The sequence below is a fragment of the Lotus japonicus genome, chromosome 6 (genome assembly GCF_012489685.1).
Source record: "Lotus japonicus ecotype B-129 chromosome 6, LjGifu_v1.2".
Taxonomy (NCBI): domain Eukaryota; kingdom Viridiplantae; phylum Streptophyta; class Magnoliopsida; order Fabales; family Fabaceae; genus Lotus; species Lotus japonicus.
In genome coordinates this window covers 43,228,645-43,298,619 of record NC_080046.1, presented here as the reverse complement: position 1 = coordinate 43,298,619, position 69,975 = coordinate 43,228,645, and the positions used below count along the sequence as shown (strand labels likewise).

At 37.0% G+C, this 69,975-nt stretch overlaps 8 protein-coding genes and 1 long non-coding RNA gene across 10 annotated transcripts; 5 read left to right on the top strand and 4 right to left on the bottom strand.

The window, feature by feature from the left end:
* Positions 1–9,547: 9,547 nt before the first annotated feature.
* LOC130726183 (uncharacterized) lies at positions 9,548–13,467 on the top strand. The gene is made up of 4 exons (XM_057577411.1): positions 9,548–10,150; positions 11,204–11,653; positions 12,652–12,967; positions 13,072–13,467. Exons 1-4 carry the CDS (start codon positions 9,734–9,736, stop codon positions 13,206–13,208), a joined length of 1,320 nt encoding a protein of 439 aa, XP_057433394.1. The 5' UTR covers positions 9,548–9,733; the 3' UTR covers positions 13,209–13,467.
* Positions 13,468–13,893: 426 nt separating this feature from the next.
* LOC130726925 (uncharacterized) lies at positions 13,894–17,246 on the bottom strand. The gene is made up of 2 exons (XR_009015052.1): positions 16,727–17,246; positions 13,894–16,601 (listed from the first exon to the last, which is right to left on the bottom strand). It is a non-coding gene; the product is annotated as an uncharacterized LOC130726925 (long non-coding RNA).
* A 7,094-nt stretch (positions 17,247–24,340) lies between these two features.
* On the bottom strand, positions 24,341–26,341 carry LOC130724041 (protein transport protein SEC13 homolog B-like). 2 transcript variants are annotated; one of them, XM_057575200.1, is made up of 2 exons: positions 26,181–26,341; positions 24,341–25,502 (listed from the first exon to the last, which is right to left on the bottom strand). In XM_057575200.1, exon 2 carries the CDS (start codon positions 25,496–25,498, stop codon positions 24,593–24,595), a length of 906 nt encoding a protein of 301 aa, XP_057431183.1. In that variant the 5' UTR covers positions 25,499–25,502; positions 26,181–26,341; the 3' UTR covers positions 24,341–24,592. The 2 variants fall into 2 exon arrangements, with proteins under 2 accessions (XP_057431183.1, XP_057431184.1); XM_057575201.1 differs by having other exon boundaries at positions 24,341–25,505; positions 26,181–26,333.
* Positions 26,342–27,574: 1,233 nt separating this feature from the next.
* On the top strand, positions 27,575–34,174 carry LOC130726922 (EH domain-containing protein 1-like). The gene is made up of 16 exons (XM_057578244.1): positions 27,575–27,791; positions 28,124–28,203; positions 28,376–28,444; positions 28,529–28,586; positions 28,737–28,789; positions 28,869–28,902; positions 29,013–29,068; positions 30,234–30,347; positions 30,609–30,711; positions 30,820–30,869; positions 31,489–31,617; positions 31,706–31,957; positions 32,294–32,373; positions 32,627–32,753; positions 33,327–33,470; positions 33,626–34,174. The coding sequence occupies exons 1-16, from the start codon at positions 27,707–27,709 to the stop codon at positions 33,809–33,811; spliced, it is 1,620 nt and encodes a 539-aa protein (XP_057434227.1). The 5' UTR covers positions 27,575–27,706; the 3' UTR covers positions 33,812–34,174.
* Positions 34,175–36,215: 2,041 nt separating this feature from the next.
* Positions 36,216–38,474, top strand: LOC130726366 (upstream activation factor subunit UAF30). The gene is made up of 2 exons (XM_057577624.1): positions 36,216–36,721; positions 38,008–38,474. The coding sequence occupies exons 1-2, from the start codon at positions 36,548–36,550 to the stop codon at positions 38,134–38,136; spliced, it is 303 nt and encodes a 100-aa protein (XP_057433607.1). The 5' UTR covers positions 36,216–36,547; the 3' UTR covers positions 38,137–38,474.
* Positions 38,475–41,948: 3,474 nt separating this feature from the next.
* LOC130723176 (grpE protein homolog 2, mitochondrial-like) lies at positions 41,949–45,169 on the top strand. Its single transcript, XM_057574133.1, has 6 exons — positions 41,949–42,247; positions 42,470–42,614; positions 42,695–42,897; positions 42,996–43,163; positions 44,222–44,350; positions 44,752–45,169. Exons 1-6 carry the CDS (start codon positions 42,119–42,121, stop codon positions 44,830–44,832), a joined length of 855 nt encoding a protein of 284 aa, XP_057430116.1. The 5' UTR covers positions 41,949–42,118; the 3' UTR covers positions 44,833–45,169.
* A 1,711-nt stretch (positions 45,170–46,880) lies between these two features.
* On the bottom strand, positions 46,881–49,844 carry LOC130723178 (uncharacterized). Its single transcript, XM_057574134.1, has 3 exons — positions 49,444–49,844; positions 48,541–48,690; positions 46,881–47,299 (listed from the first exon to the last, which is right to left on the bottom strand). The coding sequence occupies exons 1-3, from the start codon at positions 49,735–49,737 to the stop codon at positions 47,219–47,221; spliced, it is 525 nt and encodes a 174-aa protein (XP_057430117.1). The 5' UTR covers positions 49,738–49,844; the 3' UTR covers positions 46,881–47,218.
* Positions 49,845–53,104: 3,260 nt separating this feature from the next.
* Positions 53,105–54,157, top strand: LOC130726419 (uncharacterized). The gene is made up of 2 exons (XM_057577674.1): positions 53,105–53,687; positions 53,791–54,157. Exons 1-2 carry the CDS (start codon positions 53,193–53,195, stop codon positions 54,049–54,051), a joined length of 756 nt encoding a protein of 251 aa, XP_057433657.1. The 5' UTR covers positions 53,105–53,192; the 3' UTR covers positions 54,052–54,157.
* A 6,287-nt stretch (positions 54,158–60,444) lies between these two features.
* LOC130725359 (protein FAR1-RELATED SEQUENCE 5-like) lies at positions 60,445–62,847 on the bottom strand. The gene is made up of 3 exons (XM_057576597.1): positions 62,117–62,847; positions 60,594–62,003; positions 60,445–60,508 (listed from the first exon to the last, which is right to left on the bottom strand). The coding sequence occupies exons 1-3, from the start codon at positions 62,845–62,847 to the stop codon at positions 60,445–60,447; spliced, it is 2,205 nt and encodes a 734-aa protein (XP_057432580.1).
* Between the last annotated feature and the right edge of the window lie 7,128 nt (positions 62,848–69,975).

The following is a 69,975-nucleotide window of genomic DNA, read 5'->3' as shown; positions in this document are numbered from 1 at the left end:
TCTTTAAGGTGGAAGTTTTATATTGAAAACGTTATTCAAACCCCCCCTTTCTACCGTTTTTCATACCTTCACCTGTTGCATTAGGTCCTTCTCTGGTGGCCACCAATCCTCCATTTGGGCCAGCTTCCAAGGAGCTTCTTTCAGCGTGGGCATGACCTCCTCCTCCAGCTGTAAAGGTCAATGTAACACCCCGATTTCGGTAGCGTCACTTTAGTAACCAAAAAGAAACTTAAAGCGGAAAAACGTGAATATTTTTTTTTTCGATATAATTAAAGACTGAAAAGAATGAAACTCAACAACAAAAGATAACAGAACTAATATACAATAATATTTACAGCCCCCGCTGTAAGTAACAAACCACGTCACGAGTATCCTCCAGTGATGGGAAGTAGTAGAAAGTAGCGCCCGTAGGCAATATGTACAGTCCAAAGGAAAAGTTAAGTGTCCGCAACACCATCCCTCAAAAATGAGAATAAGTTAGCCCAAACGGCCTAAAACAAGACCCCCTAGTCCAACCAACTCTTTGTGATTTCTGTAGAGAAACCACACAAAAAGCTATCGGCAGGAAACTACCCTGTCCCCAACTAGAAACATGACGGTCAGAGCTAAGACTCTACTCCTACACTAATCCTATCTCGAGGAGCTCACACCAGCACTTAATCCTACATGCTAGCGTGATCGTCGTTCGAATCTGAATCCAGAACGACCAAGTCTATGTACACCATCCTACCTCCTCTCGCTACCCCGATGCGCTCCGGTGCTGGCCTCACAGGCTTAGGGCCCGAGCCAAAATCATCGATGACAGTGATAGTGGGCGAGCTAGACTCCGCAGAAGTCCCTCCCACAGGCTCCTCCTCTGAGGGGTCCTCGTCATCAGAAGATGACGGTGGTGGTGGTGCTCCCACTCCTGGTCCGCAGTGCACGCCAGGTGGCAAGTTGAAGCTCACAGTGTACCTCCTCAGCACTCCCTCCGTCAGGTGTCCCAGTCGGTTGACGCGGTCCTCCATAATCCTCCCCGAATAGGTCGCACGGTGGCCAGCGGGTTCGACCACCCATGAACCGGGGTCATCCTGGTCCAGCATCTCAAATCGGGTCCCCCCCGAAGGGTGGACCATCGTAAACCAGTCCGCCATAGACATCTGACAATGGGTGTAGTCCGCCAAAGCACACACAGAAGACGCGATGGTCAACTCCAAAGAATTATGTAAGTAATAAATCCAATAGGTAAAGATAAGGAGTAGCCACTTAGGCTTATAAGTTAGAGATAGCATCCTAGGGTTGAATATTTCACAATGAATATAAAAGACGATAATAACAATTAGCATGCATCAAATAGGTTTAACAAGTATCAATCACACTCAGCAACTAAGTTAGTATGCATGTTGCGTGAAATGCAATGTCGGTTGACAAGATGCATTCCGGAAGGATGGGCATCAACGAGTCAGCCCTAACACCAGCCACGGTGGGACCATTTCTGCTCGCGTGTCTCTTATACCACACAAAGCGTAGTCAGATCAGCAGTGAACCCGAAGGTCTGCCATTTCCGTCTGCTACTAAGAATCACCGCAGTGTTCTTATATGGAAATCCGGGTCTTATGACCATTTTGGAATCCATCGAGGTCCGGTATCCCGCCGTGTATTAACCTCAAAATGAGTGAATGAATGCAAAGTGACTAGCCAAACAACGTCTCCGACCTCACTCGACACGTCGCCACGTGTTCTAACTAACTTACTGTCTCTATAAGGAATACCCTAAGGTAAATGTCGATTCTGCGACAAAATACAATTAATCATAAAAAGAGTGCAAACACTCATGATAACTCTTCGAATCATCGATGCTTTCACGAAGTCTCACGCTTCAGTGAAGTCTTATACAATCACGAAGTCTCACGCTCCAGTGAAGTTTTATGCTTTCACGAGGTCTCACGCCTTAGTGAATTTACACACTTGCACGAAGTCTCACGCTTCAGTGAAGTTTCATGCTGTTCACGAGGTCTCACGCCTCAGTGAAGATCCATGCTTTTCACGAGGTTTCACGCCTCAGTGAAGCTTCTCGGCTCATCCCTTGGATGGCTAAACAAACTGCTCCAAGAGCGAAGGAGTATCAACATACTCAGAACTTACAAATTCCCTAAAACTTGGATTCGACGACACTTCTCATTTTCCAAAACTAATATTTCAGTTTTAGGCTTGCATCCGAGATTGTTATCATTATTTAAAGGTTTAGAGGTTGTTTAATATCTTATGAATTTTCCTTGTAAAAATAGTTTTCTTTTAGTCTTATCGTATTTCTTATGAGTTTCAAAGATCCCATAATCCCAAGTAATTCCCAGAGAATGTCTCGATCCACTAAAACCATAACAAGGCCCGAACTCCGTTCGTCCCGTCAAACTTTCTCAAAATCTCATAAAAATTTGGCATGACTTGCCCGTTATCCTCACTCTCCAGTACCACAGACATATGTGTAATAGCATAGTTAAATTAGCACAATCCAACAATCATAACTCATGTATCAACACATCCTAAATTAACCACGTAGGACTTAGCATATAGAGCAGATATCACACATCCTAGATTAACCATTTAACACATAGCATGTGATTCAAACTCAAAAACAGTCAATAGATGAATAATCATCATTGTCAGCCGAAGCCTCAAAAAATATTTTCCCAGTCAAACACAAACAAGTGCATAAACAGTAAATCAAGTCGAATGCGTCGACACCTAAAGCATTAGCTAATAGTTCAGTGAGTAGCCCTCACCTGTAGCTCCTCCAGGGTTCTCCTCAAACGCTCCTTCACAATCCACGCCTTGTTCTTCGGGAATTTCCTCAAAAGAACCTTAAAGCAAAAACCACAGAATTCCATCATAATCAGTCAGAAACTCAGCAATCAATACTCACTAAGGTTACACGAAGTAGCATATACTCCGAGGTACGATAATCTAACGAAATCGGATAAGTTTTCGAAAAAGAAATTTTCTCCCTCCCCTAGGGTAGCTCACGGCCACACACAACAATTGTGTGCGCCGACTTTTCTTCGATCAAACTTGATTCCTAGGTTATTATTAGTCGTAACTAAGGTGAATCTAAACTCGGAAAAATTATCGGATCGAAAACTGTCGCAGGGGTATTTTGGTCAATATTTTTAGCTCAGAATTTCAAAATTGAAATTTCAAAAAACAAATTGGATGGGGACGTAAAAAACGACGTTTATGACGTCTAATCCTACTAGCACTAAGCTAAGTCGATAGTTTTCAGTCCAAAGGTTGAAACTTTGCCTAAAAATGGGTATTTGGAGCAGAATTGAAACTCGGCGGCAATTCGGCGAGAATCGGCGAAATATAATCCGCTAAACATGCTCTTGGGCACGTAGGGAAGATGTTTAGATAGAAAAATGAAGTTATTTGGACAGTTTTGCAAAAACCTCAAAACTTAGAGCACAGAAAGACAGAGAAAAACTACGGAATTGACGATCAGAGGCAAGGATTAGCAACTATACCTCGATACCTTCAAGCAGCAATTGTCAGAGCAACGATCAAGCAAGATATGGCGAAAATCTTCTCCTCCTTCCTCCTCCTTGAGCTCGCGGGTTTTGGGTATGAAATGGGTAAGTTTTTGCAAATTTTCTCATTTTCTTGCTATTTATAGGTTTTGGAAAATGCGGAAAAATGAAAATTTCGCGATTCCGATTTTTCCTGCGCGTTCCTCCGTGAATTCTAAGATAGGTTTTGGCGACAGAATTCCAAAACTCAAAAGAGGTTTCTTGAAATTAAGGTAAACGATTCAAAGTCGATGTAAATCTATTTTACCCGAAAAACTACTTTTTGCAGTGAATGTCGGAAGAGAAAACTTCCTTCTGAAGAAAGATTGGAAACATCAAGAGAAATGGGTGTACGCGTGTGGAATCTTCATTTGAAGCTTCGAATAAAAAAAGTCTTCATCGTCGGTTGATTTTAGTTTTCTTGAACTATCAGGGTTTTAGTTTCGGCAAACCTCCGAGTATTGGAATTTGACGTTCGTACATTCCAGGGTTTCGTATCGAAACGCTTGTTTATAGACGATCAAGAGAAGTTCTAACATTTCTCTGAAGATTTTTGGAATTAGTTTCCATCGTGTCTTAAAGTGTAAATTAGCTATTTACTAGCGTTCTTGACCTAGGTTTAAGCGAATATTAGTCGTGCTATAACTTTTATCGATTTTGATACAATCCTTAGACTTTTCCTGAACTTTCTCCTTCATGAATTTATTCCATCCAATAAACTCTTGTTCAGGTTTCCCTTAACGATACATCAAACCTAATCGTGAATAGGAATTTTATTCACTTATCCTAAACTTAAAAACTTGGGTCTTATAGTCAACTTTGATGTATTGTCGCCTCTACTCTTGCTGGTTTTGGTCTTATCACGCGAGATGCTAGTCATGAAATTCATGGGACGACAACTTCAACTTCCCGTGCAGTTTTATCTCTTATATATGGTTTAGTCCATATGCTTCCGTCGGTATCTTTCTTTAACTTCTAATATTTGCTTCTGTCGAATCTGTTTTGAAACATATTGTATGCTCTTGTTTGGCTCTTAAATATTTATCTGCTATTATTTGTGACTGTCATGATTTTGTTTCATCTTTTGATTTTGTCGATTTATCTTTTGTTCGTAAATCTGATAAAAATGTTAGTTTGGCCAAATTTTCTTTTATTTTTGGTGATTTTATTTGGATTGAGAAGATTCTGTCATCATAACTTATTTCTTTGATTCAGGTAGATATATTGACCTCTGTGTCTATCGTTTATGCTTAATTAATGCATTGAAACCGATTTTTTAAAAAAAATCAATGAATATGCGCTGTTAGTGTAAAATAATTTTACAATAACATCCAATTAATGAAATGCCACAACATAAGAAAGTTACTCTAACTTTTAATTTAAATTAAAATATAAACATATTTTTTGATTTGAAATTTTTAAAACTTATTATATCATGGATTTAATGGTAATGTAGGGTTAGTGTAATTTTTTTTTTACATGAACATCAAATGATTATGAATCGTCAAATTACAGAATAAGCTTTTAATTGTAAAACTAAAATAATAAAAGACATAAATACTTTTGAATATGTAATATTCAGTTCTTGAATGTCTGTGTAAACTTATTTTACAATGAGGATACACAACTATCAAACTATTATATCATTTCTAGTATTATTTTAAATTTAGGCAGTTATTACAGCACTAACCATGATACACGTACCGGAGAATAATGCACATGGCACAAAACTAGTATGTTGTCCAAAGTTTCAGTATGTGGTGAGCTACCACCTGTCTATTCCCCCAACCATTATTCTAAACTTTGGATTTGCTGTCTAAGATCAAATTAAACAAACCCTTGTATTCCTAAACAAACATACTGAAACCTTAGAATATGATGAAGTTGTGCTAGTTGTCAATCAATGATTCAATGTGTGGTCTGATTTGCAAAACCACATTCAAACTACACCTTGTTGACAATCACAACACGGTGCTCACGTAGCACCTGGCTACTGTTAGCCAATAATTTGCATTGGAGGAATCTTAGAATGGTTCCAAAACAAGTAAATCTTGCAAATGTGGACGACACCTTCCATGTTCATTGCTTTTGTCTATTGCTGCTTGTGATTTGATACGATGGTTTGCACCGTCAATTCAAGTAATCCAAGTGGTAGTACTGCATTGGTTCTCCTCAGTGTCTTACTTTGCATCTTCCATGTGGTGGTACCATTACAAGCTGGTTTCATGGATGAGTTTTTCACTACAAAATTTCCCTGATTGCGGCGATTAATTGATGGAATTGAACCGGGAATTTAGATGATGCATCATACATCACACATTCTCACCCCTGCATGATTTGCTTCTCTTATTTAAAAATAATGTGAGAGAACAATTTTTAAGTCAAAATTATACTCCCTCCACCCTCTATTATAAGTCACTTATCTAATTCTCTAGATTAAGAAAAATAGTTATTTACGATAAATTTATAAAAAAATTATTACAGTTTTAAATTACTCATCAATTTCTCTCTTTAATTTAAGAATTTTTCAAAATCACATTATCTCTTTCGTATTAAATAATTGCTTGGGACCTCATTGTATGGGTTTCTTTTTTTTGGGATTTCCCCTTTGAGCGTCTCGCTGTGTTGCCTCGTTTTTATTGGGGTAATCTTCGATTTCGTTCCTTCCTTGGGGGTTTTATCCCCAGAGGCTTTTTTGTGGATAATATAATCCTTTTATTTTTCAAAAAAAAAATAATGAAGGTAAGCTTGAAAAATAGTAATAAATGTTTCATTAGTATTATAAAATACTTATATTTAAAAAAAAACACTCAAAATATGACTTTTAAATGGAGACGGAGAGAGTGTAGGGATGGGTTGATTATGACTTGGAACCATGGCCACCGACGGGTTTTGTGTGAAGTGGATTGTGCAGGTCTGATTACGGCGTTGAGAGGTGGCGATCGTTGGCGGCTGCATGACCATGCTGATGTTTTGGGAGCGATCCGCGAGCTTCTTAGTAGGAATTGGCAGTGTACGCTGAATTGGATTAATAGGGAAGGTAATCGTCCTACTGATTGGCTTGCTCGTCATGGTGCTTTCTCTCAAGTCGCGGGTGTCAAGGACATTGTTGTTGCTCCTCCGGAGCTGGAGTATTTTCTGTTGAAGGATAGACTAGCCATGCGCTAGTCCCCGTGTTTTCTTTCTTTTGTTGTTTCACCTTTGTTAATTTTCCGATGTACCAAAAGAATATATCTATAGAATTTAATGGTAATCCACCGTCAGTGTAAACATTTTTTACACAAACAACCAATGATGGGCCGCCAAATTGAAAAAAATAAGCTTTAAATTTAATTAAAATAAAAATGAACATAAATGCTTCTAAACGTGTGACATTCAATTATTAAATTTTGTGTAAAAATATTTTACACTGAAAATACAAAACTATTAAATCAACAAAAAAAAATAGGCATGATTAGCCCCTCAAAAAAACTAAAGAGTTGATTTTTGTTAAGGATACTAAAGAAAGAGTTGATCTTAAAAATGGAGAACAGTAAACCATTCTTTCTGCATGCTACATTCTTAGATGTGTATAGGTAAGAGCATGAGATATGTATGAATTGGGGGAAAGCAAGAAAATATGACTGATAAAAAAATTCCAATTAAAACCTGCATGTGGTGAGGGATTAATATTTTTCTAGTAAGACAACTCTTAAAGATCGAACTCTTAATCAAGGTTAAGATAGTCACTTTTTGTCACTCATAGTCTTTGAGTAATAAAATTGTTTGTCAAGTACAATTAGGTAGCGTTTGGTAGACAGGTGGGAAAGGAACAGAACATGACACATGGGTTCCGTTCTGTGTTTGTTATGTTTTTAAGATGGAACGAAACGAGACAAAAGGCTCCAGAAACGGGACACTTTGGTTCCCTGGAAAAGGGTGGAACGGAAGAGAACGGAACGGAACACTCTCTTAAAACTTTTGCAAGTTCAAAAATACCCTAATTTATATTTGAAATTTTATGTATTTAAACAGTTTAAAATTACTTCTAAAATTGAAAGCACGTATTATATTTGTAGACAAAGTTAAATGAGAATCTACTTTTTCAAAAAAATCACTTAAAATAAAATCAATTATTTTTTCAAAAGTAAAATCAGTTTTTGTAAGCAATGATAAACGATCCAATTAGAGTGTGTTTGATTCAACTTATTTTGGAAAAATCACTTTTTAATCAAAAAATCACTTTTTGTGTTTGTTTCAGCTTCATATTATTTCAAACAGTTACTTTAGCTTAGAATGAACATAAATTATGATAGATGAGAGGAGATAAAAAAAAAAGTGATTGTAATTAGAGTAGTCAAACACAAATCAACTTATGCTTTTCTCAAAATCTCTATAAATAAAAATAAAAAATAATAGTTAAAAATCAATATTTTTTAATTTAAACAAACACACTTAAAATAGCTTAAATAGATAATTAGGTTTCTGCTTTTTTCAATAGCATACTGAAACAACTTAAACAATATATAAGTGATTATTTTAAAGAAATAAGTGATTATTTCATGATGTAAGCAATAACAAACGGTTTCTATGCAAAATGTTCAATTGAGTTCAATTTGTTTTCCTCAATCAAATATTAAATATGCCAGGTTATATATGTAATTAAAATCATGGTTCTGTTCTATTGACTTAAAGTTACCAAACACAACACACAATACATTATTATCTTGTTCTATTCTGTTCTTTCCTGTTCCGTTCTGTCATGTCCTGTTCCGTTCTGTCACCAAACGCTAACTTAGAGTTCTATTTCTATAATGAATGAAAGAATTACAGTATTTGTACTTATGTGTTTTTTTTTACAGTATTAATGTGTGTTTATGAACAGGATTTACACTAAATAAGATTATTATGGAGAAAATAAAAGTTAGAGTATAACTAAAAAAGAAAAGGTAAAGCAATCAAATCATATTTATTACATGATATATTATTAATTATAGAATAATAAATATTAATTAATCAGAAATAGTAGCAATCACCATTTTGATTTTTGAGAGAAAATCAATTTAGTCAATTTATAAATGTTAATGTTTGTAATTATTTTATAGTCAATAAATTTTTAATCATTGAATACTTTCAATTAAGTTACATGCTGTACTTTATATCGATATTTTTAATTATTAATGCTAATATTAAAAATTGAATATTCATGTTTCTATGATTTGATAAAAATATATATGTTAAATGAAACCAAATTCAAATTAACAAAGAGATAGTGAATGGACGCACACTTTTTTTCTTACATATAAGAGTATGAGTATCAATTGATTGGAATTTTTTTAGGACGAAACTAGAATATTCATCTTCAATAACAAAGACTAATCATTTTCTTTTTCGAAAGAGTTTAATTTCTATACACCAACGGTGTAAAGTTTTTTTACACCATCAACCAATCATATTTTAAGGATGTGAGAAAATCTCTCTTTTTATTTAATTTCATTAATTGACGTGGCACATCCTTGAAATCTAATTGGTTGACGGTGTAAAAAAACTTTACACCGTCGGTGCATCAAACTTTTTCTCTTTTCGAAATTCAACAAAGACGACTAATCATTTTATTATGAAGTTTTTACTAATAAGTGGTAAATGACTGATTATATAATCTTTTCCATTTCAATAAGTGACAACTGATCGAAATTTTAGGTGATTTTTAGATTATAAGGGGTGTGATGAAAAATTAATTCTTGAAAATTGATTGGAATTTTTTTTGGATAAAGACATATTCACTACCAATAGCAATGGTAAATCATTTTACTGCGGATACTCATACTAAATGAAAAATTGATGCTGACCAGTGACCACAAAAGGTTCTCTTATAATACAATAATAACTCAATAAGTGAAAGTGATTGGAATTTAAGGTGAGCTTTAGATGATAGGGATACAATGAAAAATCAATTCTAAAATATAATTTCATAAAACAATTTTTTTATAAAATAAGAAAATTATAATCGAGTACATGAGAGCCAACTTTCTTCTATATTTATAAACCAAAATAGCACTTTAGAACATCCATTTCAATTTTCCAAGTTTAGGCCAAAGCTATTTATACCCAAACAAACACCGCCACATCACACCACAACCGTGATTCCAAACCACCACCACCATTTCCAAACCCATTTCAATCACCATCTTCCTCCATCCATCACCACCACCATGGAGGAATACGAAACCACCACCAAGCAAACCTCCCTCCTAGACAGAAAGCGCAGGTACGACCGCTCCGTCTCCCACGCCAAAGACGAGTTCCAAACCTTCCGATCTTACCTCCGATGGATGTGCGTCGACCAATCCACCCCCTTCACTACCGCACTCTCATGGCTCGTCTTCCTCCTCTTCGCCGTCGCTATCCCGGCCGGGTCACACTTCCTCCTCGCCTGCCCCACCTGCGACGCCAACCACTCCCGCCCTTACGACGCCGTTGTCCAGCTCTCACTCAGCTCCGTCGCGGCGCTCTCGTTCCTCTGCCTCTCCTCCTTCGTCCGGAAGTATGGACTGCGGCGGTTCTTGTTCTTTGATAAGCTCTGTGATGAAAGCGAGACCGTTCGATTGAACTATATGGCACAACTCAATGTATGTCAGTTTTCTCTGTCTTTCAAATTTTTCTCTGTTTTTTTTGTTTTCTGGTTAATTATGTTTGTTTGATGATTGATTATCTTTGACGTTGATTGATAGAGAGAAATCAGGAACTGGTCATTTTTGTTTTGTTCTAAATTTGGTAAATCCGGAAATATAGTTAATTTAAAATTAATGGTTGAAATTCTAGTAATTTTTTTTTTTGAAATGGAAATTCTAGTAATTAACTTCAATAATCTTAATGGCTGAAAATTAAATCAAATAGTTCCACTTTTACCATTAAAGTCATTCAATAGTAGTGATTCCAATAGCATACATTAATATGCGTGATTTTTAATTTGATCAAATATAACTAGTGTGTCAAAGATTTAAAGTTTGTGTGGGTTGTGTAGTGATCTAAGCAGTTTTCTGTAAAATTAGAAAATAAATTATTTTAATCAAATAAAAAACTGTAACTATTTGGTTTTACTTGGAATAACATAATTGAATGTTAGTGTAAACGTGTTTTAGTCTGATAGTGCATTAAAATTATAATCGTGTGTTAATATGTTTTGTGAATTTCTTCTATTTAATAGGGTATAATTTAATTTTAAAATAGTCTATGCTTTTATGTAGTCATAATTTACTAAATGGTTTATACTAATACGATAGCCAAATTAACAATTATATTAGATAAGTACTAAGATCCTCCTATCTTAAAGGTTAGTATATGGACAATGCTAGCTAATTATTACTTAATTTGGTGGGGTTTGTTCATCTGTATTCTATAGAATCAATCAATCAACTAGAAGCATGCAAAGGTTAAGCAAGCTATTCTTTGAGGAATTGGATTAATCTTAAATTTAAACATCATAACATTATGTAGAAATGAAAATGAAAAATCATTTCCATCTCACGTCTCACTTGATTGTGAGATGGAAATTAAATGTGTTACAACAATAACAATCCAAATTTACCATGATGACAATCATAATTCCAGCTCATTTTATTCTCAAAATGTTGAATGCAATTAAAATTTTATTAGCTGATTGTGTTTTTTTGGGGCCACAGAGGTCAGCCAAGATCCTACTAGTATTTGTGGGGCCATGCTTCTTGGCAGAGAGTGGATACCAAATATGGTGGTATGCATCTGGATACTCACAAATCCCCTTCCTTGGTAACGTGTACCTGAGTGATGTAGTAGCGTGCATATTAGAACTCTGCTCCTGGTTGTACCGAACCACAGTGATATTCCTGGTGTGCGTTCTGTTCCGTCTGATCTGCCACCTCCAGATCCTACGGCTGAGGGATTTTGCCAATTACTTCCACGTGGACTCTGACGTGGAGTCTGTGTTGTCGGAGCACTTGAGAATAAGGAGACACCTTCGAATCATAAGCCATAGGTTCCGCGCGTTCATCCTACTCGCGCTGGTGATGGTCACCGGAAGCCAGTTTGCGTGCCTCCTTGTCATAACCCAACATTCAGGAGATGCCAACATCTATAGAACCGGCGAGCTTGCGGTATGTTCTTCTTTCTCTACTTTTTTATTATCTTTGAGCGAGTTTTGATTTCCATTAGTAAATCTTCCAAAATATGTCTTCAGACTTTGGAAAATAGTTAGAATTGGTCTTCGCCACATAAAATGCTCTCAGGTGACTTGTCATGTGCACGGCGGTGCTGGCGTGGCATGACACATTTATTATTAGGAGACCAAAACCAATTTTTTTTTATAATAGGACCTAATCTAAACTTCTTAATTAAAAATTTTAAATCAATTTTTTTTTATCATTGCTAATTATAAACTTTCACATGTGTTGACCTAAGTAAGCTGTACAATGAATGCTGGCAATCTGGCATGGCTATAAAAAGCTTTCATTCTAGGTGCTTGCTGTGGTACCTTAATTTAAATGAGGGTACGGTACCTTAAATGATGTAAAATCTCTTTATTTCCAAATTTTTTAACTTCTAAAAGCCTCTAGCACCATCATTCATGAGCATTTTAGTAGATCATCTCATTATCTTGTCGTTCGCCAGACACCAATTTTCATATCTCACCCTTATTGTGGTCAATGACTCTCTTGTTCTTACATTGCATACATTTCCACTTCAACCACTAGATTTTGACTTAAAAAAAGATGCAACAACCGACATGACATCTAAGATTCCAACAAAAGTTAAAAGGTCTAATCTTCTCTCTTTCTCTACCCTTCAATTTCACAATTTCATATAGTCAGGGTACCGTACCCTAAAGAAATTCAGGGTAGCACAGAATTTACCTTCAACCTATGTCATTTGATGATGATATGTTACAATAATTTTTTCATTTGCTTTACGTGAATCATTTTACAAACTAACACCTGTTAGCTAGCTGTACATACAAAACTGTAACGATTTCAATAAATAATGTTAGATGAAGACGTGCCCATTTCTATGAAATTGTGGCTGTCTTTGATTTTTTTATCATCCATATAATAAATAATTGGGAAAAAAATTAATAAAGTGTTTTATTCTGGTGCAGCTGTGCTCAGTGACTCTCCTTTCTGCGCTGTCCATCTTATTCCGAAGTGCCACCAAGATAACACACAAAGCGCAATCAATCACGGGGCTTGCTGCCAAGTGGCACGTTTGTGCGACGTTGGATTCTTTTGATGGAGTGGGAGAAGGTAACACGTTAACGGCTCAGATTTCCCATGAAAAAATGTTCCCTACTGTGGGAACTGATGGGGAATCAGATACTGATGAAGCAGGAGATGAAGAAGATGAGATTAATACCACCAAGTTAATCCCATCTTATTCTTACAGCACCATCTCATATCATAAGAGAAAAGCTCTTGGTAATTTAATTTTCTCAAATCCTAGTTAATTATGGTTTTTTTATTTGTGGAATTTTAATAATGCAGGTTTTAATTAATAGTTTTTTTGTGATTTTTTTTTGCAGTAAATTACTTTGAGAACAATAGGGCAGGGGTTACAGTATATGGATTTGTGTTGGATAGGAGTACCATCCACACCATATTTGGTGTTGAGCTATCGCTGGTCCTTTGGGTGCTTGGAAAAACAATAGGCATTTCTTGAAGAATCATTATTTGGTTTCACTATAAAGTCTATTAAATATGCAGTATGTGTTTCCGAATGATAGCTTAAATAGTAAGAGTTGATGAATATATTGGTTGAAGAGGGAAAGATCCAGAGATCAATCACCAGAGGATGTAATTTATTTTTCCGATGTCAAAAAATGTAGTATGTGAGTGCCTCATCATTGATCTATTACTCCCAATTTCGACGGCTTATTGCTCAAATGACAAGTTAGTAATCGATCTATCTCTTTTTTCCAGTTAATATTTTATTAATAGATTTTTTTTAAAGAGAAACATATTATTGAATGATATAAAGTCATGAGAACAACATAGAGCAAATTAAAATACAAAGTACACAATTTTAAGGAGGTTGCAAAGTACACAAAATACAAATTTAAATCCCGTGAGCAAAAGGAAAATAAAGATGCTAACATACACTAAGAGCATCTCCAATGGAGGTTGCTTAAACCAGTTGGCGCAGTTAAACAACGTTGCTTATTTTGGAGCACAATTGGAGCAATGTGACATGGCAGTTGGGTTGCTTAAAATTAAGCAACGGTTGCTTATTCTCTTTATTCTTGCTTTTTAATTAAAAAATTATATTTTCTCTTTCATTCATGAACTTGAATAGTGTCATGATCTTGAAATAATATAAATATATGAGGTATAGTGGGATCCAAACAAAAGTAAAATAAACAATCGTGGTTGAAGCGAATTTTGTTTGAGTTGCTTAAATCTTATGTGACAGTCTGGGTCCATCAGAATAGTGTTTAAGCAACCAAACTAGCAACCTTGCATTGTAGATGCTGTAAGGCACATAACAGATTTAAAAGACAAAACAGTAACGGCAATGAAAAGAGAAAACAAACGACAACAATGAAAAAAAAAAGAGAAGGGAATCGTGGATAGTAGCAGCAGACACAACACGCAGCACTACCAGGTCTGGTGAGAATTCATAGTACAACCCATATATTATTTCTTCTGTGGCAACTAGTTTTCGCCAAGTAATCAGCCAAGACATTGAATTCCCTACAGACATGGAAAACACCAACACAATCAACATCTTCCATAAGCATATCAATCAGAATAAGATCATTTAGTAACTTCGAGGAGCGATTTTCTTTGTTTGATACCCAACCAACAGCCAGGGCAGAATCGCTCTTCACAATAATATGCTGCAAATGAAATTCCTTGCAGAATTTTAAAGTATACAAATTGCTTTAAGTTCTGCTTCAAAGGCCCAAAGATCCCCAACAGGTAGAGAGAATAGGCCTCTATGGCGCCTACTGGAGTCCCTCAAACTGCCACCAAAGCCACTCAGCCCTGGGTTGCCAAGCAAAGAGCCATCCACATTGAACTTGAGCAAACCCTCCGGTGGTGGATACCATATCTTGGAACGAGCTTTATCTTTTGTAACAAACAGTCGAAGGTGTGTAAAATTGCAGACAAAATCAGTAGAGGAATAGGGACAATCAGTCCACCAAGCCTTTACCCAACCCATAATTCTAGTCATATGCCAATCTCACAACCTCTGCAGAAAATTGTTCATTTTGAAAAACAACTTTGTTTCTTTCTATCCATAAGGACCAGCAGACAAAGTAAGGTATTAGATCCCAAAGAATTGAATCAGACACTGCTCGTAATTGAGCCCAATCAAGGATTAAATCATGTACCTTCTTGGGGCAGCACCAACTGGTTCCTTTCTCTTGACAAAATGGCAGACCAAATTCTCCAAGAGAAAACACAATGTAACACTAGATGATCTGTGGGTTCTACCAATAACCCACAAATGCTACATTGACCCTCGTTCTCAATATTCACCCCTCTAACAAGTAATTTGGCTTTACTCCAATCTTGTTTACTGAGGCTTGCCACAAGAAGATAGAAACTTTAGGAGGAACAACTTGTTGAAGTTTCTTAGGGATGATCCACGCCTCTGGGCCTAAGATTTGATTCTCCACCTGAGATAATAGGCACTTAACTGTAAAATAACAGTTTCGATCCCCTATCCACATGAGAGTATCTTCCCCCTTAATTGGTAGACTTTACTGAATCAAAGCTTTAAAACGCACCTCCTCATCAAGCTCCCACCCAAAGCACTACCTCCTAAATTCAATGGTCCATGTCCACTTGCGGGAAGCAAAAAAGCCAGCTTCATTCACAATTTCAGCCTTGTTAACTGCTAGTGTAACATGCGTGGGAAGCGCAATTGAAGAGTTGTTTCCAGCGAAGGATCAAGCCAAAAGCGAACACGAGAGCCCTGCCCAACCTTACACAAGAGCTTTCCCCGCGTCAATTTTGCTATGATTGAATCTACTTTCAACGAGTTCACAATGTCTTGAGTCACATAGGATAGGCCTTCACATCTATCAATCAATAAATGAAGACAAAGGAATCTTTCATCCCACTTGTATTTCTTGCACAAAAGCTTTCGCCATAAAGAGTTCGGTTCTTTCCCAAAGCGACATGCCCATTTTAAAATAAGGGCTTTGTTTCTCCAACCCAAGAAACCAAGGCCAAGTCCTCCTAGTTTTTTGCTCTTACAAATTTGTTCCCAAGCCACCTACGGTATGCGACATTGAGCGGATCTATTACCACAAAGGAAGCTCCGCATTAGTTTTTCAAATTCCTCGATCACACCCGCCGGTGCTTTGAAGATCGACATATAATAGACCGGAATTGCCGAGATGACTCACTTTAGCATGACTAGTCTTCCACTCAATGAGAAATAGTTGGATCCCCAGCCTAGCAATTTTTCCCTCATTTTCTAAATCACAACCCCCCAAAACTACTTCCTTTTTTGGGTTTCCTCCTAGCCGTGCTCCTAAATATTCAATAGGAAGGTTCCCCACACTAAGGTTATAGAGATCATCTAGGGCCTGAACCCTTATCTCTTCCACATTACACCCAATCAGCTTCGATTTAGAGAAGTTTACTTTCAAACCCGACATCCAAAGAAATATCTCCAAGGCCATATTTATTCTTTCCAACTGATTCTCCTCACATCACAAAAGATGAGAGTGTCGTCCGCGAACTGTAGATGATTGATGGAAAACCCTTGCCCCACATGAAAACCGCAAGGTATCTCCTCTTCAAGTAGATTAAGCATGCAGGAAAACACATTAACACTAATGTTGAACAAGAGAGGAAATAATGGGTCTCCCTGCCTAAGCTCCTTCTCAATGGAAAAGTAGTCAGTGGGAGAGCCATTAACAAGCACTGCTAAGGTAGTTGTGGACACACAAGCTTGCATCCAAGAAATGCACCGCTTACCAAATCCCATCAGACGCAATGTGTTGTAAAGAAAATCCCACACGATGTTGTCATACGCCTTGGCAAACTCTAGTTTTAATAGAAGGCCCCCCTATTAGCAATATATAGGCCCTTTAACCTATTACAGAAATTTAAAATAATTAATAATTTCTATCTCTCTCTAAATATATAATAATATTTTGAATTAATGTATAAGGTGACAAAAAAATGGCTAGGTTTTTTTTTATAAGAAAATTCACTGACCATTTTGTGCTAGTGAATTTCCTCTCTTACGATTTTTCATCTACCAAAAAACTCTAATCATTATGCAGGTTATGCTTAATTGGGAAGAGAAAAATCATATTTGTACAACTTTCACGCAGTTAATGCACTCAACAACTACATTAAACTGCTTGTCCCTCGTTTTCTCTCTCCTCTAACTTGTAACCTTCACACACACAAATTTTTTTGTAAAATAAAATCATTGCCTTCATCACCTTCACGCACACAGAGAGAGAAAATTTGCATAGAAGAGGAAGATCCCTCTCCTAAACAGCGTGTTCTATAAGATCTCTAGCTTTTGTGGCATAAGCAACAATTGCAAAGTGTGGCATCAGGAAATACCTCTACGGTTGATAAACCGCAACAAAAAATAAGCCATGACCCTAACCTTCTTGATGAAATTGTGGCCTGTTCAAGCGACAGTTATCAAAGAAAGGTGGTTTAAAATGGAAAACCACAGCTTATTAGTATTTGCCACGAATGGATATGCAACGGGTGGGAATCCGTGGCAAAAGCTTACAACAACAGTTTTTTCGCATACTGCTGTTGTTTTCTGGCCATTCCCTATGACCAAATTGGTTGTAGTGAATATAGATCTTAAACCTCAATTTATACATAAAATACAACTACGTAGAAAAAATAATACCCTCAATTTTGAGTTCTCTACAAGAGTATAAGTAACCATTAACTTGACCAAGACAATTTTTTTATCAAAATAATGAAACATTGATGAAGATAAAACAACTTAGAAGATCTTACGAACATATTGTGGAATCAAGGTGCCCTCTAATCGGCGAATAATCTTTAGACTGCTTACCTAATCTCAGCATGTTTCATATTATGTTTCTTTGATTTAACTGGCAGACTTGGGCTTGTACATAATAATACTACATTAATATTGAATATCAGACCTAATTATTATTAGTGGAAATAAATTGTGACCTACTGTATAACATCACGATTAGTTCCCATGGTCAGTTGAGGTAGTTTGAGTTAATTTGAAAGAATTAATGAAAGTGTGAGAGAGAATGTTATAAATAAGACATACTTAGAGAAATAGCATATTTGGGATCATTTGTAATTAGGAATTAGCTCGTGAGAGGTGTCGGGACCCGGAGCAACTTTTACTGTTGTTTCTTTTCTTGAAAAGCATCAGTTTTCTTCTTATCGTCTTCACATCATGAATTTATCACATACCTTTACATCAAATTAATACAACATTATATGCCTCATTATATTACACTTTACTATTACTCTTTCCTTAGCTAAATCCTATTACTTCTATGATAAATTTTTAATTGCCTCCATTGAATTTGTCACAAAACCAAATTATCAGAAAAGTTGTTACATCTAGCCTATGAATGGTTTCATCGCAAATATATTATTTCATGCTAGGGCCTTTCTGTCATGAAGTATGAGCAACATATAGGCAGTTTTACCTGTTACAAAAATTTAAAATTAATTAATAATTTTCTGTTATACACAAATTCCAATAACGTCATTGACAAGGAATCTAGGATAACAAATGATAACAGCACAAACTCATAAGATTTAAACAACAAAAGATACATATCTTGCACCAATATTTTTTAAATTCTTAGAAATTCAAAAAAATACAAATATGACATCATCATATGAATAATGGGAGTCCGAAAACCAAAATCAGAGTATCATCAGATTGAGCTTTACATGAACCCAAATTAACACAATCCATTCACCATTCTCCTTCATGAGCAGTGAAAAAGGACCCAAATTCTAGTGTGTTCCTCCAAAATCGTCTAACAACATTATAAACTTTCACAAAGAGGGAGGGAAATTTTTCCCTGAAGTACTTATCTATAACAGCGGGAGACGATCCACCCATTATCATTTGGATTTTATGTTCTTATATCTCTCTAAATATATAATAATAATTTTGTAATTAATGTATAAGGTGACAAAAAAAATGTTCAGTGAATTTTCTCTCTTACTATTTTTCATCTACCAAAAAACTATCATCATTATGCAGTTTACGCTTAATTCAGAAAAGAAAAATCATATTTGTACAGCTTTCACGCAATTAATGCACTCAACAACTACATTAAACAGTGTGACCCCCGTTTCCTCTCTCCTTTAACCCGTCACCTTCATGCAAAGAAATTTTTCTGTAAAATAAAATCACTCCCCTCATCACCTTCGCGCACGCAAAACCAAATTATCAGAAAAGTTGTACATCTAGCCTACGAATGGTTTCATCCCTAATATATTTTCTCATGCTAGAGCCTTTCTGTTATGAAGTATGAGCAATATAGGTCATTTTACTTGTTATAGAAATTTAAAATTAATTAATAATTATTAAATAGTTGACCCCAACTATGGGGTGGAACTCTACATACCATGCCAAAGATACGGTCAACCATAAGATAATTATCAACATAACCCATATGTTTAATCATTTTTCACTAAAAGAACTCATATAGGGCAGTATAAATGGGAATTGAAAACCATATGAAAACTTGTACACAAAATAAGTTTTTAACATAGAAAAAGCAGTCACATGTTGAAAACAAATGAACTGATGGATTATTCTTTACAAATAACAGATAAATAATTAACTGATCTTGAAATCACATGAAAAAATGTTGAATTAACTAGCTTGAGAATCCATATCACAACTGAAGAACAATAACACAACATCAAGAAAGAAAATTTCATACAAATATCATAAGAAAGTACCTTCTCTTTATCTTTCTTCTCCTCATCAGCACAAGGGCCACACTTCTCCTCACTATCGAGACCAGGCATCTGCTGGAGGTGATCAATAATTAATCAAAGAAAAATCAACATCACTAATCTTAAAATCATAAGTAGTTGGTCCATTTTATGATACATTACACATATGATGTCCAAAGGTTAACCATAAAACAATTCTTAACATGATTCCGATCTTTCATTAATTTTCCAAGAAACTCAAATAGGGCAAATAAATGGAGCAGAAAACCATATAATGACTTATCTATAAAATAACGTTTGTCAAACCGAGAAACCAGGTACATTGAAAACATATAGATTTCTGGAATAATCTTCACAAATAAAAGATATATAAATAATGACTTCAAAGAATGTTGAACTAACTAGCTTCAAATTCATATCAAAAGTTAAGAACACACACTTCAAGAAAAAAAGTTAACAACATCAGATTACCTTCTTTTTATCTTTCTTCTCTTCAGAATCAGAACCACCTTCTCTCTTTCTACTGGCACCGACTATCTACTACAGATGATCAATAATCAACCGAAGACAAATCAACATACTATTAAATGGTTGGTCAACATTAGGGCATACTACTTTGGATGCCAAAAGATACGGTTGACAATAAAATAATTTTTCACCAATTATGATCTTTTATTTCTTTTACTCAAGTAGGTCAAATAAATTGACAGAATAAGTGGGAGCCAAAAAACACATAAAGACTACCAGGTATAGGTCAAACAAAAATGAGAACGCCATTATTTGTATTGTTTAGGGGGATGATAGGAGACTGAAAAGTACCTCCTTCATCTTGTATTTAATATATTTGCCACGGTTTTTTCGCATACAACCGTTGTTTTCTGGTCGTTCCCTAAGACGGAATTTGTTGTAGTGAATATTGATCTTAAACCGCAAGTTATACAAAATACAACTACGTATAGGAAACAATACTCTCAATTTTGAGTTCTCTACAAGAGTACAAGTAACCAGTAACTTAACCAAGACAAATTTCTTACTAACATAATAAAATCATTGTTAAGAGTTAAAACATCTTAGAAGATCTTCCAAATATATTATGGAATCAAATAACCCTATAATCGGCGAATAATCTTTAGATTGCTTACCTAAATTCAACATGTTTCATATTATGTTTCTTTCATTAAACTGATAGACATGGGTTTGTACTTAGTAATACTACATTAATATTGAATATAAGACCTAATTATTATTAGTGCAAATAAATTGTCACTTACTGTATAACATAATGATTGGTTCCCACGGTTAGTTAGTAATTTAGTTAGTTAGTTGAGGTAGTTTGAGTTAATTTGAAAGAATTGGTGTGAGTGTGAGTGTGAGAGCGAATGTTATAAATATGACATACTTAGAGAAATAGCACATTTGGGATCATTTGTAATTAGGAATTATATATGGAGAGGTGCTGAGACCCGGAGCAACTTTTACCATTGTAGTTTCTTTTCTTGAAAAGCATCAGTTTTATTCTTATCGGTTGGTTAATTCCCACCACATCATGAATTCATCAGACACTACATCTACATCAAATTAATACAACATCATTTGCTTCATTATATTACACTTTACTATTACTCTTTCCTTAGCTAAACCACTTCTCTGATAAATTTTCAATAGCCTCCATTCAATTTGACACAAAACCAAATTATCAGAAAAGTTGTTACAACAAAGCTAGGAACGGTCTTAATATACTCTCTCATGCTAGAGCATGTCTATCATTAAGTATGAGCAATATATAGGCCCTTTTACCGGTTACGGAAATTTAACCTAATTAATAATTTCAATGTCTCTCTAAATATATAATAATAATTTTGTAATTAATGAGTTTCCTCTCCTACATAAAAATTCAAAAATATAAATAGGAAATTAAATAAACCAATCCGGGCCTAAAACATGTGAGGTGTGTGTGAATATATTTGACTTTCAAAAAACCAATTGGTAATAACCGATCCACTCACGCACACGATACACACTAGCTCCTTGCACTAGCTCCTTGCAAATTCTCTTAGCAGGTTTCCTTTTTCTCTAAGACTTTGACCACCATTTTTGTTTATTGTTTCTTTATTCTCTTCTCACTAGAATGTCACTCACCGACTCTTGATTTTACCACTCACAGACACAGTGATCACATCATGACAGGCGGCACAAGTGGTTGCAAATTAAGAAAGAAGCAGAACCATGTCATGTCTTTCGAAAATTTCCATAAGTATACCTATTGTCGCAAGAAGAGGCCAACTTATGCAGCAGCAATTGCATGCCGTGCAGAGGATCTGAACCGTGAAAGGGAAGAGGCTGAAGAACGTGAGCTCAAGAAGAAGAAGAAGTAGAGCAAGAAAAAGACAGTTAGAGGCACTTCTTCATCCAAGAAGAAGATGGTGCACTCACTGCCATGTAGTGTACCCAACCATGGAGGAGGCACAAATGTCACTATTTTGCAGGTAGTGCTTAATTGATAAAAGATAACTCTTATGTGTACAACTTTCTTTCTGAAGGTAAGCGCACAATTATTGCACACAAAATGTCAGTTCATTTCTTCCGTGGGAAAATCTCTCATCAAAACTACGAGCCCTATTAGATCTCTCGTTTTCTCTCCCCTCTAACCCCATCGAAGAGATCCTCGAGGGTGCGGCAGGTGTCATTGTGCTACAAACTCAATTATGCACGACATAGGTATTGGAAAGAAAAAAAATCATTACCCTCATCTCCTTCACTCACACAGAGTGAAAATTTTCTAGAAATCACATAAGAAGTATAGGAACCTATATAAAGCACAGAAGAGGAAAATCTCATCAAAACAGCGAGTCCTATTAGATCTCTCGTTTTCTCTCTCCTCTAACCCCATCGAAGAGATCCTTGCGGGTGCGGCAGGTGTCGTTGTGCTACAAACTCAATTATGCTCAACTCAATTAATAATGCAGGCTTTAATTAATTATTTTTTTGTGATTTTTGCAGTAAATTACTTTGAGAACAATAGGGCAGGGGTTACGGTATATGGATTTGTGTTGGATAGGAGTACCATCCACACCATATTTGGTGTTGAGCTATCGCTGGTCCTTTGGGCGTGCTTGGAAAAACCATAGGCATTTCTTGAAGAATCATTATTTGGTTAACTTCATACTAGCCTGTGAACCATAAGTATGTACCTTATCATTGATCTATAGTGGCCTCAATTGCCGGCTGCTTATTGTTCAATTTTTTGAGAAGTTAGAAATGTATCTCTTTTTTTTTCCGGATGATTTCTTTAATAGCAATAAAAATATTTTATCTATAGTTACTACTTAAAGGTTTGGTTTTTTTTTTTTTGTATTAAAAGTTTGGTTTATGTTGACGACATGGGTGGCTAAATTTTTGTTTTGATATTAGTTGTATTAAAAGAGCTTTAATTATTTTGGCTTAGCGTTAACATCTATTTGCACCAAATATCCAAACATATAATCTTCCTCCTTTAGCTACTTTGCACTCATAGCATACACAAGAATTAAAAAAAAAAAGTAAGTATATCCCTCAATTGGATTAGGTCTTTCACTTTAGAGTATAAAGTAAACTATCTTAACTATTGGCTAGAAAATAAATGATTGAGATTTAAAGAACATAATTTATAATACATGTGCAATTATATGATCATAATCACAAACGTTGATCAACGGTCATCATAGCCTATTTTACCCTCTTAAGTGATCTTTCACGTCAAAGTAAGTATATCCCTCAATTGGATTAGGTTTCTCTAAAGTGAGTCTTTCACTTTAGAGTATAAAGTAAACTATCTTAACTATTGGCTAGAAAATAAATGATTGAGATTTAAAGAACATAATTTATAAAACATGTGCAATTATATGATCATAATCACAAACGTTGATCAACGGTCATCATAGCCTATTTTACCCTCTTAAGTGATCTTTCACGTCAAAGGAGCCAAATCCCTCAAAATTATCAAGCTTCAGCCTACCTTCAATGGTTGCGATCAGGGTTTTTTCAGCTCATCAGCAACGATTTGAACACAGCAAATGGCTTGGTGTTCCACTGATTCCTTGACACAATATCATGTTTCCAACAATTCGACAAGGCTTGGGGTTGGTTGGGCAAAGGGTTGAAAGGGAGTAAAGGCTTTTACTTTTTGGCTAGGGTTAGATGGGTCATACTGTGTTTAGATGCTTACTTTGTTCTGACTAGAACAAGTGGTGTATCAGATCTCTTTGATCTACTTGCTTAGATCGGACAACATGTTAGCTTGGGCTTTGGATGTTGGGCTTAGGCAAAAAAAAGAGGACAAAATCCATGTCAAATCTTACATCGAAACCCCATCTCATATCCACACACCAAAGCTCCACTTAAGGGTTATGGTATACAAAATTCACTGAGCGACAGTAACTTTCAGGTTGTGGAGATTTTGAGCCTTTTTTTTTTACATCGGAAACTAGAGATTTTGAGCCTTTGACGTCAAGATTAAAAATAAAAATCGACTACTAAACTAAATTGCTAGCCCGGGAAATTTTCTACTAATGCAAAGAGAAAAAGCAAACAAAATAATATGAATCATCCAGCAAGAGGCATGCATTTGTTTGCTCACACAACTATAAGGACAAATTCATCATCTAATTCAGGTACTAAATTGTTCTAGCAATTCCGACCCAAGTGTGGGGATGAAAAAAGATATTCCCAAGAGTGCAGCTCATAGTGATCGAACTTTCAAACAATCACTTTTAACAACGACCGGCACCCATTGGGTATGTCACTCCAGATTTTGTCTAAAGTAAGTTCTTCAAACTCAGTTCAGATACCAAATTAAAATGCTTCGGCGATAATTCATGCTACTCCCAGGTGGATAGAGATCCAAAATTCCAATGAAATGTCACATTATATACTTGGAAAAATCCTTCTATAAAAGAAAAACAAATCAAACTATTCAACATCATTCTTGCAAGTAGAGAATGTTCAAGGGATCACAAACTTCAAGGAACTAATGCATTGTGAAGCACAGGTAATCAACTATATAATATGCAAAGAAACAAGATGTCATTTATATTTCAAAATGAAAATTCTAACCATAATCTCAAATTAATAAGTGAGACCTGAAAAATCAATCATATTCTACGGATCCACTGTTGTCACCTGTTGCCATTCCCCATCTACTGCTTCCTTCCATAATGTCACATTGTTGTTCCCATCAGCCACAGCCAGTATGTTTCCAGTCAATGACCATGAGACCCTCCAAACAGGGGTCTTGAAATCATTCAAAATCTTGCCTTCCCACTGATCTCCCTCTTTGCCCACAGTCCATATGATGACTTTACCATCCTGTGATGCGCTAGCAATAGTGGATTTAGGAAGTCCCAAGTTGGGTGCCCAAGCAACATCTCGAACCCAATCTGTATGCATATGAAGAGCAGGGAAGCAGTCCATCTTCCAGTTTCCATTGGTGAGCTTCCACACCTTCACAGTGTTATCACAACCACCAGAGCACAGCTTCTGAACAGGATCAAGCAACCCTGCACCAACAAGAGCACCAGGTGCCATCGAGGGAGCCCAAGACACAGAAGTAACACCAACTGGGTGGGCTTGATCAATCCTTGAGGTGTCCCAGCCACCATCTGCTCTTGCTGTGAACACAGATATATTCCCATCAGATGAACCACAAGCCAGGCAGAGACCCAACTCGTGAGGTGCCCAAACAACTGAATTCACAGATGATTTGTGGTCATCAAACACATGAGCTTGGATCCACTCGTTCTGATTACCCTCCTTCCAAATAATGACGCGGCCATCATAGGAACAAGAAGCAATCATAGAACCAAACTTAGGGTGAGCCCACGCGACCTGCCAAACAGGTCCTTGGTGACCGGCCAGAGTTGCTAGATGCTGAGAAGCTGTGTTGCTCACCCCAATTATCTTAATTGTGTGGTCCGAAGAAGCCGTAGCTAGCCTCTTACCATAGTAATCCATTGCAACATCATGGACAGTATCTTGGTGACCCGTTTCAACCTTCTGAGCAGGCATGTTTCTGCTAGAAACATAAATACATTCCAAACAGTTAGTTTCAAACAAACATTTGCAAATGAAACCAATCTGAGCTAAATTAAACAAAACCAAGCTAAACTATTAACATATCAATGTTGTGTAAGCAAACTCATCTTAAATCAAACACAATTCAAGAGGGAAAAAATCAAATACATAACATACACAATCAACATAAACATATAATGTCAAATCCAAGTGAGAAACTATTCAAGCTTCAAATAACAAAAATTCATGAACCAAAGCATGATTGATACACAAATAATAACTTTTATATTCACAAGCAGGTGAAAATCCGAAAACTTGAGGAAACAAACAATCAACAATTAAGACAAAGCATAGTTTCTTCACTTTTATACACATTTTTTTCACCAAATCTCACTTTTCTTACAAAACAAACCTAAATTTCGTGCAAACCTAGATAGAAATCTACCAACAAAAATCAGGAATTCGCGAAAATCAGAAACAAAAAACCGATGAAACAAAAAAAAACGGGAAAAACAGTATCAGGTGGTGCAGAAAAACAATCTAACGAAGTTTGATTGGGTTTATTGTCCCAAATACAGGGAAGGAAGTGTAAATGAAGAAAATCTGAAGATCTAGGTTGAAATTTCAACAGATCGAGCGGGCGCTATGCGAGAGAGAGAAAGAATTGAGAAGGTACCTGTGAATGATGAACAATTGAGACGGTGGCCGGAGCTTCCGTATGCGGCGGCGCGATGTGAAGTCGCCGGTGAGTGTAAACGATGTGAGATCTAAGAATGAAGAGAAACTGAGAATGAAGAGAAGAAGAGAAAAATCTTTGCCGTTTCTTTTTTTTTTTCTTCGATGATGTATCGTTTGGGCTTGCAGGCCTGATAATTGGGCCGATCACTATTTTCCTAATTCTAAAGAGAAAACTAGATTGGCATCATTTTCAGGAAATATATTGGGTTAGATTGCGTTTTGCTTAAATAAGTCTGACCTATATTTAAAAAATTTATTTAAGGCGTGAGTTGGATATGTTACAAATCATAAGCTTTCTTTTAAGCTTGAGGTTGGTTTTTTCAAAAGCATCATCTGATGTGATAGTATATTTGAAAGTCTGTTTTGTAATAAGATATTTGAGTTGATAGACAAATTCATTTGTAAACATGTCAACAAACTTATAAGGTAATAAGCTAAAATATAATAAAATTATTTTATCGCCTAACTCTAAGTAAATAGGTCATTAGTTCATTTCTAAAGAGGTTTATATGGTTAAATCATTATATTTTCAGGTTAACCGGGTACTTACAACCGATAGTTGGCGGCGCACTAAGTAGTCTAACACTTTTAAACATATAAATAAATCAATTAATATATAATTTTAAGATATCATAATAAAATTCAATGTATATATTTATATGTATTACATTTGTTTAAATAGACCAACTTGTTAGGTTTATAAGACTTTTGAGTATGCTAACTTTATGCTTTTTAACAATATTCTTTTAAAAAAGCTTTGATCTTGTATATTTATCAATTTGGTTTGATATGGCCTAAGCCTAATATAGGCAAAATCATAGGCTCATATCGGTAGTTTGATATACTTTCATCCTCAATTCAACTCTATTATAAATTATCACTTGAAGAATATATAATTTGAATTTGTCGATAATTTATACTCTATATCTATTAAATTAAAGTACACAGTCTTAAATATCATGAAGTTGCGTCATCAACTTTATTCTCATATGGCACAAACTTTTTTCTCAAGGATGATATTGAAAGAATTTTTTTCTACGATCTTAATTTGATTCATCTTACAAAACCCGAAAACTCAAACATATTTAGTCTTATTTTCTTTGACATAAACATATTTAGTCATTGGCCTTAAATCAACTTATATAATAATTTGCCAACCTCTACCATACCCAATTTAAAGAAAATACCTACACCTTTCCTCAAATGGCGCGTGTATGCATGTATAATTGTTAACGACAATTCAAATTACTTCCTTGCATGTCATGTCTCAACGGTAAACACGTAATCTTTATAAATTAAGCATCAGTTTTGCGCCTATATAGTCTAGTTTCCAATTCCAGCAACAATATTGGAACAATTTCTTCCCGTGTAACAAACCAACCCTCTCTGCCTTTGCAACCCCTCTTGGTATTTCATACAGAACATTGAAATCCAAATTTCCAATTTGGTATCATTGTTCGTGTAATGGAGATTGACACAACCCCAATTGATTTATGCTCCAAGGAACACCTCGACCTTTATCAAGAGTGGTTCAATTATGCAGATGCAGGTTCTTCTTTCAACAACTTTATGCTTTTTATTATCTTTTATGTACATTTAAACATATGGGGTGTTGCTTTTGGCCATGTTTGTGTTCATATTTTTGAGGAATTGATCTCATTATATAAGCTCTTTTAAAAGGGAAAAGATAAATGCACGTGAATGGTGTAATGTTGAATATTCCTTTGTAGAACCAGGGTGCAAAGTTGTGATTAAGATTTTTTTAAATCACCCCATTTTTCCAATTAATCCATCTGTGTTAATTTTTTGTGCAAAATAAATTGGTTTATCAATTTACTTATTTATGAATAATGGGGTGACTAGATGATTAAGTTTTTGCAGATGGTGATTGTCGTTTTACCGGGAATGAAGCCACCAAGTTTTTTGCCATGTCGAACTTGTCCCGACAAGATCTTAAGCAGGTTTTGAATTTCTTTTATTTGTTTTTGTTTATTGGAACAACGTTTATATATAGATAAGATTGGTGTATTTGACAATTCTATTTGTTTGCTAATGATGCTTGGTCTCTCTTGTTTTTTCTTTCTTTTCCTTTTAACTTAGTTGTTTCTTTGTTGCTCCCCTTCCCAAAATAAGGTGTGGGCTATTGCAGATTCAAAGAGAGAAGGATATCTTGGTATCAAAGAATTTGTCATTGCAATGCAGGTACCTTTTTTGTGAAAAATATATTTGCTTTATTTTAAGCTTGATGCTAACCAATTTCCAGAATCTAACCCATTTGAATTATAGCTAATTTCTCTGGGACAAGCTGGACACCCAATAACACATGATCTTTTGACTAGTGATGGTAAGTTCTGGACATATAGGTTTATCTTCTATTATATGGTTGAATGATACTGTCTTTATCATTTAAAGATTATCAAATGCACATATTTGTTGGTCTTAAGTGTTTATATTATCAAGCTACCAGCTGATTGAAGCTTAACTTATATTTCAGTTTTGAAAAACGCTAAACCACCCACAATGGAGGGTTTGGATAAATTAATTGCAGTAAGTATTTTTTTAGTTTTTTGGTTTATATTTTATGTTCATTTAGTGGAAGTGCTTATCAGCACTTGGCTTTGTGCAGAAGAAAAAGCGCAAACATAAAGACAAAGATCATGGTAATATATTTCTCATTTCTCTTACATAAGGCTCATTTTGCTTTTGGATTTTATATTTCTTTCTTCTTTTCTCTTGAAATTTCAAATTGGACTAACGAGAAATAATGCAGGTAGCACACTGTCATCATCTTCAAGTAATTGGTTTAATGCAAAGTCAACAAAAAAGGTAAGCAATTATGTTACTTTTATAATATTACTCCGAGTGTTTCTAGGTAAGCATTATCCTTGTCTTTCACTAAGGAAAATATTGGATACTTAGTGTCTGTTTGGTTCCACATTTGAGAGCCTTATAATCAATTCTCATTTACCATAATCATTTTAGGTGGTTATATTGATGTTTGACAACGACTAAGAGAATTGATTCTAGTGCCAAAATCATTTTTGCGATGAATCTAGGGAAAGCAGATTTTGCAGTGGACATAATCAATTGTGAGATTTCATAACTGGATTTTACAAAATTAATAGAAAATATTTTTCTCATAAACGTATCCGAACATATATCACTTCATTTTCAACTCACTTTTACCATAATCAATTCTATCCAAAATCAATTATGATAACACTGATCCAATGAGAGACTTGATTTGCTTAAGTTCAGGGCATTTTATATCACCATGCTTTCTTAAAGCATAAGAAATTGAATTTGGTTAAAATTTCTCTGTATTTGTTAGGTGCATGCTATGAGTTGTATAACAGCTACAAAAGCTTAAACTTAATTTCATAGAGGCTTATTATTCTTCATTTTTTATTATCTTCTCTTTCCGTTAAAGATTCTGAATCTAGCATTTCAAGCAATGGATGGTTAGAGGAACGGATTAAAATGAAATTTTTGGTCTTTTTACTATATATTTAGTTATTGCAACCTGTACTGGGTCAGAGAACTATAAATTTATTTGGAAATTTTAGCTAATTACTTTACTGGATTTGAATTGAGCTAAGCAGCATAGATTCTGAGAATTGACATGGTAAAATTATGAAATATTCATGTTTCATTGAATTTCTTTCTAGGCAGTTATTAGGGGACTGAAACCGACATTGTCATGTTACTAGTATGTTTGCAAGCAACTTAAGCTAGTATTGGTAATGTGCTTGAGACTGAACTAGTGAGAATGGAGGTGTCAATTTGGAATTGTTAACATCTTGTTTTTGGACTAACAAATTGCGTGTGTTTCTCATATCTATCTAATTTGGTTATGATGTTACAGTAGATATATTCTTGAGGTTGCTCTTTTATATTCTTCGCTGCTTCCTTGCTATTGTTAGTTTTTTAAAATCTGACAAATGCGATCATATGGATTTTTAACTTACATTTTTTTGTGCATGTGTTTTAGATACCTGAGTCCTCTGTGACATCAGTTACCGATGGTTTGAAGAGACTCTACATTAAGAAGTTGAAGCCTTTAGAAGTTACTTACAACTTTAATGATTTTGTATCTCCTTTATTGGTGAGTAGGTAACCCTGATTGATTTGTTTAGCAGAGAAATATTGCTAGATATTCTAAATTCATAGTATTCTAGATTCGAAGTCACTTGTTTAGAGTCCGTTCGGAAGCGGATCAGATAACACTTATTGGAAATTATCCAGGGCTTTTTTCTAGTAGATAAACTCTAATAAATACTCTTTAGTCTGTATTGTGACCGTGGTTTAAATATGGACATGTGGATACCCAATCAGGTTCTCTATTAATTGTTATTCCTTACTGCAGACAAATAGTGATTTCGATTACAAACCTATGGTTCTGCTTTTGGGTCAATACTCAACTGGGAAAACAACATTTATTAAACATATGCTTAAAAGTGATTATCCAGGCAAGTGATTCTCCAACCTTTTCTATGTGTGTAGTATATTTGTGAGAGTGCTCATATCTATTATCCAATATGTTACTGATTAATATTTTTCTCAATTACTTTCAATAGGAGCTCATATTGGACCTGAGCCAACAACAGATAGGTTTGTTGTTGTCATGGTATGTCCCGGCCTTTTAATCTCCACTGATACTGATATGGTCTTTGAGTGGCACAAGTCTTCAAAGTTTTCTCAGTTTTAAATTTATATATTAAATTGACTACTAGTCCTGACATGATTCAAAATCTTCCAAGAGTTGTTTATTGGTAAAATATTTGACTTTCTTATGCTATTGTAAACCTTAAGCCTGTAATTGCAATCTTGGATGAACATTTTTACTAAAATGCAATGTTACATGTCTTTTCAAACTAGAATGAGTCAATGAGGGAATGGTGCTATTGAGATAAGTGATCATAAATATCATTACATTCATGGATACTGTGACAGATATACTATGTGAAGCAATAACATTCAAAGTGGGAGGGAAGGGTTTTCTATTAATTCATTCATACACGGTAGAAACCCACGATGAGCCAAGATCATGGTTGATAGAAGAAAATTCCCTCAGTTTTTTCTTCTGTCCACCATGATTTTGGCATCACCATAATTTTCTACTGTGTATCCAAACATGCACTTCGTGAGATTTCTAGGCATTTTGGGATATTTGGTCCTTAGTGTATACTTTTAACATCAACATAAGTTCCAAGTTTGATATCTTGAAATGATGGTCATCTGTGCAGTCTGGACCTGATGAGAGAAGTATTCCTGGTAATACTGCTGCTGTCCAAGCAGATTTACCATTTGGTGGTCTTACAAAATTTGGCACATCTTTTTTGTCCAAATTTGAGTGTTCTCAAATGCCTCATCCTGTAAATACTCTAAACCCCTCCAAAATATTATGAAAATATTTTCCTTTTGTAGCTTTTGGAACTAACTTTATTCCTCAATTTCCCAAAGCTACTGGAGCATATTACCTTTGTGGACAGTCCTGGAGTTCTATCAGGAGAAAAGCAGCGGACGGAAAGATCATATGATTTTACCGGTGTAACATCTTGGTTTGCTGCTAAGAGTGATTTAATACTCCTTATGTTTGATCCTCACAAACTTGATATCAGCGATGAGTTCAAGCGTGTGATAGCATCCCTACGAGGCCATGATGATAAAATTCGAGTTGTTTTGAACAAGGCAGACCAAGTTGATACTCAACAAGTAAGAGCATATGTAATTAAGTTTTTTTTTCAAAAGCAAAATATATATTGATGAGAAAAATGTCAGGATAAATAACCTTCCTAAAAAAGCCAAAAACCGGCATAGCCAGCAACAACCCAACCCACAACGAGCAACAACTAGTCCAACTAAAACCTCCAAAGCCGAAAAGAAAACACCAAAAGCAAACCAACCCAAAAGCCCACAAGGACCCCAAAACACCAACTTAACACTAAAACCTATACCTACCTGTGCTGACCTAAGAAGACTTAAACAAATCTATCGCAACATTGTACGGGGAGGACTTACCAGTATATTTGTATGGCCTCATGTTTGCAGCTAATGAGGGTATATGGTGCACTAATGTGGTCACTTGGGAAGGTGCTGAATACTCCTGAAGTCATGCGTGTATATATTGGGTAAGTCACTTCATGTGTGTGTGTGCACTCTATTGTCAATCTTGAAATGTTGTCTATTGCAATTACAAGTTTTGAGCTAAGCATTTTTTTGCATGCCATGAAATTGCATGTCTATTATTTTTGCTGGTACACTTCATATTTCTCACCTCTGTACACATTCCTATGAAACTTGGTTGCGATTTAACTGACTTTTTCCTCCTTGCTTATGAGACTACCTTGTGCTCTTCTCTGATCAAATAACTTATTTTGGCAGCTCCTTCAATGACAAGCCTTTAAATGATGCTATTAGTGGTCCACTTGGCAGTGAACTCTTCGAAAAAGAACAGGAAAACCTTCTTTCAGATCTCAAAGATATACCTAAAAAGGCCTGTGATCGAAAAGTGAGTTTTTTTTTTCACCATGCAACATAATAATAAATTTCCAATATCATAAAGATTTGACAAGGATTTACATGACTTTCAATGGCCAAACACAACTCTCCTCCTTTCTTTGGATTTGTGGATTGTTATGTCCTCTTAATATTAATTACGAAAAGGCTTTGATTATTGTTAATAGTATTTTTCCGCTAAATTTTGCATGTTTGCAAACATTTTCAATGAGGTTTCATTCAACGTTTAAAATAATGTTTGAACAAGGAAGATTGGAATATGGATGGCATATGAATGAAATCATAAGGAGTTAAGTCTATTGAATTAAGAGTATTGATGCATTTAATTTGGGGGGAATCACTATTTTAGTACAAAAGCTATTCTCCTCATAGCTTCTGTTGTAATTTTGTGCATGCAAGTTTGATGTAATATAATCTTACTTTTGTTTCACTATTGATTATAGGCTGCTATTATAGGATGTTATCTAATATCTTGTATTTCAATAACCAGTTAAATCACTAATCATGTTTTCATTTGTTGAAATTACTTCCTTTAATAATTTAGCGACATTTGTGCATATGGTAGATCAATGAATTTGTAAAACGAGCCCGAGCTGCGAAGATACATGCTTGTATCATCAGCCATCTGAAAAAGAAGATGCCTGCCATGATGGGGAAAGCTAAAGCTCAGCAAAAGCTTATTGATAATTTGGAGGATGAATTTGCAAAGGTATGAATCCAACTCTGCACATTCTTTCTTTTCACATCATGTGTTTAGCTATTAAAAGTATGTTTATATCATAACTCATCAATATGCATATGTTGCTATGATAAAGATTGGAAATTGAATTGCATGTGTCTAAGTCTAACACAAATTCTAAACAGGTACAAAAGGAGTTCCATCTACCAGCTGGAGACTTCCCAAATGTTGATCACTTCAAGGAGACCTTGAATGGTTACAACATTGGCAAATTTGAGAAATTGAAACCAAAGATGACACAATCTGTGGATGACATGCTTGCTTACGACGTTCCTAACCTCTTAAAGACTTTCAGAAATCCCTATGGTTAAGGTTATAAGTACTCACTTTGTGATAAAAAGTTTATAAAATTCTTATGGATTGGGATGAAATTCCATTCACATTATACTCAGTTTGTATCCAAACAAATACTAAGTTTGCGAGCAATTTAGATAGTGGCACAAGGATATACTAATGTGACATGCATCATCTAATCCATGTATATTCAATGGCTTCACCAATTGCTCTGCTTTTTTAGAGGGAAGGCTGTAAAATAAGTACTAATTATCCGGTGCCTTTTAATGCAGAAGGGTTTTTTGTTGTTCAATGAAGATGTATTAGTTATCTCAGATAATTTCTTTGTCTTGCGTGGCTCTAAATACAATAAACCAGTCACATTATTTTCTTGCTATTCAGTTCTTTGCAAAGCTTTGAAAGAAGATGATGCATTATATTATTTGCTATTTTGAAGAAAATAATATTTTGAATTTGATATTATAAATTTTATTTTCTATTATAAAATTTTTAAGGTTTCTGTATAGTTTTTAAAAGCAGCGAATTTGCTTGACCTTTTTAAACCTCACCAGAATTAACCATATTATATGATTTTTTTAGCCAAGTTAATTGCTCAAATGCACCATTTGAAAATATTATCATCACTTATATCACTACAGTTCTTCTTTCTAATATAAGATAACCAGGGGTTATAGAAGGAGTAGGAAAATAAAAAAGCATTTACATGTTCTTTGATGATAAAGAAGTAGCAAGGACTAAAAGAAGAAATGGTCCAAAAAAAGGGAAAGGATAATATTCTATAACCTTGTGCGGTTGTGCCCCTATGCTAGCTCAGTTCTATTTCTATACAAATAAGGTTGTAGAAATTGTGGATGATTGCTTGAGTAATGATATATACACACCTCATTTTTAAAACACTTCATTTCCACCTCTTTTTGTTTCTATCTCTCTCCTCTTATCATCTATCACATCTCATACTTTCTCTTTCTTACTTTTTTCTTTCTTCCTATCTCTCTCCTCATTCCACCTCTTACACCTCTTTTTTGAGGTGTGTATGTATAATTATTCATGATTGCTTAGTGCACTGAGAAGCTTGTGAAAATTGATGTATTAGTTCCAGGAATATGATACTGGCTAATAAAATTAATGGTGTCAGAGCCTCGAAGAAAGGGTTAGACCATTTTCAATGAGGGTGTTGAATTTCATTTTCAAGCGTTGAACCAATGCAATGTAGCTGTTGAATGACCCGTTGAACATTCAACTAGTTACTGTGATTTTCGGATTTTTATCTAATTCGATCCTAATTATTTAATTATTTGGGGTCAATTATTTCGTAGTAAATTAATTTATTTTTTAATTTTTTTCATCACAATTCATCATTTTTTTTGTCTTTAAATAGAGACGTGATTCATTTGATTTGGACATAGAAAAAAAAACGACATTTTACCCTCTAGTTTTTCTATTTAGCCTCAAATAAACTCTTGTTTGTAGTTCTAAATATCTTTTTATTGAAATAGATCCCAACAATAACCCTTTTAACACCAAAAATTCTGTCAATTACTCTTTCGATAATTGTTATTAATATATAATCACAAAACAAAAACATAAAAGAAAATAAAAATATGAAATAAAAGTGGTGGGGTAGGGTGTTGAATTTTACTAAACAAAACCATTGTAGTGAGTTAAAGTTGAATGTGTGTTGAATTATTAGGTGGAAGAGATAGAAAATGATGTGGAGTGTAAAAAGTGAAAAAGAAGGGTGTTAAATCTTAAAACCATTGTACATAGTCTTTAGTCTTAGAAGAGTGTTAGTTCTCGGGAATCAATTATTATTGGTTTTTCCTGGTTTTGATATGGAGGCAATTGAGAGGTTGATACACTAGTTCCAGTCAAATTTATTCTCTTGATTATGTTGCTTTTGATGCCATGTTTAAATGAAAAAAATTTAGAAGTTTTGGTTGGGAGGTTGGGCATATAGAGCTTTGAAGGGTGTAGAAACCATGACTCCTAAATTTTTCACAAGATAAGAGTCATTTAAGCCTCGATATTAGTCGGTGCTAGAAACTAAAGCGGGAGTAAATTTCTATTTTCTAGCTATGTAAATGGGTAATATGCTTTACTCTAGAATAAACAATTATCTAGGGTGGTTCCATATGACCTTCTCTTTGTGGTGTTAGTTTTAGTATGTGAGATGTATATTTATTGAGAATGATTTGTTTCTCAAATTATATTATCTTGGTTAAGGTAAAAAGCTTAGTCCTTTTCAACTCCTAGATTAACTTCCCTAACAAAATTTCTATTTCATTGAAAGTGAAGACTATCAATACTTTCCGACTCTACCATACCACCTCTATCATACGACATTACATGACGTGTTCGGGTGTACCACTAACAATAATTTAGTAGCGCCTTTTGAATCAAATATGCAAACTCTTCCCGAATCGGAAAGAAGAACAGCGCGCATTGCAAGCAAATAGATAGCCCCCACCCATTCGAGTCATTGCGAGCCGGAAAGAATATCAGTGGTTTAAGCCTGGTCCAGCCCTTCAACCAAAAACAAAAAAAAAACTTGGTCCATCAAACTTTGAGCCTGGTCCATCGCTCTCTTCTCTCTCACTTTCTCACTCACCTCCTCCTTCGTCTCTTACGACCGCAGACTGACTTTCAGCCTCCGCCGTCACGACCGCAGCCTCCTTCGCCACCGGCTCGCCGCCGTCACGCCTCACGCGCTGCCAGTTCCTCTTAGCCATTGAATTTGTGGATTGAAGGAAACAATGCTTCCTCAGCGCATGAAGAAAGCAATCACTGATAATCCGAAGAAGCTTGCCAACTTGATTGACCTAGTGAACCTTCCATCCACGCTCAGAGACTTCGTGGGTCAATCTCAGATTTCTCGTTTGGGTTGTTTCATGCGCGTTTGGTCCTACATCAAAACCAACAATCTCCAGGTTCATTCACCAACCCCTTTACTTTTTTTTTTATATATATTTCTGTTAAAATCATGTTCAATTCTTTTCTGTTGAGAAATTATGTTTTTCCACTTTTATATAATTTATATAGAAAAAAGTTACTTGTCATGATAGAATGATATGAATTGCTTATTTTAGTGAAGAGGTAGGATGCAGTATGTTAAGCTAAGGAAATTTCTAAACAAATAATGGGGTTTTGCTTGCAAAGCCTTGTATCAAATGAATACTACTTTATTTTCTTTGTGGATTTTAAATGATGGAATCTGTTAGGAACTATTAGTAATGAAAAATTGTGCTTGACAATTCTATATTGATAGACTTATAGTTGATTATGAAGTGTTACTTTGGCTGTTTTATGTTTCCTTGGAGCTTTAATGTTAGTGTTTTTAATTGCGGATGGCGGGTCATGGCAGAAAGCCAAAATCCCTGCCATACCAGTGTTATCAAATCGCGATCGCAGACCATCGCTGTGAGCCAAAAATCCGCTATTTCGGCCGCTATTTGGCGGCGAATAGCGGAAATTGCGGGAATAGCGCACTATAGCTGGCAATAGCGGCGTCGTGATTAGCCAAAAATCCGCTACGCTATGCGCGCCGCTATAGCCGCTATTTGATAACACTGCGCCATACATTACAAATAATGGCGGGATATGGCGGAATATTGTGGCCATATTGCGGGATATCGGCCATGATGGAAAGCCAAAAAGCCGCCATGAGAAACGGCCATGGCGGATATTTCATAACACTAACACTACTTGGCAAAATGTTGTAAAACTAAACACATGAATTGAGGCAAGAGAGTAGTTCATTAGTTTGCCATTTTTGTCTTGTTTCGGCCCTGAACAATCTACATAATCAAACAAACAAAAGCATTATCCCACTAAGTAAGGTTGGAATTGGTATTAAAGATAACAGTCAGTTTTACATTGGTTGCCGAAGCCTAACACAACATTTCTCCTTTATCTGGGCTTAGAACCAGCTGTGCAAGCATAGGCAGAGTTCCTGAGAACATAATGTTCCACAATAGAGGAGGACTCTTTCTGACTTTTTTAGACTAATATGTGATCATTTTATTTTGCTTAAATTTTTTGAAGTTATATACATGCAAGTTATAAGTTTATAAAATGCATGTCTCCAGTGATTGAGTTAGCTAGCCTTCATATTTTCCCTGACGTTTTATGTGTTGGCAGATTTATTATAATGTATGGTATGGATATGTAGCTTATATGGATGACTTAAAGATGGGTTATTTCTTCAATTTAGCAGGATCCAAACAACAAGAATGTGGTCAACTGTGATGAGAAGTTGAAGAGTATTTTGTTGGGGAAACCTCAGGTTGAGTTAGCAGAACTTCCTTCACTTATCAAGCTTCATTTTCCAAAAGAGTCCAAGTGATGAGGGTCATACAAATCAAGATGTCTGTCTTATTGGAAAGCAAAACCTTTCTCAAGATGAGTCTCTGAATCTGTTTCCTATTTCACCTTTTACGCCCTCATACTGTGACGACATCAGTGTTAGGAACATAGCTGTTGCACCAGCAGATTGACACTTCTCTTTATAGTGTATGAATGGATTGATCTTATTACATGTGATCCAACTTAGAAATGTCCTGCTTCACAGCATGCTTTGGCCACTTTCTAAATTTTTTATCAGTAGTTTTGTTTATGAGAGTTATGATTCTGTATACATAAATTGGATGTTTTTATAATTTATGGCGAGTCATTTTATTAGTCCTTAGAATGTTTTTTTTAATCAGAAATTTGTTTTTGTCAAGTCCTTGGAAAAGGGAGGCAAAAAGTTATTTTATCAGATGGATAGGGAAAATACACAACTAGTTTTTGTAATATGAGTACTAGCTTGGTCCATATTTGTAATAAAATAAATATGCAACTAGTTCCTGTTTTCCTTCTTTAAACCTAAACCCTAAAAAAGTTACTTTATAATATGAGCCATGCTGATCTCCGACCAGGACTGTTCTATTTTGAGTTATCCAGGTTCAGGTTCGGGTCCATAGGCAATGACAATTACCCTATGAAAAGCTTTCACTAAAAGCTCCCGTAGTTTCCCTTTATTATTAATTGAGGCAGTGATCAAACACTACTCAGAAATATTCAGGTTATTGCCAGGAGTGGCATATATGAAGTAAAAGCTGAAGAGGCTGCAAAATGCAATCCATGTAATGCAGGTTGTAGGGGTGTCATTCAAGGAGAGTATTGTGAATGAATTGAATAACTTGACTTGTTTGTTGAAAAATAACTTTGGGTTGTCTTATTCATTACTCATGTTCCCAATAATCCTTGTAATATAAAGTATAAACCATCTTCAGCTGCAGTTTCAGTTATTACTCAAACACAGTCATGGATTGAGCTTATTGACTACTGAAGCACATTTAAGTTCAGTTATGAACATCTCCACCAAGAAACATTTGTGTTGTCAATCATATTATCTAGGTGACTAAAGAAGGAAAACAAAAACTAGCTGGATCCATTGCTATTTTCTTAAGTAGTACTATGGCGCACTTGAACTTCCATTGATTTACTTTTTTATTAGGGCATGTCTTCCCATCCGAATTATAAATGCTTCAGTGAGACACCAAGATATTTCGTTTTTCACTATTTTAATGTTTTCTTGGTCTGCAATTATATCATATTGAGGAGTGCTAGCAATGTTCACTTCAATACTTTTTATAATATTCTTATTTATTGGTTGAAATTTATTTGGGGCATACTAAAATTGAAAGTGTGACCATTTATTTAGTAGTCCTCACATGAATTTTGAGAAAATCTTGAATTTTTTTTACATAATGTGCTGCTTTCAGCCATTTAGGATCTACTTCTCTCCATTTAGTTATGGCACCACTGAAAGTGTAAAAATAACACGAGTTGAAAATTATTATGTTTTGAAAAAACTTTTTCGACATTTTTTTGGAAAACACCTGATTCAAAACCCCTTTGGATGAGTAGCAGCAAGTATATAAGAAAGATAGAAAAACACAAGCAATTTATCTCGGTTTACCTTATACAAAGTGTATAAGCTGCCTCGCTGCCTCCGGTCCCCAAACAATCTCTTTTGGGATTTCTCACAATCTTTCTCCAAAGATTATAACCGGATATTATTTCCACACCTAGTCTTCCCAATTCCCATACTCAACCAGATATTCATCTTTGCCTTCTCAGACTGAGGACTATTCTTCTTCGCCTTCCAAGGCCTCCTGAATATTCTTTCACACCAATCCTTCCTAGGTTGAAACCCCAAAATATTTTGCGTAACCTTCTTAGGTCTTCGCCACTAACTTGTAATATAATAAGAAGTGTTTAACCTATCATGTGTCTTAAGTGTTCGGGTAAGAGATCTAAATGAATGAACACATGTCATATTTCTGTATAACAATTTCAAATGAGTTTCAATACAGAACAAAGAGGAAGAAGATGAACTCGAGTGCTCTTGAGTGTTTTATGCTTAATGTTCATAAGTTATTTCTTTTTTATGAATGGCTTTTTATATCCTTCAAATCTTCACTTTGTATCTTCAGGTCTGGTGAAAATATTTGTTAGATGTATTCGTCGAGAACATTTATTATTTATATTTGTTTTGATCTTATTCTCATTGCTACTTCTCAAATGTAGAGTATGAGGATGAGATATAGTAGTTTTCTTAGCCCATTCCACCATAGCAACTTTTACTCCTTTCTTCTTAGCTGGAAATGTGACACTCGAGAGTAGATGATATAGGAACGTCCTTAAGCGTATTTGTGTGTTAGAAATACGATAAATAAAAAATGTGGTTTAGAGGGTATGGGTTTGGACATGCGTAAATGCAAGTCGGTAATGAGAGTTTAGGTTGAAATGCAGAAACAATGCCCACTAGGTTAAAATGCTATTGCAACTAACCGAGTTAGATAAATTGGGGGTCTTTGACATGGATCCGATTAGAGAAATTATGGTTGTTTAGTATGAATCCAATTAGAGAAATTGAGCATGTTTGGGAACCTAGTTAGAGAAATTAGGGTTGTTTTTTACGAACCCAATTAAATAAATTGTGGTTGTTTGCTACAAACCAACTAGAGAAGCTAAAGTTGTTTTGTACGTAACCAATTAGAGAAATTGAGATTGTTTGGTACGAACCCAACTAGAGAAGTTGATAGTATTTGGTACGAACTCAATAGGAGAAATTGAGGGTTGTTTGGTATAATATCCAATTAGAGAAATTGAAGTTGTCCGATACGAATCCAATTGATGAAATTGAGGCTATTTGGTATGAACTCAATTATAGAGATTGCGGTTGTTTGGTTGAACCAAAAAATGGTATAGTAAATAAATCCAAGTATTATTTTTTACTTATAAGACCATGGTGATTGCGTGGGCGCGTGGCTCCAAATGGGCTAATTATCTCCATCAAGAAGTTGTGTGACTGGTGGTTGTCCTGGTTGATCAAAGGAGTGAAAAAAGTATAGTGAGGTTGTAGGTGAAGGATCAAAGATCTGATATCGTGTAAAGAAATAATTGTTCGCTTTGTATTGATGTGTCTATGTGGAATGATATACAAGATACAAGCATTATATTTGAATAAGATTGTTTAAAAAAAAAATTTGAATAAGATTAAAAGGGAGGAAATAAAAGTTATAGTGAAGCTAACTAAAATGAAAAACGTAAAGCGGTCAAATCTTATTAATAATAAAATAAAATAAATTTAAAAAAAGGAATAACTAAGAAATAGCAGCAAATCAATAATTTTACAACAAATTAAGGATTTGATATGATAACAATTAATGTTAATAAGAGAGAGATTCAATCTCCTTTTCATCAACTGAGTTGCATTTGACATATAAAATATTTGGTGAATAATGGCCCTGATTGGAAAACAGCTTAATTAAGCGCTTATGACCATTAAGCGTTTATTCATAAACTATTTTAAAAAGTTAACTGAAATAAATTGAAAATAAGCTAGATATAAGCATACGCTCTTTTTCATAAGCTATTCAAGATAGCTTATGAAAATAAGCTCAAAACAGCTTATGGTATAAACTCAAATAAGCTAGACACTTAAGTCGTATGAAATGAGATAAGAAGAAAGATAAAATAAGTCGTATGAAATGTGTCTATTTTATTTTCATGTAGAAGGTCATAGGTCCATTTTTCATCCCAACCACAAAAGCAAAGGGCAATATCGTCCAAAAAGAATGATGAACCTTAAACCATCCTAAACCCCAGACCAGATTCTCCATCCAGCCCAAAACACCAACCTTTCTTTCCGTCCACGCAAATCTTCTTCCCGTCGTTTATTTTCTCAGAAAACCAGTTTCACTTTCTCAATCTCAATCTCAATCTCATTCTCAAATTTCAATTCCTTCGTTTTCTTCTTCTTCTTCTCTTCAACCATGCTTAGGGTCTTGTCTCGTGCCTCCAGAAGCTTCATGCTTCTCTCTGCTTCTCACAAACCCCAACCTTTTTCCACCCCCTTCTCCTCGCATCACTTCCATTCCATCGTTCATCAATCACCCAACAAGGTAAACCCCACTTGTAATTCGCAACAAAAATTCTAACTTTCCGCAATTTTGTCATCTGGGGTTTTATTAGGGTTTTAGGATTCACTCAAAATTGATTTGGGTATAAACTATTGAATGAAGTTTGATTTTATTATTTTTTTGTCTATATTTATGATGATTTTAGTTTTGGTTATACATTGTAAAATTCTCATTAAATTCCATGTATGCTTGCTAATATTTCAGCTGATTCCACTTCAAGTCAATCTGTTGAACCGATCCATGAATTCATCCTTGACTCCAATTTTTGGATTTTCTTCGTCGGCCTCGCCTGAACCGGAAAGTCAGAATGAACAAGATAAAGCTGCTGCTGATCAAACCAAAGAACCAGGTTCGATATTAGAATCTCAATCTCAATCTGACAGAAGAAAGGAATGGGGTTTTTAAATGAACTGTAATTTTTTTTTTCAGATGCAGAGCCAGAGAGTGAATGTGATAATCTATCCAGGGATGATTTAATAAAGCTTGTTGCTGAGAAGGAAGAACTTTTGAAGTCGAAGCAGGAAGACATTGTGGAAATGAAGGGTAAGGTTATGCGTTCTTATGCTGAGATGGAGAATGTTCTGAGCAGGACAAGACGCGATGCAGAGAATTCGAAAAAATTTGCTATACAGGTTTAAGTTTTGGCATTTTATATTGTGTGTTTCATACCTCTTGCTCCCTAATTTTTTACTTTGGAACTTTGTGCTGAGTGGTTTCAAATGTGATGTAGAATTTTGCGAAGGGTTTACTAGATGTTGCTGACAATTTGGGAAGAGCTTCCTCAGTTGTAAAGGATAGTTTTTCAAAAATTGAATCACCTAATGACTCTGTTGAAGCAGCAAAACTCCTGAAAACACTTCTGGAAGGTGTTGAAATGACCGAGAAACAACTTGCAGAGGTAGACTGTTCTACTTTATGCTGAGGCTTTTTAGTTGCAGTGGTTATATGCAGTATTTTATCTGAGTCATTTTTATTCAAATTTTGACCTCTTGTTGCAACTTTCTGCATTATATAGCTTTCGGATCAATGATAGAAAATAGGTGAAATCTGAAGTTTCATTGGGTTTGTGACAAGAGAGGGCACAAGGTCGATTGGCAGAGAGTACGAGGCAGTGTAGGCTCTGGTTGGTGGCTGTCTTAGTGTTGTTTAGACCTTCTAGGGTTGAGATTGGTTTCATCCTTTTAGGAATCTTGAAGAAAGAATGAAGAACTACATTAATTAGGTTTTAGAGGGTTGAATTGTTCATATTGTCTACTTGGAAAGTAGCCTTGATTGTCTAGAAAATTAAAGAAAACTGAGTAGAAGACTAGAGAATATAAGAAAATTAGGTTTAAAATATCGGTCTTTAACTGAGAAAGAGCAGACCTAGTTCAATTACGTTACAGCTTACGAAGCTTCCTGCCCTAAGCTATCACTAGGGAATCACACCTATGGTTTGATTGTATCATGCATCCAATAAGATAGCAATTAGCATTGTTAATTTATAGATGTGATCATTCTGTTAAATAAAAAGCACTTCCTATTACTTATCCTCCAAGCATTAGGAATGGAATCCTGATGTTATAAATATTGAAACTTTCTAACATACTAAAATCATAGTAGAAACTTGGACACAAATACAACACATGAAAGTATAAGGGGATGCCAAGTCTAATCACCAACTAATACCACTATACAAGAAAATGTTAAGTTATTAAAATTCTTGTTGTTTAAAAAATATGAAAATATGAAATAAATAGAAGTGACAACCTAGTTAAGCTAATAACCATAAGTAACCATTGCTAGTAAGATTGTTGGAATTTTTCAATCACCCCCATAATCATAATGCCATGTTTATGAGAGTAGAGTGGTTCATAATAGAGTAGAGTGAAGCTGTCGGTAACATTTTATATTCTGTGTCATTGCGTCATTGTACCCTATTCTCTGAGGTTGACAGCTGCTGGCTACTGCTTACAGGTACTTAAAAAGCATGGTGTTGAAAAATATGATCCTACAAATGAACCATTTGATCCAAACAGGCATAATGCCATCTTCCAAATACCTGATGCTTCCAAGCCCCCAGGCACTGTTGGAGTTGTTTTGAAGGTACTTTACGTGATTCTTTGTTTAGGCATTGTGATTTAATTATTTTCTTATTTCAAAGTTTGCTTTAACGGTTAAACCTTGAAAACCGTTTGTTTTGTATTTGATTAATTCCTTTTTGAGCGCATAATTTGCAATATAAGAAGTCTAGTTTGATGTGTGTCGATATTTATGACAAACTGTTATGTCAATCATGCTGAATTGCTCATTATTTCCATTTATGGTTGTCAAAGGGCTTTTACTTTGTAAATTCTTTGTCTAGGAGCTTTTGTTTCTCTTGATGTTGGAATAAATGAATGTGGTCAACTGGTCATGTTCTTGGCAGTTCCACCATCTGCCATTCTATTCCATTTCTCTCCATCCATCCAAACAAGGCTAAGTAATACTGTGGTTATATTTTGCAGGCAGGATATATGCTTTATGATCGCGTTCTTCGTCCAGCTGAAGTTGGTGTGACGCAAGAAGTGGAGGACAATAACAGCTGAGTGATGATGGCATGAAGAAATGTCTGAGCAATGGAGTTCTTGTTGGACACCTTTCATTATCTTATTCAAATATGTTCACTGGTTCACTTTTGCAGGACAGTATTTTGTCCCGCGCGGAAAGGACTGTTCTTTTCTCCTTATAACCCGAGTTTTAAACCTTTTTTTTGTAGTGATAAAATACCATACACGATGGGTTTGATTCTAAGATTTTGGTTGTATTCGTTTGCTAAACCAAATTCACTAGTTCTAGTCCCTTTCTTTTGCTATGAAATTATTGAGAGCCTGAGTAACAACCGCACGAATAAAGTTGAAGAAAACATGGAATCACTTTTATCTACTTCCACACCCCTTGAATTGTAACTATTTCCCCCTTTCCCCTGTTTTCTTGGAGAGAAATATGGTGATTTCGTGTGTTTGAAAAATTGCAGAGGAAAAATCGTGGTGGTACATTGTGTACTTATGATTAGGGCTATCCAAGATTCCTCGCCCTAATACGAAACACGACAAACTTGTCCATTTTGTTAGTCATTGGGTTGGTTGCGGGTATGGGTGGACCATGAAATTGGGTTCAAGTGATTTTGGGCGATCGGTGTCGGTTTGGACTCCAACCCGACCGAAGTAGATCTTTAAAAAATATCTTCTACTCAGGTAGCCCGGTTTGTGAGTGAACCCTAGCCTTTTAAGTAAGACATTCTCACTTGCGCCACACCACTCACTCATTATCACTTCCTCTTCCCACTTGAGGTAACCCTAGCCGCCACCAAGTCACCTTGCTCTCTTCTCTCTCCCCACTCACAACATAACGAACCATGACCAACCCCACACACTAGAATCACTACACTAGGCCGGTCCATCACCATGTCTTTGGCGCTCCAGCCCCAAATGGGTCCAAGCTTTGATGAACTTCGCCCATTGCGTCGCGCCATCACAGGGTCAACATGCCTTCATTGCATTGCTATTTTTTTTATAGGCAGATGTTAGTTGTTAGTAATGTTAGTAAATTAGTCATCCTCCGGGTTCGCACCCAAGACCCTTCACCCTTCCAAACCCTTATGTCCCCTAGCTCTTACCACTTGAGCTAACATTTGGGGACTCATTGCATTCGTCGTATTTGACCATAGCAAGCTCCGCCATGAGATCTTGAAGGAGGAACCTCCAGTACGCCACTCCTCCTCGTCGCGAGGGAGCTCTGGATTTGCAAGAGCCTACTCTTCTTTTGCTACCTCGGCCTCGTCTGGGCCTTGCCTCCGTCGTGCCGTCAACGTTCCAATGAACTCCACCTCGAGACGAACGCCTTTGAAAAGCCCTAATCTCTACCGCACTATGGATTCATTTGAGGCATGCAAGAAGACGATGATGAAGATGAGGAATGTTGATAGCACCTGATCTCACTATCTATTCACCTCTAGGGTTGAGATTCGGGGTCATCTCACTATGCATAAGAATGATTTTGTTGAACGCTCCTCTATGATTGAGATTTGGGGTTATTTGATTTGTATGGATATGTTGTTTAGCTTTTTCTTTATTCGCATTCTGTTAAGATTTTTCTGTGTTGTGTTGTATAGGCCTATTTCTCTCATCATCTTTTTTGTGTGATTTTAAAACCGACAGCAAAACCGACGACGACAGCCACAAACTGCCCACTAGACAACCCGACATATGATATCACTGTGTAGCTTTCACCAACCAAGTGTGATAGTTAAAAGCTTTTAACACTGATTTAAAAGTTATTTGATTTGATTATCCAAATATACGAATTTCAATTTTTTGTTACATAAAAGTTGGGTGGTTTCGACTCTAGTCACCACTACGAGCTAAGGCATATCTCCAGGATCACAAATCGCTTATAAATACAGATCACCCACCAATACAACTTCCACATCAACAGCGGGAATCGAACACAACTTTCTGAGGGAAAAAGTAAACGGATTTCAGCAATTTTGACTAACGTTCCTTTCTCTTGGTTTTCACTTTCCAAAACTTTAACTATAATACTCCACATTATAGGCTATGGTTAGAGAAGCTACAACAAATACAAGGCATGAGCATGAGTGGTGAAAAATACAAAGTGAGATTTTGAAAGCATCTTGAGATTTTGTTATATTCACTATAGTCTTGAGTCTACAGCTATTTAGTAGCCTCACATCACATCACGTAATACAAGACCATCACACTAGTTACTGATCCTTCCTACAGTACTAGCACTAATTAAGTAACGACTATACAAAATTCTTGCTAACCAGATTTATGTCAAAATACGATGTCAGGAGGTCATATATACTGGCACAAACTTTTGGGAATAAACACTTTGCTACTAGACAGCTAGCTTGATCTTCTACTTCCAAATAGTTAGTTCAAGGACCACCCTCTAGATATTTTTTCCCATCTAATCATCATAATTCGGACTGTTTTCACCATTGTTGCCTTGGAGGTCGAAACCAAGATCCAACTTGCTCATGTTTGAATCCTGCAACACCAATTGATATATGTAAGCCAATATTATTCATCAATATGATAGTATAGCAAACAACAACTACAATAAAAAGCCTTTTGATACGTGGAAGGCTACATAGATCTCGATTGTTTTAAAAAGCAAGTCTATACCAACAATCACATTATCATAATTATATTGTTTGTCTATTTGAACACTAAATTAAACCCTCCTCTTCTGTCCAGACTTAGAACTGGCTATGTGATAATTTACAGCACAGCACAACATAGGCAAAGTATCTAATGTTTTGCCTGAATTGACAAAAGGATATTTCCAAATCCCTCAATGATGACAGTTCTTACACATCATTGAGGTATAATGCATGAAAACACAATAATTCCTGAACATTAATTTAAGACAGAAAACTGTCCCATAGCCTTACATTTAGAGTTTACTATTATCATTACTGACTCGAATACAAATCAGAGATGCAAAAACTAAGCTACCATGTGGGATGCGTGGGCAGAAAAATATGTTGTATAGGAAATATGTTTATTCATTTATTTTTAGTAATCTAATGAGAATTGACCACCGGGCAACAAAGTAATTCACTGATATAGGGTGTTAATGTAAATTTACAAGGATCATTTTTAATTGAACATGTGAATATGAATACCAGTGGATGGTGGTAACATGACACGGTAAAATATGATTGATTCAATGACCACATACTAGGCCTGACACATTCTGCAAGTACAAACCATTATTTTTTAAACATTATAAATAACCTAATTACTAAGCATGATCAAGTAGACATTTCATAATTTTCCAGCAATTCTATGATATATTGTTATGACTACTTCATACTCTCAAAAAAGAGTAGCAGTATTAGGTCGATGTTATATTAAATAATCATCTATGGCCATTTATTTCAGTGTTGTCAAATCGCAATCGCGGCCCATCGCAGTGAGCAAAAAATCTGCTATTTCAGCCGCTATTTAGCGGCGAATAGCAGGAATAGCGCGCTATAGTGGGCCATAGCGGGGTCGCGAATAGCCAAAAATCCGTCTGCTATTTGATAACACTGATTTATGTCCATGACTGTTTTCTAAGATATGTCCATGATTGTGAAGAGAGGATAGTCTAAAAGCAGTCTCATATGAGCGAGGAAAAGATAAAATTTGAAGAAAATCAACTAGTATGCCCACCTTAAAGTCTGAAAATTGAAATAATAGAAATGTTCAAAATCTATTGAACAGAGAATTCAGTTACTTTACCTTGGACTCCTCAGAAATTTCATTCATGTTCAACTTCCCATGCACCTCTTGAGTCGCATTTATCTGTTTAGCTGTAAGTTTGTCACTCTCACTTGTGGGTTCATGTTCACTCTTTTCAACCCCTTTTTTCTGTTCTTCTAGCACAGCAATCTGCATGATGACCAAAACTCACTCATGTCATGTGTAATAACAGCTACAAAACTGAAATTCTGATGCACCAAAGGAGATGATAGTATAATACACAACCAAGTTTCTTTGTCAATTGTTTTTTTATTTAAAACGTGCTACCATTTGTGAGGGAGTTCCTTTACCAACTCCAACTAAAGAAACTTAGTCCTAAACAATAGTGATCCACCCACACAACAGCCAGTAAATCATTAGGCAACCACCAATAATTACAGAATGTAAACCATTCAAGCATATTAATTTAACTAACAGGATATAATACCCTCAATTAACTTTCATAAAGATACTGAAGTCAATCAAGTAATCCCAATAAACTAACAAGGAATTTCCAGTTAAGAAATCAAATAGAAGCAAGTAATCTTAAGATCAATTCAAGCAATTATAACCCTTGTTAAAATTATAATGCATAACTTAGTACTATATTATTCCTAACAAAGACATATCCATAATCCATTTGACAATCATAACCCTGTTTCTACAAAAAAAAAAAAAAAAAAAAAAAAAAAACATCTTCTCACTACCCCAAATCCCAACATATGCCACACATTTCATTCAAACCCACAACACCCTTCCTTCCATAACAAACACTTTCTACAGCAAAATCTCAAGATATTCCACAAGAGGCCACAACCCCACTAAAACATTACAACCCATTAACACAGTGCAAGAATAAAAACCGAAACTTATTCCCACAAAACACAACAAAAATAGACATACAGGAGTGTAACGGAACTTCCGTTTGGGTGGCTCGTCTGAGACGTTGTCGGAACCGCCTTGGGACTCTTCAGCGGCGGCGGAGGAGGCGGTGATAGGGGTCCAGCGACGGAGGAGGAGGCGAGAGGAAGGTTTGTTGTTGTTGTTATGAGATTGAGAAGTGTTGTTGTTGTTGAAGGATGAAGGGGTGACGTGGATCCACTTCTTCTTCCACTTCCTGACGGGGCCACTGAACACGGCGGGTGCGCCGTAGCGGGAGGTGGCGCGGCCTAGCCTGGTCGAACCCACGGCCTCCATTTTGTGAACGGTGGTGATGTCGGTGGAGGGTTTTCAGTTGTGTGCTCCTAGTAGTGTGTGAGTGTGTTTGACACCAAAAGAGGTGACCAAGTGACAAGTGACCAAGTAAGCAACTTCTTCTTAGGATATTTAATTATTGGTCCTTCTGTGATGCCTCCTCCTAGGCGCAGGTATGGTGCCTCTGCCTATTTGGACCAGTAAGAATGTGGCATGTATTGACAAGTCTATGCTCTCCTGTAGCCGAAATGTGCCTGAGAATCGTTTTCATGAGCTTAAACAGCTGTTGGATGTAAAGGCGGTGGAGTGTTATGATAAGTATCTGGGACTTCCTACCATTATTGGTAAGTCCAAGACCCAGATCTTTTCCTTTGTCAAGGACCGAGTTTGGAAGAAGCTTAAAGGTTGGAAAGAAAAGTCTCTCTCTCGTGCAGGCAGAGAGGTCTTGGTTAAGGCTGTGGCCCAATCCATTCCATCGTATGTCATGTCGTGTTTTTTATTGCCGGATGGTATGTGTTCAGAAATTGAGGGAATGATTAGCCGGTTTTATTGGGGTGGCGATGTTACAAGACGAGGTATGCACTGGTTAAGCTGGAAATCATTGTGCAAATCCAAGGATCGTGGTGGGATCGGTTTTCGGGACTTTAAAAAATTTAATTTGGCTCTGGTGGCCAAGAACTGGTGGCGTTTGATAAACTATCCTGATTCTTTGCTTGGAAAAATTTTCAAAGCAGTTTACTACCCAAAAAGCACCATTTTTAGTGCTAAAAAAGGTCATCGTCCAAGTTACGCATGGTCTAGCATTCTCCGTTCTGGACTTGCTCTTGAGAAAGGTGGTTTGTGGAGAGTTGGTGATGGTAAATCTATAAGACCATGGACTGACAATTGGGTTCTTGGGAACCCTCCTTTGGTGTACAGTGAGTCTCTAGTGCATGAACTGAATATTAATGTTGTCTCTGACTTAATGTTGCCTGGTGGTGCAGCTTGGAATAAACAATTGATTGAGTTCATGTGCTGCCCACCTACGGCCAAGGCAATCCTTGCTCTTCCTTTACCTATGGTACCTCAACGTGACATGTTTTTTTGGCCATGGACACCAGACGGTTATTATTCAACCAAAATGGGCTATCAATTTTTACAAATGGAGGAGGAACGGTCTACTGGAATGGTATCTACCATGCCATCTTTGCCTAGTGCAGCTTGGAAGAAAATTTGGAAGGCCCCAACACTTCCTAGATGCCGCGAAACTGTTTGGCGAGCTTGCTTGGGGGCCCTTCCCGTTCGTGAAGTGCTTCATGCGCGTGGTTTGGAGTTGGATGCATCGTGCCCTCGCTGCCATGAAGCTCCCGAATCAGTGCACCACGCCCTGCTGTTCTGTCCGATGGTGCAAGCAACATGGTTTGCTAGCAATTTGGGATTGCGCTTGCAGCAAGAACGTAAGTTCCATGATTTCATGCTTGAGTTTTTGCAGGTAGCTGATGAGGAACGACTGGGAGTTTTCCTGGAGGTTCTCTATGCTGTATGGATCTCGCGTAATGAGCTGGTGTTCCAAAACACGCAAGGTACGGTGGACCAAACTCTGCGGAAAGCTTCCTTGCTGCATCCAGGACCTGCCATGGTGCTGGTTCCAACTCACCCGGCGCGGCAACACCCTACACATTGGTCACGACCTGCTCCAGGCCTCTACAAAATTAATTTTGATGCATCGGTTACTAAGGAGGGAAGTGGAGGATTCGGTTTCATTGCTCGGGACGTGCAGGCTGAGGTTCTAGCAGCGGCGTGTTGGCATTATGGCCCGGTTACGACCCCTACAGTGGCTGAAGCTTTATCCATGCGGTGGTCCATGACGTTGGCGAGGGATCTTGGTTTCCGGAGGGTTGAATTTGAATCAGATTGCTTACCGTTAGTTGAAGCATGGAAACGGACTGGTGGTTGCTCTTTTTTAGATTCTATTGTTAGAGATTGTATTTTTTTGCTTTCAAACTTTGAGGTGTTCTCTTTACGGTTCGTACGCCGTACGGGTAACCGTGCGGCGGATGTCTTAGCTTCTTTATCTTTTTCTTTTGGCGAGGTTGTGTGGATTGAGGAGGTTCCTTCTCAACTTATTGGCATTATCCAATCTGATGTACTGGCCTCTGTGCCGTCTACTTCTTCTTAATTGATTTGGTTATTTGAGTTCAAAAAAAAAAAAAAAAAGAATGTGGCATGTATTAAATGAGTTGACTTTTCTTTTTTTTTCTGAAATGAATTAAAATAATAGGAAATGATTTTCAGAAAATATGGTTTTATAAAAATAAAATATTTATTAATTTGCTAACAGGTCCCTCAGATAATTAGTTACCACAGTAAAAGTAATACCCTCATTTGAATTGATATGACTATTGATGTTCCCTCTGTTTTGATAACTGATACACGTCAATATTTTCATCATTTCTCAACACCATCTTCATCCTTCCCAAAGCAGAACATTCCAGAGAAAGAGAAGTGTGAGAGACTGAGTGGCGGAGACGACGAGAGTGATCGACGGTGGAACGGCGGTGGAACGCGACGACGAGGACCGACGGTGGAACGCGACGACGTGAGAGAAGAAGGCGCCAGCAATCTTCGCGATTTCAACATCACGGTATGTTCTTCATCTTTTCTTTTCGTAGTTTTGATCTTCAAGTATTCTCTTCTGGGGTTTGGATCTTAATGAAAGAATGGTTTTTTTTCTCAGGGTTTGTGTTCTGATATCGTTCTCATATCTTTGTCTGAGTTAAAGTTTTGATGTTTTGATGTTTACGGTTATTTTTCATAACTTGTAATTACAATGATTCCGAATAGGCTGTAGATTTGAAAATCAACCTTGTATATCACATGCATGTCATTCCCCTTTCTTTGTCTGCATTAAAGGTTTGATTTTTATGTTATTTATGGTTTGTAGATTTGTTATGGAACCTTGTTTATCACATGAGTGTTCTTTTTTTGGTGGGATTGAACCATATTTTTATGTTGATATTGAATTTTAAACGTCTCTGTTCACATTCTTAATCTGTGCTTTGAACTGATTATTTGTGTTTTTGAAGAGATGAGTCAAACAAGTGCTTATGGCCCTTACACACTTGATTTCAATACTGTGATAAAGTTAAACCTGGTAATTCTTAGCTCCTTCCATTTGTGTTGGTATAGTTATATGGTTTAAACATCAATTTTAATAAGTTTTATTGGAAAAACATTAGGATGACGTGGAAGTTCCATTAGAGTTTATTGCACAATACAAATCTATGCTGGGAAATCATGTTGTTGTTAGGGATCCTGTAGGGGGGGAGTTCACCTTTCAGTTGGTTGTGGGTAATAATGGAGGTTTGCTCATTGATGCTGTGGACAAGTTTGTAAAAAGGTATGATTTGAAACGAAATCATTGGGTAGATTTCTCCTATTGTGGAAAGAACAAGTTTTCTATCAGGATATTTGATAGAATGATGAATCAAATAAGCTATGGTGCTGGCCCTTCTGTAAGGCAACCTGATGTTGGGAGTTCAGGTAAGAATGGTGAAGAGGTGGTTGTTTCTGATGTTGGTGATAAGGATGAAGTTGGTGGGGAAGTTCCAGTGGCTGATGTCGGTGGTAAGGTTGAAGTTGGTGGGGAAGTTGCAGTTCCAGTGGCTGATATTGGTGATAAGGATGAAGATGGTGTGGAAGTTCCAGTTCCAGTGGCTGATGTTGGTGGGGAGATTCCAGTAGCTGATGTTGGTGGGCAGTTTATGGATGTGGATAACATTGAAGAGAATGATGTAATTATGATATCAAGTGATGATGAGGAGGATGATGGAATTGTGCAATTAAGTGATGAGGAGGAGGATGATGGAATTATGCAATTGAGTGATGGTGAGGAGGATGATGGTGTGGAGAGGGTTATTCATAATTTTGATAAGGTCATTAGCAGCTCTGATTCTGGTGGAGGCCAGACAATGGTAAGTACTTGTTTTTAAATTGTAGTGCTACTTGTTTTTAAAATTTCATTTGTTGTATGTGATATCTTACAATCTAATACAATGTTTATTTTTTTATTTTCAGGCATTGCCTAAGTTGTATGTGGTGAATCATATTAGGGCAAACTGGGAGAATATCGTTCTACAAACCCCTAGGGGTAGAACTTATAGTTGTCTGCTGAAAAGAAGGAATCCAAGGAAGATTGATACTCCAATCCACATTGCAAAGGATTGGTATCAATATGTGAAGGATCATGAGTTGAAGTATAGGGATGTTGTGCACTTTAGGCCAGTTAGCACTCACAACAATTTGGTTAATGTTAGCATTACCCGTGGGCAGCCGTAGTGAGTTTCATGTTTTGTTGATTTCCTATTAATGTTTTCAGTTTGGACCTTGTATGTTTTGCCTTTGTTTTGTGCAACTTTTGGACTGGCTTGATGCCCCTGGCTTGTTAGACATTTTTGGATATGTTTTGTGCAACTTGGTGTTTTATGGATCTTAGTTAATCAATGACTTTATATGTTATTAAGGTTTCAATTATTTACTTATTAGTATATTTCTGTAGTGTATAATATATGGCATCTCAATCATTCTCTTCGACACAAAGAAGAAATGGGATTGCTGATGGAAGGCTCTGTACTTACGGCCTTACCCCAGCCCTAAAGACTTCATGGTCTAGTAGTAATTATGGACGAAGATATTTTCAATGTCCTTTGAAGGTAAATAGGGAGTTTTTGTTATGTATTCAGTTGACAACAAGGAATATATAACTTATGAACTTAAATATACGCAGGCTTGTGGGTATTATGATTGGCATGATCCCCCTGTGCATGGGCAAGTTGTTGAAGCCCCCATGACTGCTGCTGTGACTCCTGGTCAAGTTGATGATTGCTTTGAAGGATTAAAGAGGGCAGAAGCTTTGATCTCTGACTACAAGAGAAGGGAACAAATGTATTTCATCGTTGTTGTTGTCTCTTTGGTAGTTGCTGTGCTACTTATTTTGTTTAAGTGATTTACACAAGCTTTGGATATGTAAAACCTTTTATGAGAAGTGGTCACATGTATGTGTACTCTTTTTGAATTATTAACTCTTTTATGAGAAGTGCTCACATGAGTCCTCTTTTTAAAATATTAACTTATCTAAATTTACATTTTTTAGTCTACATAGTAATTTAATGAAACTGTGTAAGTAGATGATGAGAAACCTCCAAAAATGACTATGATAAAACTATGTAAGTAGATGATGAGAAACCTCCAAAAATGACTATGATAAAACTATGACAAAAGAGCATACAAAAGAACCAAGAACATTTGCTATATCAAGTGAAAACTGGTCCAAATAAAATAGTGAGTAAGTAGTGCTCTTGTCAAACTTGACTATGATTTACTATGACAAAAGATGTTACTATCGCTATGAAACATGTTTTCAACTGTTTTTAAGTGAAAATGGGTCCAAATAAGGTTGCTCTTGTCTAAGTTAGGTTGATCTTTCTATTGCTATGAATCATGTTTCTATTTTCAATAGAAAATGGTCCAAATATAATACTAAGTTGCGCTCTTGTGTTCTTGTTTAAGCTATAGCTATTATTGCATTTGAAGAAAACATGATCTAATAAACATGATATAAGACAACCAACGCATAAAAATTTATAAAAGCAAAATTTGGCAACTAGTGCCTTAACAAGCAAAATTTGGCAACTAGTGCCTTAACCTGATCAACAAAATTTGGCAACTACAAGTGCCCTGAAAAAGGATTCAATGCGTCCACGCTTGCGCATACACAAAGATAAAGCACGGAATAAAAAACATAGATTGTGTCTAACAATAACCAAGATTACAAAATCAGCAAGTTTTTTGCACCCCTTTCTTCTTGTTTCCAGCTTCTGATATCCTGTTGTAGTACACCAATGATTTTGATAGCATAACTCCTTGAAGCAAATTATGTGAATGGAGAACAAGGTCCACAGCAAGTTTCAATCTTGTGAAGTTATCAACCTCTATCTTGTATCCATTTATCCCCATCTGGTTCATCCAAGTTGCAACAAAAACTCCACAGTCGTTTCTACATGACAGAAAACAATTTTCAATCAGTAAGTTAGATGGTTTCAAAAGTATAAAAGAATTAAATTGTTATATGTAACTTACGAATCTTTCTTTTGAACCATAAGCCCTTCTGGGATAACCGTTTTGAATTCAGACACAATAGGCTTAGGGCTATCATCGATGAGATAAAATGACTGGTCTTGCAGAAGTTCTTCCAAATAAATACACTACGAGCAAGAAGTTTTCTGTTAGTAACAAAATTAATAACACAAATCATGTAATCAAAAAAGTAAATTCATTATAAGGTTATACCAGTAGTTTGGTACGCCTAATTCTGGCAAGCATCCTGCCTTCTTCCGGATAGCTGTCGAGATACACTACTTGCTCATTCTTAAAGTCCAGGACTATAAGGTACCAGTGCTTATTGTCGTCGTTAACAGGAACAAATATCTGGCAGAAAGCAACCATGTAGATAAAGCTCAAACAAGCTACATTTTGAATGAAATAATATGTTACACAATTATTGAGTTACCTTTTCAAGAAGGTCTACTTTCCCCATGAAATTTGCCTTAATTAAAATCTTCATAGAATTAGGGTTTGTAGTCCATGACAATATAGCTTGCTACAGTGGAAAAGAACAACTTCAGTGAACTTTATATTTCATTTTAATTAAACAGAACTTGCCATTAAGAATGAGCAGATGATATTACCGAAACATTTGTTGGGAAAAACCATATGGTGGATTTTGATTAAAAGACCTCTCCTTCTTGGTCAACAAGCAAGCGAGCAAATTAAGCAAATCCGTCACCAACTCTCCTTTTGGTTTCAGGCACTGCAGCACACCACGGGTTCTATCCGAGAAAGGGATTTCAGGCTTCACCAAGGCCTCTTTCCTGCCATGAACATAACATGCATATTAAATTAGCTCTTCTACTGAGTATCAAAAAATAATTTAACTACGTAAATAAAAACTCAGACATTTTACCAAGCCATGTCCTCTTTATTGGCCTTCTTAAAGATATAAGATGCCACAGCCGTCTCAGCATAAGATAGTTGGAATGTGTTCTCATTCTTGAATATCTTGTTCAGGAACTACAAGATACACATGTATGACAGTCAATTTAACAAGTAAAGTTCTTAATTAATGGGTCAAAATTTTGAAAAAACATAACTTACCGGTGGAACATAATGAGGGGTAACTATTTTCAGGTTTTTGGGGGATTGAAAGTCAGCATTGGTAATTTGGTTCCTTGGATTTGTGTCCTGTGACGTAACAGGTGGGCTGAAAAGCTTCCTAACAAGTGAACTGTGATTTTCTGTAGATGTTGGTGCGATCTCAACGGTTTCAGTTTGGATTTCAGTATTTGGTGTTGGTAGGTCAGCAATAGGTGTTGGGAGTTCAACCGTTGGTGCAACAAACTTTTGCATGATTTTCTCTATCGCTTCAGGTATTGGTTCAACTGATGAAGATGGATCTAACTGTGTTCCTTCTGTGGGAAGAATCTGGACACATTTGGACTTTATCATTGTCTGTGTCAACCACCCAATACTAGCCATAATAGCTTCCATGTTTGCCTCCAACGTATTAAATTTCTCTTCATTAACCACTCCCTGCATTGTAAAATATATAAAAAAAATTAAACCTTGGCTATAGGTTTCACAGCTGTAATTTAAGCAGGGATTCAAGGGTTTCCTAATTTGAATCCATTATATCAAGTTTAATTTGGCATACTACTATGGTAAGCAAGGGAATAAGATACGGAAAATTCAACTGAAGCAATTTAAGCGATTTAAGTGAAAAGTAATTCATTTTACTTCAAAACATACCTTTTTTTTCTTGTCATCTTCTTGTTGATCACCATAATATGGAAGATTCATGTTCAGCTGCAGCCCAGAATCTTGATTACTGCAAATAAGATATGAATGTCAAAAACCTACGAAACCTAATACATAAACACGACATAACAGAAACAGAGTTTTAGATGAGTAACACTGATTACCTCGAAGATATGAGTACCAAAGAAGGGTTAGCGTTCTGATTTGGGGCGGTGAAATCCAAGTCCGGCGAATTGACGGAGATGCAATCCACTTCTCGACGATTTCGCTTCCGGTGACTTCGTCGAACAACTGGGGCTCCTTTCGTTTTGATGGTAGACATCAATCAGATGATTTTGGACCGTAAATCTTCCACTGCTTGTTAGACTCTGAATCCCATTCATAATTGAAGCAATTTTATAGTACTAGGGGGAATTGATTGAAACCCTAAACCCCTTTACGAGTTTTGAGGCTGGAAGCTCAAACAACAAAGCTGCAATCAATTTTCCTCATTACTCCCCCTCTCATAACCCAATCAAGCATGCGGCCTCTCCATATTCCAATTTTGGAGCCACCGAAAGTGCTTAACTTCACCATCTCCTCACCTTCCATTTTCGAAGCTTTATGGCACCATGGTTAGGAAGTTAAATGTTTTTTAATTTTTTATATTTAACTTATTTTAGAAATAATATTTATAAATAGGTATAAAAATTATTTATTAACATTATTTATTAATAAATACTATATAAATAATATTTAATGGTACAAGTTTAAGTTTGACCTAATATGGAGAGCGGCGGAGCAATAAGAGTCTCGGCAAAGCTTAAGACGGATAAAGGCCTAATATGAAGCTTCGGTCTTACTTAAGCTTAAGTTTGACCTAATATGGAGAGCGGCGGAGCAATAAGAGTCTCGGCAAAGCGTAAGACGGATAAAGGCCTAAAATGAAGCTTCGGTCTTACTTAAGCTTTAAGTTTGACCTAATATGGAGAGCGGCGGAGCAATAGGAGTCTCGGCAAAGCTTAAGACGGATAAAGGCCTAATATGAAGCTTCGGTCTTACTTAAGCTTAAGTTTGACCTAATATGGAGAGCGGCGGAGTAATAAGAGTCTCGACAAAGCTTAAGACGGATAAAGGCCTAAAATGAAGCTTCGGTCTTACTTAAGCTTTAAGTTTGACCTAATATGGAGAGCGGCGGAGCAATAAGAGTCTCGGCAAAGCTTAAGACGGATAAAGGCCTAATATGAAGCTTCGGTCTTACTTAAGCTTAAGTTTGACCTAATATGGAGAGCGGCGGAGCCATAGGAGTCTCGGCAAAGCTTAAGACGGATAAAGGCCTAAAATGAAGCTTCGGTCTTACTTAAGATTTAAGTTGGACCTAATATGGAGAGCGGCGGAGCCATAGGAGTCTCGGCAAAGCTTAAGACGGATAAAGGCCTAATATGAAGCTTCGGTCTTACTTAAGCTTAAGTTTGACCTAATATGGAGAGCGGCAGAGCCATAGGAGTCTCTGCAAAGCTTAAGACGGATAAAGGCCTAAAATGAAGCTTCTGTCTTACTTAAGCTTAAGTTTGACCTAATATGAAGAGCGGCGGAGCAATAAGAGTCTCGGCAAACCGTAAGACGGATAAAGGCCTAAAATGAAGCTTCGGTCTTACTTAAGGTTTAAGTTTGACCTAATATGGAGAGCGGCGGAGCAATAGGAGTCTCGGCAATAGGAGTCTCGGCAAAGCTTAAGACGGATAAAGGCCTAATATGAAGCTTCGGTCTTACTTAAGCTTAAGTTTGACCTAATATGGAGAGCGGCGGAGCCATAGGAGTCTTGGCAAAGCTTAAGACGGATAAAGTCCTAAAATGAAGCTTCGGTCTTACTTAAGCTTAAGTTTGACCTAATATGGAGAGCGGCGGAGCCATAGGAGTCTCGGCAAAGCTTAAGACGGATAAAGGCCTAAAATGAAGCTTCGGTCTTACTTAAGCTTTAAGTTTGACCTAATATGGAGAGCGGCGGAGCCATAGGAGTCTCGGCAAAGCTTAAGACGGATAAAGGCCTAATATGAAGCTTCGGTTTTACTTAAGCTTAAGTTTGACCTAATATGGAGAGCGGCGGAGCCATAGGAGTCTCTGCAAAGCTTAAGACGGATAAAGGCCTAAAATGAAGCTTCGGTCTTACTTAAGCTTAAGTTTGACCTAATATGGAGAGCGACGGAGCAATAAGAGTCTCGGCAAAGCGTAAGACGGATAAAGGCCTAAAATGAAGCTTCGGTCTTACTTAAGCTTTAAGTTTGACCTAATATGGAGAGCGGCGGAGCCATAGGAGTCTCAGCAAAGCTTAAGACGGATAAAGGCCTAATATGAAGCTTCGGTCTTACTTAAGCTTAAGTTTGACCTAATATGGAGAGCGGCGGAGCCATAGGAGTCTCTGCAAAGCTTAAGACGGATAAAGGCCTAAAATGAAGCTTCGGTCTTACTTAAGCTTAAGTTTGACCTAATATGGAGAGCGGCGGAGCAATAAGAGTCTCGACAATGCGTAAGACGGATAAAGGCCTAAAATGAAGCTTCGGTCTTACTTAAGCTTTAAGTTTGACCTAATATGGAGAGCGGCGGAGCAATATTCTCGGCAAAGCTTAAGACGGATAAAGGACTAATATGAAGCTTCGGTCTTACGTAAGCTTAAGTTTGACCTAATATGGAGAGCGTCGGAGCCATACGAGTCTCGGCAAAGCTTAAGACGGATAAAGGCCTAAAATGAAGCTTCGGTCTTACTTAAGCTTTAAGTTTGACCTATTATGGAGAGCGGCGGAGCCATAGGAGTCTCAGCAAAGCTTAAGATGGATAAAGGCCTAATATGAAGCTTCGGTCTTACTTAAGCTTAAGTTTGACCTAATATGGAGAGCGGCGGAGCCATAGGAGTCTCTCCATTATCTCCTCGTAATGATGGCACATACTGTATACAATTTAAAATATTAATGTCATACACATGGTAATTGGCTGCAAAATAATCCAATACAAAAATTATACAAACAACTTACAGTATCAGCAGTGTTATCACCATCAATTTCAACAGATGAATCTTCATCTTCTTCAGCATCTGAAAAATTTCTCCAACTTCATTACCCTCAAATATCGTAGGACATGTCCTGATTGTGTGGCCACCCTTTTTGCAATTAGAGCATAGCCTTTTCGTCTTCTTATACTTCTTCTTCCGTGGAGCGCCTTTTGTTTTGACAACAGTTGGGTCACCAATGACAAATAAATTGGTTGCAGCATAATTGGGATGGCGACGTTTCTGAAATTTCATGACAAGCTTGTATATGTCCTCGATAACATTTGAGAAATCAGAAGAGTCATCAGCACCATATTCACTCAGAAAGTTGCATGCAGCAGAAATTGCACCTCTACGCAGCATTTTCATTCTATCAGTATCAACCTCCATAGCAGGGATAGATTGTAATGAATCAGCCTTTGCAGTCTTCAGCCACCTTTTAGAAACAAGACTAGCAGGGAATTCATTCATGTTCTCAGTTCTCATAGCACATATAATGTGAGAACAAGGTATGCCAACATATTCAGAAAACCCACAATCACAATCAAACATGTTCTGATTTTTGTCATAAATGACCAAGAACTGAGTGTTTGGATGACGACGAATTCTAAACTTTATCATCACTGTGGTACCAATCTCTGATCGTTCAACAAGATTAAGGTTAAGTGCTCGTTGAATCATATGTCTCACTTCCCTAAACATATTCAATGTCAACAACTTTGCTGCTCCTTGTTCAAAGTGACTCAAAGCAGTAATCAAGACAGGCTCACCATAACTTGACTTGAAATCAGAGACTAACTCATTATGCCTATACTCCTCCATAGCTCTCTCAAAGTTATAAATGAAATCAAGGATGCTATTTTTGCACTGCACATACCTCTTAATAAATGAGTTAATTCCTTCACATAGAGAGGTAGTCCTGATACCGGCAAAAAATTTCTCTCGCATAAAAGCAGTTGCCCACATCTGCCTAGTTTCATACGTCTGTTTAATCCATTTTTCCTCACCAATACCATACTTTTCAATCACTTGCAGCCATTTAGTTTCAAAACGTTCTGGAGTGAAATTCCCATAAATCAAAGTCTTAAATTCATTCAAGAAATCTGGAATCTTAATTTTCTCAAGACAGTTTTGCTGAATATGCCATCCACAAAGCCTATGAGTAGCATTAGGAAACACAACCTTTACTGCTTCACGCATAGATTTGTCTCCATCAGTCACAACAGCTTTGGGTTGCTTTGCAAACATAGCTTCATCCAAGGCTTTCAGGACCCATTTGTAAGTCTCAATGGTCTCATCACAAACCAAGGCACATGCAAAAATTGTAGTCTCCTTGTGATGATTGTAGCCAGAAAAGATAACAACCGGTTTGTTGTACTTGTTCTTCTTGTAGGTGCTGTTAAAATAATGGCATCTCCAAACGCTTGGTAATCAAGGCGACTTGTTCCATCGCACCAAAACAAGTTTTCAAGATTTTCTTCACCTGATCTTGTGAATTTGAAAAAAAACATGGGATCCTTCTCCCCCTTACGCTGCAAATAACTCAATGCACTGGCTGCATCTCCAGCACCTAAACTTATCCTTTTCTTCTTATCAACATGATTATATAAGTCCTTTTTCAGAAAACCCACCGATTCATGCCCACCTTTCTGACCCATCAAAAGCCCCATTATGTTGCAACTTCTCACCCCATACAGCTTTAGACTGTCTACTTGAGCCTTGTCACCATCAGTCAATCCCCTGAATGAGGGCATTAAATGAACGTGGGATGCAGGTGTCAACCCATGATTGTGTTCTGGTTCAAATAGCACAACCTTCCACTTGCTTGAGTCTGCATGAAAACGGACACGGAACTTTGCTGGGCAAGCCACTCTGGTAATAGGCTTTGCTTCTTTGACTCGGCTAACCTTATTCACATGCTTCTCATGTCTCTCACCTTCCCTATTACACACCAGTTGACGACTAATAATATTACCCTTTCGATCACGACGGACATCATCTTTCCTTGCACCAAAACCTTTGAAATGGGCATAGTGTTGGTAAAATTCAACAGCATCCTTCTCATAACAAAACACCAGCTCCCTTATCTCATCAGCTGTCAAGTCAGGGATTAATTTGCAACGATCTGGATTAGAATTCTCATTATTGCCATCATCAGCCACAGCCACAGAATCATCAGCCTCACTCATACCTCCATCATTAGACAAGTCAATAGAGAAATATTCATTCACATCTGCCATGGCAGCAAACCTATGCAACGAAACCAATAAATAAGTACAACACAAAGATTTTAAGTAAACAAAACCTGATTTTCGAAAACAACGAAATCAATTTTGTAAACCTTAAACGAAAAAAATTTCATTCCGATTTTTTAAACCCTAAACCCACCGATTCAAAAGCCTAAACCCAAAAGCACAATACCCAAAATGCGATTTAAACCATAAACCCAGATTCAAGACCCACAAATATAAGAACCCCTGAATTTGAAATCAAACAACAACAACGAATAATAGATTAGGAAAATGCGATTTTAGAACCAAAACACACTAAACCCAGATTCAGAAACGGACCGTGCTATTTGATGAAGAAGAAGAAGCTGGAACGTGAAGAAGCTCGAACGACAATGAAGAAGCTGATGACGACAATGGTCCTCGTGTGCGAAAAACGAACGATGAAGAAGCTGGAAGGTGAAGAAGCTGATACTATTTAGGGTTCAAGGAAGAAGAAGAAGAAAATGGGTTGAACTCAGAATACGAATAAGCTTGGTAAAAATTCTCAATGATGGTTAAAAGATAATATACAACTTTCAAACAATTGCTAAAAGGCCCCTCTGAAAATAAAATATAAAACATTTTTGATTTTCTAAAAAACAATTCAAATTTGAACAGAAAAAGAAAATTTGAAAATACTAATACACATGGCAGCATATTATTTGCTAAAAGGGTTGGAGGCACCACACCCTTAAAAATAGGGAGGCACCACAGAATTTGCCTTAATTATTTATAGACAAATAGGTTTGCTTTTTTTTTTTGAAAGTGACAAATAGGTTTGTTGACTTAGAAGGATCGTTGTATTGTTTCATGAAAAGAAAAAAAAAATTGTATAAATCTTCAAAGATTTACTTTGTCAAGATATTATATTTGGTCTCTGATTGGGGTGATTTTTTTTTGGTACATCGTAAAATTAAAAGGACACTACAAAGCTAGGAGATCCCTAGCTAAAACAGGAAGAAGCTGAGGAGGGGGCTCCTCCAACCTAGTGTATGAACACTGACGCTCTGAACCCAAACTCGCTAAACAATCCGCTACATCACTAGCCGTCCGAGGAATATGGAGAAGTTGGACATGCCAATCTCGATCCAAAAGAAGTTGAAGCTCCCTAAAATCCGAGGCAAGCTCATGGAAGGACAGCCTACCATCCCGCAAAACCTCCACAATCTCCTTACAATCAACCTCGCAAAGAGCTTCTCTAACATTACACTCCCAAAGTAGCTGCAGACCTCTCTGAAGAGCCAACATCTCAGCAAGAAGAGGATCTCCACCCGCACACCCCTCAATAAAACCGCCAACCCACGCACCTGAGGCATCCCTAATGGCACCCCCCATGCCCATCCTCAACCTCGTCAAGCTATAAGCACCGTCTGCATTCAACTTGAAAGACCCTAGTGGAGGAGCCTTCCACCAACCTGATTTCGGATCATTATCATCACCATCTCCCAAGAAATTATCGTAATCTTTCTGCTCTTGCAAAATCCACCTTAAGGCTACCTCCACGGTCCAATCCTTCTCCCCAAGCACAGTAATATTCCTCCACCGCCACAATCCCCATATAGCTGCACAAAACAGCGTGGCATGCTCACCCTCTACCTGACTACGAACCCACTCACGAACATTGGTAACACGAAACTGGGGCCAAGAAAACGCTCCGAGCCGCAGCCAAATTTCACGCGAGTCCGAACACTCACGGAGACAATGCAGGCAATCTTCACCATCATGGGAGCACCGAGGGCACGTCGGGGATGTAGCAAGATGACAACGAAACCGCCGCTCATTAACCTGAACTACGTTATGAACAAGAAGCCATAAAAACACTCGAACCTTTTCTGGTGCTTTCACTTTTCAAACCCAAGCCCAATCCTCAATGGAGGAGGAAGAAGAACCCTGCGCACACAGCCAAGCATATCCCTCTGCTGCTAAATAGAAGCCTTTGCGACTACCCTTCCAGACCCACATATCATCCTCGGTCGTAGACACGGTAGGGGTGATTCTACTGAGATAGTGGTTGATATACTCCGGAATAACTGTTCCCATTCTCGACGTGTCCCACTGGCCATTACGAATAACATCTGCAAGCGTTAAGTTTGTATCAGAAATATGAACAAACGGAACTTGTAGAGCTAACTTTCCATGATCACACCAGTCCTCAAACCAGAAAGAGGTATTTCCATTCCCTAATTTATACACAAACCCATCACGAAGATGATCCCTCGCACGTAAGATCCCTTTCCACATGGACGACGCTGACGGAGCTGCTTGAGCTTCCAAGATCGACTTGTCTCCCAAGTATTTATGTGCCAACACCTGAACCCACAACTTGTTTGGTTGATGCATAAAAGACCACACCAATTTCCCTAGGAGAGAAGTATTCTGGAGGTTGGCATCACGAGTCCTAGCCCCTCCATACCGCTTAGGCAAGATCAAGGTGTCCCACTTCAAAAGATGCCACCCTCGAGAGCTAGAGGAATTATACCAAATAAAAGCTCTTGTCTGTCTATTTAAGCTTTCTACAGTCTTCCTTGGTAGCCACACTACCTGGGAGGTATACGTAGGTAATGATGCCAACACAGAGTTAACAAGACAAATCCTACCTGTTGTGTTCAAGAGCCTCCCCTTCCAAGAGGCTAGCCGCCGCGACACCTGGTCAAGCAGGAAACTAAACCGAGCATGCGTTGGCCTGCCATGGGCCAAAGGGAAACCCAAGTAACGACCAAGATCACGAATAAAACCAAAGGTACATATGTCTGCAAAACCACGCCGATCCTCCGATGAAACACCCTTGGAGCAAATCGCTTTTGATTTTGCCACATTAACCCGTAAACCTGAAGCGTTACCAAACTCCTCCAGGATATCAACCACCAGCTGCATTTGGGACCGCTTTGCTTTACAGAATAACATGACGTCATCAGAAAAGAACATATGAGACAGAGGAGGGCCACCTCGAGCAATTGTAATCGGTTGCCAAACCTGATTATGAACAGCAGTTTGGATTCTAACTGACAACCTTTCCATGCACATGACAAATAAATAGGGAGACATGGGGTCACCCTGACACAAGCCCCTCCCAGGAGAAAACCAAGGCATCCTGGCACCATTCCAAAGGAGGGCAAGCTTAGAAGACGATACACAACTCATAACAAGGCTAACAATACTCGCCGGGAAGCCAAAACCAGTGAGGGTATCCTCCAAAAAACTCCAAGAAACCTTGTCATAGGCCCTCTCAAGATCGATCTTGAAGGCAAGAGACCCCTTCTTAGAAACTGACGAATTAAGGTAGTGGATCACCTCATGCGCTAGAATCGCATTATCAGTCGTACCCCTGCTAGGCACAAAACTAGACTGCAAGGGACTAATGAAGAGATCCAAATAAGGACGAATCCGAGCAACAAGCACCTTGGTAATGATTTTGACCTAAAAGAAAAGATTACGGTGATTTTATCCAATTCCATTGAGTGATTTTTTGTTTGGTACATCCCATTGAGTGATTTAGATAACCTTTGAAAAAATATTTATTATGTTGAAATATAAAAAGTAATTTAATTTTTACATTTACATAATATAAAATTAAATAATTGATATACGTATGCTTCATTCATCAGTTTTCCGATGCTGAAAAAAAAAGTATACTTCATTCATCCTTTTTTTTTATACAGAAACAAATGATCATTCATTCGAAAATATTCGAGAGAACGCATAAGTGGATACACGGCGGGGTACAACGTGACTAAACAGAATCCGCATGATCCAAGGAAAATTTAGCGAACAGATGAGTTGCATTATTAGCTTGCCTATACACATGAGAAAATTCAATGAACTCAAACTGCAGAGACAACCTCTTGATCTCTAATACCATTGCTCCCATATATGAATTACTTGGAACAAAGCTATGAACCTCCTTGATAACCTTCTCACAATCTGATTCAACCAGCAGACGCTTCAAATTTGATCTCAACTCAAGCTTGACTTCCTCCAGAACACCCACCGCCACACCTTGGTGAATCGGGCTCTTCATCGCCATGGCCTCCTGAACTATCCCATGTTCATCCCGAATAACAACCCCCACGCTCCAAGCCTCACCCCTACTTGCTGCATCAGAGTTCAATTTAAAGGTACCCAGCAGTGGCGGCACCCACTTCTGCGTTGAGCCAGGAGCCTCCTTCACCTGAGGCACCACCGCCAACGTATCATGATATTCATGCAGCTTGGCGGATGCCTTTCGACCCTCTACCTGCACATATGTGTCCCTTCCTTCAAAGCAACAGAGGTTCCTAACACGCCAAATCTGATACAGCAAAGAATACACCAACTCAACTGTAAGGCCCAAGTTTTTTTAAGCTTATGCTAAGTGAATAAACTTCTTATTCACGATTAGGGTTGATGTAATGTGAAGGGAAACCTGAACGAAAGTTTATTAAATGAAATATATTTATGAAGGAGAAAGTTCAGGAAAAGTTCAAGGATTGCATTATGATCGATAAAAGTTATAGCACGATCGTTACACGCTTAAACCTAGGTCAGAAACCCTAGTATATAGCTAATTTTCACTTTTAGGCACGCTGGCAGTTAATTCCAAAAATCTTCAGAGAAATGTTAGAACTTCTCTTTTTCCATATATCACCATCATTTCGAGGCGAAACTCTAGGATCTACGAACGTCCGATTCCAATCATCGGAAGTTTGCCGAGAACGAAACCCTGGTTTTTTTCAAAACCCTAGAATTTCTCGACAATGAAGACTTTTTCTATCCAGAGCTTCAAATGAATATTCTACACGCGTACACCCATTTCTCTTGATGATTTCAATCTTTCTTCAGAAGGAAGTTTTCTATTCCGACATTCGATGCAAAAAGCAACTTATCGGGTAAAATAGTTTTTTACCGACTATGCTTTAGTTGCCAAAAATACAAAGAGACCTCATTTTAGTTTTGGAATTCTTTCGCCAAAATATATCTATTAATTCACGGAGAATGACGCCGGAAAAATCAGATTCGCGAAACTTTCATTTTCCCGCGAATTTCCAACCTTTATATATAGCAAAGAAAGGAAGAAAAACTCAAATTTTCCTCCATTTTCTCTCCTCAAACCCGCGGCCAAGAACAAGGAAGAAGGAAGAAGAATTTTGTTAATCGCTTGCTTGATCGTTGATCCGTTAGTTGCTACTTCAAGGCTTCGAGGTATAGTCGCTAATCCTTACCTCCGATCGCTTTTTCCATAGCTTTTCTGTAGAGTTATCTGAGCGGATAGTTTATGGGTTTTTGCAAAACTATCCTGAATCTTTCATTTCTGATTCTAAACCTCTTCCTTATGCGCCCAAGATCACTTCTGCCGGGTTAGATTTTCCGTTATGTCGCCGGAATTCCGCCGGAACCAATTTGAACCTAAAATACCCATTTTTGGAGTTTTTGGTGTTAAGCTTCAACCTTTAGGCTGAAAACTATCGCCTTAGCTTAGTGCTAGTAGGATTAGTTGTCATAAACGTCGTTGGTGACGTCCCTGCAAAATTTTATTTTTGGGATTTCAGTTTTGAAAATCCTAAGTTAAAAATCATGACCAAAATACCCCTGCGACAGTTTTTGATCCGATAATTTTTCCGAGTTCAGAATACCCTGAGTTACGGCTTATGAAAGCATAGGAACCAAGTTTGATCGAAGAAAAATCGAGCCCCATAATTGCACAAAGTGGCCGAGCCCTATTAGGGAGGAGGAGGAAAATTTCCTTTTCCGAAAACTTGTCTTTCACGCTAGTTTATCGTACCTTAGGGTATAGATTACTTCGAGTAACCTTAGTAAGTATTGATAGCTTAGTTTTCGATAGATTCTGATAGTATTTCTGTGGTTTTGCTTTAAAGGAACTTTTGAGGAATTTCCTGAGGAGCAACGCTTTGCTTGTGAGGAAGAGTTTGAAGTTCACCCTGGAGAATCTACAGGTGAGGGCTTCTCACTGAATCTCTAGTTAATACTTAGGGTCGATGCTTTCGACATTGTTTACTGTTTATGCACTGGATTGTGTGTGATTGGAAAATGTTTTCTGAGGCTTCGGCTGACAATGTAGATGATGAATCTACTGAATGCTTTTGAGATTGAATCTTCATGCTAAGTGCTAATTGGGTAATTTAGGATGTGTGGTGCATGCTTTATATGCTAAGTGCTATGTGTTTATTCTGAGATGTATTGTTATATGACATGTTGTTGACTGTGATGAGTTAATCATGCTTTTGTAATGAAATCTGAGATTCTGATTAGTGAGGATTGCGGGCAGGTCATGCCGATTTTATTTTGAGAGTTTTGAGAAAGTTTGATAGGACGAATGAGATTCGGGCCTTGTTATGATGTGTATGGATCGAGACATTCTCTGGAGTCATTTGGGGATTAGGAGATCCCGAGAACTGATAGGATTTGCGATAAGACTAAAAGGATACTATTTTGTAAAGAAAACTCATAAGACATTAAACAACCTCTAAATCTTTAAGTAATGATAACAAACTCGAAAGGAAGCTTCGGTTGCAAATCTTAGTTTTGCAAAAACGAGAAGTGTCGTCAGATCCGAGTGTTGAGAAAATTGAGAGGCGTTGAGTATGTGTTGTTGTTGTGCTGTTGGAGCAGCGGTTGTTGTTGTGCTGTTGGAGCAGCTATGTTGTTGGGCTATCCTGGGGATAAGTCCGGGAAACCGTTAGTTTCCGAGAGTGTGATACTCTGTGCTCGTTGAGCAGTGGTGACCATCGGATTGAGATGAGTCGGATGATTTGGAGATCATCGTGGATTATGTGTTGTCGTGAAGAAGTGTCTTTTGTCGCAGAATCGACTTTACCTTAGGGTAAGCTTTTAGAGACTTTAATTTACCTAGAACACGTGGCGACGTGTCGAGTGAGATTCGGAGACGTTGTTTGTCTAATCATCCTGCATTCATGCAACATTAATGAGGTATTAACACAGGACGTACTCTGGACCTCGTCGGATTCCAAAATGGTCATAAGACCCGTATTTCCGTGAAAGAGCGTCTGTAGACGTCTCTTGTAGCAGACCGAAATGGCATACCTACGGGTTACGGCTGATCTGACTACCGCTGTCGTTGGAGTAAGAGGCACGCGGGCCGAA

What these genes read in the sequence shown, in the direction of transcription:
- LOC130726183 (XM_057577411.1), top strand. Translation starts at nt 9,734, where the DNA reads ATGGAGGAATACGAAACCACCACCAAGCAAACCTCCCTCCTAGACAGA. An exon ending in ACTATATGGCACAACTCAAT is followed by an intron (nt 10,151 to 11,203) that starts GTATGTCAGTTT and finishes TTGGGGCCACAG; the next exon opens with AGGTCAGCCAAGATCCTACT. An exon ending in TCATAAGAGAAAAGCTCTTG is followed by an intron (nt 12,968 to 13,071) that starts GTAATTTAATTT and finishes TTTTTTTTGCAG; the next exon opens with TAAATTACTTTGAGAACAAT.
- LOC130724041 (XM_057575200.1), bottom strand. Translation starts at nt 25,498, where the DNA reads ATGCCTGCTCAGAAGGTTGAAACGGGTCACCAAGATACTGTCCATGAT.
- LOC130726922 (XM_057578244.1), top strand. Translation starts at nt 27,707, where the DNA reads ATGGAGATTGACACAACCCCAATTGATTTATGCTCCAAGGAACACCTC. An exon ending in CCCGACAAGATCTTAAGCAG is followed by an intron (nt 28,204 to 28,375) that starts GTTTTGAATTTC and finishes TCCCAAAATAAG; the next exon opens with GTGTGGGCTATTGCAGATTC. An exon ending in GTCATGCGTGTATATATTGG is followed by an intron (nt 32,374 to 32,626) that starts GTAAGTCACTTC and finishes TTATTTTGGCAG; the next exon opens with CTCCTTCAATGACAAGCCTT.
- LOC130726366 (XM_057577624.1), top strand. Translation starts at nt 36,548, where the DNA reads ATGCTTCCTCAGCGCATGAAGAAAGCAATCACTGATAATCCGAAGAAG. An exon ending in TCAAAACCAACAATCTCCAG is followed by an intron (nt 36,722 to 38,007) that starts GTTCATTCACCA and finishes TCAATTTAGCAG; the next exon opens with GATCCAAACAACAAGAATGT.
- LOC130723176 (XM_057574133.1), top strand. Translation starts at nt 42,119, where the DNA reads ATGCTTAGGGTCTTGTCTCGTGCCTCCAGAAGCTTCATGCTTCTCTCT. An exon ending in CCGAGAAACAACTTGCAGAG is followed by an intron (nt 43,164 to 44,221) that starts GTAGACTGTTCT and finishes TACTGCTTACAG; the next exon opens with GTACTTAAAAAGCATGGTGT. An exon ending in CTGTTGGAGTTGTTTTGAAG is followed by an intron (nt 44,351 to 44,751) that starts GTACTTTACGTG and finishes TATATTTTGCAG; the next exon opens with GCAGGATATATGCTTTATGA.
- LOC130723178 (XM_057574134.1), bottom strand. Translation starts at nt 49,737, where the DNA reads ATGGAGGCCGTGGGTTCGACCAGGCTAGGCCGCGCCACCTCCCGCTAC. An exon ending in GGAAGTTCCGTTACACTCCT is followed by an intron (nt 48,691 to 49,443) that starts GTATGTCTATTT and finishes GTCATCATGCAG; the next exon opens with ATTGCTGTGCTAGAAGAACA. An exon ending in AAATTTCTGAGGAGTCCAAG is followed by an intron (nt 47,300 to 48,540) that starts GTAAAGTAACTG and finishes TTGGTGTTGCAG; the next exon opens with GATTCAAACATGAGCAAGTT.
- LOC130726419 (XM_057577674.1), top strand. Translation starts at nt 53,193, where the DNA reads ATGATGAATCAAATAAGCTATGGTGCTGGCCCTTCTGTAAGGCAACCT. An exon ending in CTGGTGGAGGCCAGACAATG is followed by an intron (nt 53,688 to 53,790) that starts GTAAGTACTTGT and finishes TTTTATTTTCAG; the next exon opens with GCATTGCCTAAGTTGTATGT.
- LOC130725359 (XM_057576597.1), bottom strand. Translation starts at nt 62,847, where the DNA reads ATGGCAGATGTGAATGAATATTTCTCTATTGACTTGTCTAATGATGGA. An exon ending in AAGGGGGAGAAGGATCCCAT is followed by an intron (nt 62,004 to 62,116) that starts GTTTTTTTTCAA and finishes TTATTTTAACAG; the next exon opens with CACCTACAAGAAGAACAAGT. An exon ending in GTGATAACACTGCTGATACT is followed by an intron (nt 60,509 to 60,593) that starts GTAAGTTGTTTG and finishes AATTGTATACAG; the next exon opens with TATGTGCCATCATTACGAGG.